The sequence below is a fragment of the Macaca nemestrina genome, chromosome 1 (genome assembly GCF_043159975.1).
Source record: "Macaca nemestrina isolate mMacNem1 chromosome 1, mMacNem.hap1, whole genome shotgun sequence".
Classification (NCBI taxonomy): Eukaryota; Metazoa; Chordata; class Mammalia; order Primates; family Cercopithecidae; genus Macaca; species Macaca nemestrina.
The window spans coordinates 13,722-78,885 of record NC_092125.1 but is presented as its reverse complement, the minus strand read 5'-3'; the positions used below and the strand labels follow the sequence as shown (position 1 = coordinate 78,885).

The window sequence follows — 65,164 nt, the reverse complement described above, 5'->3', positions numbered from 1 at the left end:
GCCTCTTTAAAAAAGTTCTAAGTTGCCAGCTGATCAGAACGAATACAGAACGTGAGGTCTGGTTCCAGCCAATGGAAACCGGACACAGCAGTAGGGTAGACACGTTCGGTTATAAATGACCCTGTCTTCTTTGTTTGATGTACACTCGTGGCAAAACTGCTGGCAAGTGCACCCTTTTCGCAGTAAGTAAAAATGGCCTTGCTGAGTAAATTAAATTTATGTTCAAGTGCTATTTTTACAGCACTGGGGAACAAGCATTTCAAACAAGGAGATTCCCTCTTGATCCTATGCCACCAGGGCCTTGGGTCCCATGCACAGAGCTATGCAGACCTGGTGGCTGCTTCAGTCAGCAGCTGCTCAGGAAGGCACAGAGATGCAGGAGGTTTTGCATACTCAAGCTTGAAAATTCCTGTGAGGCAGGAGATCTGTCTGTTCCTGTAGGAAGGGGACCGAAGCCAGTGGGCTCGGTCCCACAAAACCTTACTAGCTAAGACCCACTGGCTTGGAAATCCCCGTGGGCCAGTGGCAACAGACTGCAGACTGCCTGAGATGACCGAGTTCTTGGGGAAAGGGACAGCTGCTATCTCTGCAGCTCCGGTTGGCTATTTTGCCCTCCTAATGCTGGGGAGACTGGGTGGTTTGGACTGGGAGGAATTCCCCACAGTGGAGCTCAGCAGCTATGGCAGGTTGTGGCCAGATTGCTTCTTTACATGGGACCCCAACTCATTCCTCCTCACTAGGTGGGGCCTCCCTGGGGAATTTCAGCAACTCCAGCCAGGGTTTTATGGACAGAACTCTGATCTCCCTGGGATGGAGCCCCTTGTGGGAGGGGCAGCCACGGTTTCTGCAGTTCAGCCGACAGCCTTTCCTGCCTGCTGGCTTTGGAGAGTCTGGGCAGTCCAGATGAGGGGGGTTCTCCCCAACAGTGTACCAACTCCACCAGGGGAAGCCAGACTACTTCTTTAAGCAGGTCCCCAATCCTATTCCTCCTGACTGAATGAGATCTCCCAACAGGGGTCTCCAGACACCTCCAGGAGCATCAGGTCAATGTTCCTCTGGGAAGGAGCAGGCTGCCACCTTTGCTGTTTTGTACCCTCCACTGGCGATACCTCCAGCTGAGAGAGGGACCCAGGCGAATAGGGTCTGGAGTGGTCCTCTGGCAAACCACAGCAGCCCTACGGAAGAGGGGACTGACTGTTAAAAGAAAAATAAACAAGCAAACAGAAAACAACAACAACAACATCAACGAAAAAGACCCCACAAAAACCCCATCCGAAGGTCAGCAGCCTCAAAAATTGAACGTAGATAAGCCCACAAAGATGAGAAAGAATCACAGCAAAAACACTGAAAACTCAAAAAGCCAGAGTGCCTCTTCTCCTCCAAATGATTGCAACACCTCTCCAGTATGGGCACAGAACTGAGCTGAGGCTGAGATGGATGAATTGACAGAAGTAGACTTTAGCAGGTGGGATATAATAAACTTTGCTGAGCTAATGAAGCATGTTCCAACCCAATGCAAAGAAGCTAAGAGCCATGATAAAACATTACAGGAGCCGACAACCAGAAAATCCAGTTTATAGAAGAATATAAATGACCTAATGGAGCTGAAAAACACAACACAGGAACTTCACAATGCAATCACAAGTATCACTAGGTGAATAGACCAAGGAAAAATCTCAGAGCTTGAAGACCATCTTACTGAAATAAGACAGGCAGACAAGAATAAAGAACAAAAAAAAAAAAAAAAAATGAACAAAACCTCTGAGAAATACGGGATTATGTAAAATGACCAAACTTACAAGTGGCTGGGGTAACTGAAAGAGATGGGAAGAATGGATGCTAATTGGAAAACATACTTCAGGATATCATCCAGAAGAACTTCCCCAACCTAGCAAGACAGGCCGACATTCAAATTCAGAAATTCAGATAACCCCAGTAAGATACTCCATGAGAAGATTCTCCAAGGTTGAAATGAAAGAAAAAATGTTAAGGGCAGCCAGAGAGAAAGACCAGGTCACCTACAAAGGGAAGCCCATCAGACTAACAGTGCATCTCTCAGTGGAAACCCTACGAGCCAGAAGACATTGGGGGCCAATATTCTACAATTTTTTTTTTTTTTTTGAGACGGAGTCTTACTCTGTTGCCCAGGCTGGAGTGCAGTGGCAAGATTGGCTCACTGCAAGTTCTGCCTCCCGGGTTCACGCCATTCTCCTGCCTCAGCCTCCCGAGTAGCTGGGACTACAGGCGCCTGCCACCACGCCCGGCTAATTTTTTGCATTTTTAGTTGAGATGGGGTTTCACCATGTTAGCCAGGATGGTCTCGATCTCTTGACCTTGTGATCCACCTGCCTTGGCCTCCCAAAGTGCTGGGATTACAGGCATGAGCCACCCCACCCGACTCAACATTTTTAAAGAAAAGAATTTCAAACCCAGAATTTCATATCCAGCCACACTAAGCTTCATAAACAAAAAAGACATAAGACCCTTTTCAGATGAGCAAATGCTGAGGGAATTCATCACCACCAGGCCTGCCTTGCAGGAGCTCCTGAAGGAAGCACTAAATATGGAAAGGAAAAACCGTTACCAGGTACTACAAAAACACACTGAAGTACACAGACCAAGAACACTATTAAGCAACTACATAAACCAATCTACAAAATAACCACTAGCATCATGATGACAGGAACAAATTCACAAATAACGACATTAACCTTAAATGTAAATGGGCGAAATGCCCCAATTCAAGGACACAAAATGGCAAGCTGGATAGAGTCAAGACCCATCAGTATGCTGTATTCAACAGACCCATCTCACATGCAGACACACAAATAGGCTCAAAATAAAGGGATGGATGAAAATTTACCAAGCAAATGGAAAACAGAAAAAAGCAGGGGTTTTTTGTAGTTTCTGACAAAACAGACTTTAAACCAACAGAGATAAAAGACACAAAGAAGGGCATTACATAATGGTAAAGGGTTCAATTCAACAAGAGGAGTTAACTATCCTAAATATATATGCACCCAATAATGGGGTACCCAGATTCTTAAAACAAGTTCTTAGAGACCTACAGAGAAACTTAGACTCCCATACAATAATAGCGGGAGACTTTAATACCCCGCTGACAATATTAGACAGATTATAGAGACAGAAAATTAACAAAAATATTCAGGACCTGAACTCAGATCTGAATCAAGTGGACCTTATAAATATCTACAAAACTCTCTACCCAAATTCAACAGAATATACATTGCTCTCATCACCACACAGAACTTACTATAGTTGAATACGTAATCTTAAGTAAAACACTCAGCAAATGCAAAAAACTGAAATCATAACAGTTTCTCAGAACACAGTGCAATCAAATTAGAACTCAAGATTAAGAAACTCACTCAAAACCACACCACTACATAGAAATTGAAAAACCTGATCCTGAATGACTCCTGGGTAAATAATAAGGCAGAAATCAAGAAGTTCTTTGAAGCCAATGAGAACAAAGAGACAACATACCAGAATCTCTGGAATGCAGCGAAAGCAGTGTTAAGGGGAAAATTTATAGTACTAAATGCCCACATCAAAAAGCTAGAAAGATCTCAAGTCAACACCCTAACATCACAAATAAAAAACGATTCCCAAAGCTAGCAGAAGACAAGAAATAACCAAGATCAGAGGAGAAATAAAGGTGATAGAGACATCAAAAACCCTTCAAAAAATCAGCAAATCCAGGAGCTGGTTTTTTTTTTTTTTAAAAAAAAAGTAAAATAGATAGACTACTAGCTACACTAATAAAAAAAGAAGAATCAAATAGATACAATTAGAAACAATAAAGGGGATATCACCACTGACGCCATGAAAATATGAAAAACCATCAGAAAATACTGTAAACACCTCTATGCAAATACACTAGAAAATCCAGAAGAAATGGATAAATTGCTGGATATATACACCCTCCCAAGACTGAACCAGGAAGAAGTTGAGTCCCTGAATAGACCAATAATGAGTTCTGATATTGAGGCAGTAATAAATAGCCTACAAAAAAAAAAAAAAAAAAAAAAGCCCAGGATTAGAAGGATTATAGCTTAATTCTACCAGAGGTATAAAGAGGAGCTGGTAATATTTCTTCTGAAACTATTTCAAACAATTGAAAAGGAGGGACTCCTTCCTAACTCATTTTATGAGGAAAAGCATCATCCTGATACCAAGACCTGGCAGAGATACTACAACAACAACAACAACAAAACGGAAATCAGGCCAGTATCCATGATGAACATCAATCCAAAAATACTCAATAAAATACTGGCAAGCTGAATCCAGCATCACATCAAAAAGCTTATCCACCATGATCAAGTTGGCTTCATCCCCAGGATGCAAGCAAGGTTGGTTTAACATATACAAATCAATATATGTAATTCATCACATAAACAGAACTAAAGACAAAAACCACATGGTTGTCTCAATAGAAGCAGAAAAGATCTTTCATAAAATTCAACATTCCTTCATGTTAAAAACTCTCAATAAACTAAGTGTTGAAGGAAAATACCTCAAAATAATAAGAGCCATAGATGACAGACCCACAGTCAGTATCATACTTAATGGTCAAAAGGTGGAAGGAATCAAGCAACTTGTAGCTGAGCTTTAATTGCTGCTATGTACCACCATCATTAACCACAAGGTGTTACTTAGTCAATGCTTGATGGACATGAGAATTTTTATATGTAAAATCTCACCCCATACATACACACAAAAACATGTACAGGTGAAATAAACTAAATGACAAAAATTAATAAATGTATGTTTAATTCCCCAAGTCCATTTTCTTCTTCTTTTTATATGTTTTTTCTTTTTTTTAATTTGTTAACTCCCTAAAGCAAGGTAGTATCTATAAACAAACTAGGCTGCAAGGCTTTTATGAAATTTACTCATAATACACATAATTTAAATATTTTCCCCCCAATTTTTTCCTTAAAGCTTATTTAGCCTATTTCTCAAAGACAACTTCAAAATATATATTTTCCTCAAAGGATTCTAGCTTAACAGGCTAAGTTTTTTGTTTTGTTTTTTCCCAATTCCTATTATGCAGTTCTGCGATTCTACCCAAAATTTGACATTGTTTTCAAAGATTTGACTTTGTTTTTAAACGTAGCTTTATTCAAAGCAATGCACTGAAAATGTCTAGATGGGCTCTTTGCAGCTCCATAAACACTTACACTTGGTCCTGATCTTTTTATTAACTTTACATATGCAAGTATCCAAATTGCAGTGACAATTCTCTCTAGATCATAAAGGTATGGAAGAAACAGCCAGCAAGCACACTATATATGTATCTTACTACTCCTTGTTCAACTCACCCCCTCTTTGACCTCATTTCTTTGACTCTCTTCGTTCTTTTGTCTCCAGCCATTCTCAAATGTGCTAGGCTTGCTTCGCCTCAGAGCATGTGCACATGCCATTCTTTCTGCTTCAAGTATTTTCCCCCTTGAATTCTGCATGGGGAATTTGCTCTTCATATTCTTTGACTTTTCCCTCAAATACAACCTTCTTACTTACCAACCTTCCCTGACCAAATTATTTAAAACGGAGTTCACAAGTCTTATTGGTCCCCTTTGCTTCCTTTATTTTCTTCCTAGCACTTTCCACTTTGACACACCATATATTTTGTTTATTGTCTGGTTCTCCCGCTGAAATGTAAGCATCATGACAAGAGGGTTTTTCTCTTGTGCCTTTATTTTTTTCACTGTTCTAACAGCACTGCCCAGAGGAGTGACTGTCATAGAGAGGACACTCATTTAACACTTGAATGAATGAATGAATGAGACACAGGATCTGGGGAACAAAGCAAGTTAGAAACACTACTCTACCTCACCTAGAGTAGCACTCCCATTTTCCCAGAGCTCATGATCTGTCTCCTCAAATTGCTCATGTGTGGAATGAATGATGACAAACTTATACGTGCCCTTCGCTCCAGAATCCCACAAATGAGCATGATTTTTTTTTTTCTTCTGATGCAGGTGTTTTGGAACACACTTTACAGTGACCAAATAACATTTGTGAAGTGTCAGGGTGGAGAAGCAAATACAAAGTCTTCACTAAGTGGCACTCTTTTTGAATGTTAACAGGGTCTGGTCCCAGGGATTTCTGTGTTCAAAGCCTTTCAGGGCAAGGCAGTTTGCTGTGGAGTACACTGTCCTACATACCTAATAGGCTACTAGGTTTCAGCTGGACAAAGTCCTTATAGAGCCGTGATTCTCAAGGGGTAGGGGGAGACACTTTTGTCATAACTAGAGTGGAGAGAGTGTGGTGTGCTACTGGCACTTAGTTGCTAGGGGTGCTCAATATCCTACAATTAGGGTTATTTTTACGAAGTAAAACTATAGGTAGGTAAGGTAGCCAGATGAAATACAGGGATTTCCAGTTAAATGTGAATCTTAGATGAACAACACTGTTACCTGAAACTCAAATTTAACTGTATTTTATCCGTGACCCTGCCTCCTGTAATGCACAGGACAGCCTCCTTCCCTCTCAACAAAGAATTATCCAGGCCCAAAAAGTCAAGAAACCCTGCCATACAGCAGTGGTTCTCAAGCCCTAGTTTGTACCACAATTACCTTCAGGGTTGGTAAGCCCGATTACTGGGCACACCCTCAGTTTCTGATTCAGAAGGCCTGGAGTGGGGCCCCGAGAGTTGCAGTTCCATCAATTTCCCAGGTGAAGCTGCTGTTAGATTGGGGCCACATTTGAGAACCACTACCCTAGAAAGTCCACATGCTCTCCTGATTAGAAGCGAGGAAAGTTTCCAAGGGAGGACGGGGGTGGGAGGATAAGGGAGATTGGCGGGAAGAGCCGGCCCGCTGGGGTGGGAGACGTTATTTCGGCCGTTCTGGCCTCGCAGGCGTTTTCGGGATCCCTCTAGGCGCCGCGGAGGTCCCGGAGTCTCGATGGTCGCTCGGGCCGGGGCGTGGCCTGGTTCGGGGGCGTGGCGTGGAAGGCGGGCCGAGGTGCGGCGGGCGCTCTCGTGCCGGACGTTGCGCGGCCGCGACGCCCGACGCCAACGCAGGCGCAGCGCTCCGGTTCGGCGCGGCTCATGGTCCGGTTCGGGCTCGGGAGGCTCCGTCTGGGCCAGGGCAGGTAGGCATCATTGTGCTCGCGCCGCAGGCAGGGCTTAGCTTGAGTGCAGGAGCGGTTGGCCTTGATGTTGCGTTTTCTCAACGGCGTCCGGAGGAGTTCGTCCTCACTGCTCCGCGTCCACGGTGGGCTGGCGGGACCAGGACAGGAACAATGGGATTCCGAGGGCCGCAAGGGGGCGCTCCCTCTGCGGGTTGGGGTGCGAGGCCGGAGGGCCCTGCTGAGCGGGAGGCGGAGCAGGAGGCGGAGCGGGGTGGGTGGGGACCAGGGCGGGGTCGGGCTAAAGGGGGATGGATTAAGGGCGCGGTGGGAGGGACCAGGTCAGGCTCGGGCGGGGTGGGCGGGACTAATGGGGCGGGCAGCCTGAGGCTGGCAGCCGAGCTGCGAACGCCGCGTCAGGTCCCGGGGCGGGGCGGCTCCGCGCCGGGGCGCGCTGGGGACGGGTCGTTCTTAACTTTGCGTCCGCCTGGGAAGGCGCTGAGGTTTCTGAGGGTCTTTGTTTGCCCTTCTTTCCCTTTTGCTATTGAGATGAAGAGAGGGGAGGAAGTTCCTCCGTATCCCACAAAAGCCCTTCTGAGCTGTTAGGCTCCTGGCTGAGCTTTGGGGTGCTGATCTATAAAATGTCTTTTGAATAATGTTTATCTTGAATTAATTTCAGAATTTCAGAGTGTTACAAAACAAACAAAAATTCCCATGTACGGTTCGCCCAGATTTCGTAGGGGTTAACATCTTTTTTTACAGAACAGTCAACAAAACCGGGATATTAACACCTACAGGCCTTATTCAAATTTCTCTACTCTCACCTATTTCCGTTTTGTAATTTAGGCGCCAAGACAGCATTGGGTTGTCCTGTCTTTCCTTGGAGAAATTTACATTTTAAACAGCAGCTCTCCCGCCTCCCAACCCCCTAGGGCCCTTTAGAGTGGCCTGGGGAGCTCCAGGTCTCACACCAAGGTGCTTTTTCTTTCCGAGTGCCTGGACCAGTTTAGTTGAGAATGCCCAGTTGGACCTCTGGGCAGCTCGTGACCACCTCCTCCTCCCAGTGCTGCTCGTTCCTCTTCCCAGTGCTGCTGGGCTTGGTGAGTGGCACCTCTGTGCACCAGCCATAGGGTGCCAGAATCTAGGAGGCTTCCCTGATCAGCTTTCTCCCCTGCCCTACCCCCTCAACCAGTTATCCAGACTTGATGGTTTCACGTTTTGAGTCCTCCTTAGGTGTGTCCATTTCTCTCCATAGGCCCCACCCTTTTGCCATAGCCTTTTTGTCCGTCCCCCTTCATCAGCGTTGGGGCCCTGCATACTCAGTTGTCCATACTGCAGCCAGAATAAGCTTGTTAACATGCACCCTTCATTCTGTTATGCTCTGCCTGTAATTTTTTTTTTTAAACTTCCCACTGCTCTGATAAAGACAGGCCTCCTTAACAGGGCCTTCAAGTCTCTGCAGGGCTGGTCCAGCCTCTTGTACCGTCTCCCACAGATTCCCTACCCTGGCCGGACTGCTTTGCTTCTCCTGTGCTGTACCTTTTGCCTGGGGTGCTATTCCCTGCCTGCTGAGGGAGTTGTTACTCTTTCTGCAGCTCTCCATTAGGTTATCTTTTCCTCAGGGAGGTATTCTCTGACCTCCCTGACTAGGTCAGTTTCCGTTTTATGGGTTCTGATCAATACCTCCTTTCCTTCTTAGCCCTGTCATAGTTACAATTTTATGCATACATGCCTGGCATCCAGTATATACTTCAGATGTTTGCCAAAGGAATGAAAAGGTGATAGTGTGGCTGCCTAACAGCCTCTGTCTAGACATTATTCCCTTTGTGAGTTTGCTTGGTATGTGGGGGCACTGGCTACCGATGTCCCCTTCCTCTGTTGGTTGTCTCAGGCAGGGCAAGAAAGATGTAGGAGCCACATGTGAGAGGATGGAGGGCCTGGGGAGCACAGTCTGCAGACTCCTGAAAGGTAGAATTGGGGAGCACAGTCTGCAGACTCCTGAAAGGTAGAATGGGTTTTTGCTGAGCTTCTTACCTATGTATCCCCCTCTGTCCTGGTTGAGTCCACTGTAATTATTAGACTCTTCACTGACATATTTCCTATGCATGGTTTCAGAGACTCTTTTAGGAGTATATTTTAGTTAGGGTCAAGCATATATCAAGAGCTTCTGGTTCTTTTCTAAATAGTTGTCTCAAAGCCAGATAGTAAAGATGAAAATGAAAAGTCTGCGGCAGGTTGAGATAGATGGGATGCCCTGGAATGTGGCCATTTGGCTCTGTGGCATGATTAGTTTGGTTCAGCGAGTATTTATTGAGGGCCTGCTGCATGCCAGATGCCATGTTACCTTCTTGGGATACAGAGGTGGGGTCGACCTGAAGATGGATTATTAATTTCAGTCTATTGTGGTGAAAGCTGTGATAAGAGAAGACTTGATTGGAAGCCTGACGGATGAGAAGGACATTGCAGGGGATCCCATGGGCAGGGAATAGCACCCAGGCAAAAGGCACAGCACAGAAGAAGAAAGCAGTCAGGCCAGAGTAGGGAACCGGAGGAAGACAGGATACAAGAAGAGACTGGACCAGCCCTCGGGAGTGGTCTGAACCTACAGGCGGAACTGGGTGGGGATAAGGCTAGGGACCGGGCTGTGGATGACTTTGATTTTATTTCAGAGCTCGGTTGGATTGTGACCCAGGGCAAGCTCTTGGTAGGCTGTGAAGATGGGCTCATGCCCTAATGGCTGGAGGCTGTCAGTCTATATGTTAGCAAGTGGATGGGGCCAGCCTAAGGCACAGTGGAGGAAAAGGTGGTAAACTGCCGAGAGGTGGAGCAACTGTGAAATGGTAACACAAGTCAGGCTTCCTGACCCAAACCTGGCTGGACCTGGGGAAGAAGTCAGACTGTTTGAGTTTTATCAGTCCTACTATGCATCCCTTAATGAAACATAATTTCTGCAGCAAAATGTGTGGATATTTATAAACAATTAGACTTTATGAAGAGCCTCAGGTCAGTCCAGGTTTTGCTGCCAAAGAGTTTGTTGCAAAGTTTTGAAAGAAAGTTCAGTTTTTAAAGCATATTTGGCTTTTGGAATTGTAGGTGAGGGGTTGTGGACCTGAAATTGTAGTTAACACTTGGGAAGCCAGGCCTGTTGTGTCTGCTTTACACACATTGACTCCTATTACTTTCACAATGCAGTGAAGGTAGGTACCACGATGATCCCATTTTACAGGTGAAAGACGAGGGCACCAGGAAGTCTCTTTGCTAAGTGACTTTCCAAAATCACACAGCTCATCACTGGTGGCTCCATGTTACACATTTGTCCTGGGCTACAGACTTGTGAAAGGGGGTCGGGAGAGATTGAGGGACTGAGGTCTTTCTTTCGCACCTCACACACCTGGCATCTGCCTACAGCAAGCCTGCCTTAGTGCCAAGAAGGTCAGAGCAGAAGGGGAGCTGGAGCCCCACAGACATCACAGTCACACACTTGGATTTACTGAAGGCCCATGGGGACTCATGTCCGTGATTACTGGAGCTTATGATCTAATCAGGTCAGATGAGCTTTTCTCACAAGCCATAGAGGAATTTAAGTGTGATGTCAGGCAGACCAGAGATGGTCAGAGGCCCTGTGTATGGATAAGTTGGGATGTGGGCTGGCTGGGCTTTGAAGAAATTCAGGTAAACGATTTTATAAGGATTTTAAAAAGAGATTCTTCATAAGGGACACAGTCTGTTACATGGGGAGATGACCTAATTTTCTTCTAGCCGTGCAAGATGTGTGTGTTCTGAAACATCACAGATGAACATCTTTTGCTTGCGACTCCCTCATCACTGCAGAGCAGCATTCCCATCAGGCACTGACTGGGTCAGCTGGAGAGTATTTGTTCAGGTGTTTCTTTGCAAGTACCCCCGTGCCTGTATGTGTTTGTGTGAGTGTGTAAAATATACATACCAAAATATATAAAATGCACAGGAACAGTTTAAAGAATAATGAACAACTCTGATTATCCTACTCAGTTTAAGAAATTGAACCTTGGCCGGTCGCGGTGGCTCAAGCCTGTAATCCCAGCACTTTGGGAGGCCCAGACGGGCGGATCACGAGGTCAGGAGATTGAGACCATCCTGGCTAACATGGTGAAACCCCCCGTCTCTACTAAAAAATACAAAAAACTAGCCGGGCGAGGTGGCGGGCGCCTGTAGTCCCAGCTACTCGGGAGGCTGAGGCAGGAGAATGGCGTGAACCCGGGAGGTGGAGCTTGCAGTGAGCCGAAATCCGGCCACTGCGCTCCAGCCTGGGCAACAGAGCGAGACTCCGTCTCAAAAAAAAAAAAAAAAAAAAAGACATCGAACCTTATGAAAACTTTATTTTTTATTTCCATAAGTTTTTGGGGAACAGGTGGTATTTGGTTACATGATTTTTTTTTTTTTTTTTGAGACAGAGTCTCTCTCTGTCGCCCAGGCTGGAGTGCAATGGCACGATCTTGGCTCACTGCAAGCTCCGCCTCCCGGGTTCACGCCATTCTCCTGCCTCAGCCTCCCGAGTAGCTGGGACTACAGGCGCCGCCACCTCGCCCGGCTAATTTTTCGTATTTTTAGTAGAGATCCGTGTTAGCCAGGATGGTCTAGATCTGACCTCATGATCCGCCCACCTCGACCTCCCAAATTGCGGGATTACAGGCATGAGCCACCGCGCCCGGCCATGAGTAAGTTTTTTAGTTGTGATTTGTGAGATTTTGGTGCACCCATCACCCAAGCGGTATATACTGAACCCAATTTATAGCCATTCCCTTCTCATCCTTTCCCCTGGAGTCACCAACGTCCATTGTATCATTCTTTACCTTTGCATCCTCTTAGCTTAGCTCCCACTTATGAGTGAGAACGTATGATGTTTGGTTTTCCATTCCTGAGTTACTTCACTTAGAATAATGGTTTTCATTTCCATCCAGGTTGCTGTGAATGCCATTAATTCATTCCTTTTTATGACTGAGTAGTATTCTGTCTTATGTACATACCACAGTTTCTTTATCCACTCATTGATTGATTGGCATTTGGGATGGTTCCATATTTTTGAATTGTGCTGCTATAAACATGCATGTGCAAGTATCTTTTCTCATATAATGACTTCTTTTCCTCTGAGTAGATACCCAGTAGTGGCATTGCCAGATCAAATGGTAGTTCTACTTTTCGTTCTGTAAGGAATCTCTACACTGTATTCCATAGTGGTTGTACTAGTTTACATCCCACCAGCAGTGCAGAATGTTCCCTTTTCATTGCATCCTGGCCAACATCTGTTATTTTTTGATTTTTTTGATTATGGCCATTCTTGTGTGAGGAAGATGGTATCGCATTGTGGTTTTGATTTGCATTTCCCTGATCATTAGTGATGTTGAGCATGTTTTTCATATGTTTGTTGGCCATTTGTGTAAATTCTTTTGAGAATTGTCCTTAACCCACTTTTTGAGGGGATTTTTTTTTCTTGCTAATTTGTTTGAGTTCATTGTAGATTCTGTATAGTAGTCCTTTTTATTCTATATATTTTGAACTTATTAGATATACACAATTTAAAAATTACTATATTTTCCTGATTAGGCAAATCTTTTCTCACTGTAAAATGACCCTCTTTCTCTGATTTTTTTGTTTTTGTTGTACTTCATTTTTATATTTTTAATTGTAAAAAACATACAGTTTACCATTTTAACCATTTAAGTGTACAGTTTAGTAGTACTAAGGATAATCACATTATTGTGCAGCCAATCTCCAGGAACTTTTTTATCTTGCAAAACTGAAACTGTACCCATTAAACATTGACTTGCCGTTTCTCCTCCACGACTTCTGTTAATCTGCATTCTACTTTCTGTTTCTGTTTTGACTACTTTAATTACCTCATGTAAGTGAAATTAAACACTGTTTCTCTTTTTGTAGTTGGCTTATTTCACTTACTATAATGTCCTCAAGGTTTATTTATGTTGTAGCCTGTAACAGGATTTCCTTCATTTTAAGGCTGAATAATATTCCATTGCATCTATCAATTCCATTCATTGATCAATTGACACTTGACTTGCTTCTGTCTCTTGGCTATTGTGAATAGTGCTGCTTTGAAAATGCACTATAGGCCAGACGCAGTGACTCACGCCTATAATCCCATCACTTTGGGAGGCCCGAGGTGGGCGGATCCCGAAATCAGGAGATCCAGACCATCCTGGCTAAAACGGTGAAACCCTGTCTCTACTAAAAATACAAAAAATTACCCCGGGATGGTGGCAAGAACCTGTAGTCCCAGCTACTCAGGAGGCTGAGGCAGGAGAATCACTTGAACCCGGGAGGCGGAGGTTGCAGTGAGATGAGCCACTTCTCACTTCATGCCACTGCACTCAAGTCTGGGCAACAGAGACTCCATCTCAAAAAAAAAAAAAAAGGCGCTATAGACATAGATTTCTGAGTTCCTGCTTTCAGTTCATTTGTTCAACATAGTATTGGAAGTCTTAGAGCAATTACTGAGAAAAGTTAAGCCATCCAATTTGGAAAGCAGTAATTACAACTATCTGTGTTTGCAGATGACATGATCTCATATGTAGGAAACTCTAAAGATTCCACAATTGCAGAATTGCAGCAATTTGTATTTGCAGCAAAATTCACAGCAAATTGTATTTGCTGAATACAGCACAGTTGCAGGATACAAAATAAACACGCAAAAATCAGTTGCAGCCAGGCACAGTGCCTCACACCTACAATCCCAGCATTTTGGGAGGCCAAGGCAGGCAGATTACTTGAGCCCAAGAGTTTGAGACCAGCCTGGGCAACATGGAGAAACCCCATCTCAACAAAACATAGAAAAATTAGCTGCCATGGTGGCATGTACCTGTAGTTCCAGCTACTTAGGAGGCTGAGGTGGCAGGATCACCTGAGCCTGGAGTGGTAGAGGCTGCAGTGAGCCATGATTGTGAAGTGGGGTCGCTTGTCTTGGGAAATACCCAAGGTTCGTTGTCTCACGCTAAGGAAAACGAAGATGTAGACGCACGAGGTGTGCATTTAAGAGCGGAAAGTTTAATAGACAAGATAAACAAGAGCAAAGCTCCCCCATATAGAGGGAGAGAGGTTCCAGATGGAACTCCCTGTTCACAGTGGGATGTATTTGACTTTACAGAGGGGCTTAAGGAGGTGGTGTCTAATTTACATAGGGCCTCGGGGATTGGTTGGGCCAGGTGTGCCACTTACGTAGCCCACGCCCACGAAGAGGCTGGCCATCTCACCCTAATCTTTTATTATGCAAATGGCGTCTCGGCCTTGCTGGGGCTGTGACACCCACACATGTGACTTTGACAAAGAGAAGGGAGGAGAAAACTTCCACGCTGGATATACCTGGCTTCTGGCACACCTGCAGGCATTCACCTGTGCAAGCTTCCAGCTTGCTTATCTGTGCTTGAGGCTTGATTTTTCAGGCTGCTTTTTGTTAGAAAAGAAAGGATTTGGGAGCTGCTTTTTATTAAAAGAAAAACCTTACTGAGGACTTCTGTACCCTCACTAACTGCTTGAGTAATTTATTTTTAACTCTTAAATCAATTGTCCCACCGTATTCCAGGCTGGTCAACAGAGTGAGACCCTGTCTTAAAAAAAAAAAAAAAAAAAAATTGTGGTTTTTTTAAATATGAAAAAAGAAAAAAAATGTTTAAAAGAAAATGTAGAAATTACCACACTTTTTCCATAGTGGGTGCATTATTTTTAAATGCTATCAACAGTGTACAAAGGTTCTAATTTTTCTGTTTTTTTGTTTTTTTGAGGTGGAGTCTCGCTCTGTCACCCAGGCTGGAGTGAGTGGCGCGATCTCGGCTCACTGCAAGCTCCGCCTCCCGGGTTTACGCCATTCTCCTGCCTCAGCCTCCCGAGTAGCTGGGACTACAGGCGCCTGCCCACCATGTCTGGCTAATTGTTTGTATTTTTAGTAGAGACGGGGTTTCACTGTGTTAGCCAGGATGGTCTCGAGCTCCTGACCTCCTGATCTGCCCGCCCCAGCCTCCCGAAGTGCTGGGATTACAGGCGTGAGCCACCACATCTGGCCCAAAGGTTCTAATTTTTCTACATCCTTGCTGATACCATTCTCTGTTTTCTTGATAGTGTCCAGCGTAATGGGTGTAATGTGATATCTCATGGTTTTGATTTGTATTTCCCTTATAAGTATGACTTTTAAAACTTAGGTAGTTTAGTTTTTATTCTTATTTGTTGTATTTGGTTCTTTTTAAGTGTGCTTGACCTTTTTTTTTCGTTTCAGATTTTATGTTTCTTGTTCATATTGTTTCTTACAATATATTAAACATATATATTTTGTATTCTATGATAATTATGACATTTATAGTCCGTGGGTCTGATTATGCTCTCCACTGTTTCTGCTGACTCCCATTCATGGTGCTTTATTTCCTTGTTTACTGTTTTATTTCCTTGTTTACTTTATGACTTTTTTTTTTTCCATAATGTGAATTCATCTTTGGAACTGTTATCAGTGGAGCTCTTCAATGTTTTTGTTGGGGATATATTCCTCCAGTGAGGTTTTATCTGTTTTCACTATTCCTGGGGAAGCACTGCTAATGAAGGGGACTTTGGGTTAAAATTTTTGCTTGAGGTTATTGAGCCCATTAAGCAGTATCAGTTGGCCTCATAAACCTTCATAGTTACAGATTCTTCGGAGACACTTCCCCCCTGACTTTTATCCAGTGGTATGGTTAAGCATGTTTATTTTCTGGTCTCTTCTTCAGAGTTGGGTTACTTTTCGTTTATCCTTGTCTCTTGGGTGCAGCCCTTTGGTAGGCCCTTTGTGCAGGCCTATTTTCCTAGCCCTTTGTGCTGGCCTGCCTTTAGTTTCCTCTAGTTTTTATACTCCATATAGTTCAGAATAGGAGGATTAACGTCACCACAATTCATGAGAATGCCTCAGAGTGAAAGCTAACTGAAGACTCCCTTGCTCCTTAGGGCTCCCAGATTGATTTTGCTTTTTGACCCAGTGAGATTCCATATTTTCTTGTCAGGTCAGTGCAGCACTTAAAATTTTATCCAGCTCTTTTAAGTTTTCATCAGGAGAGGTTTTTTGGGGTCTGTGGTCTGCCATACTTCTGGAAATGGAATTTAGGCGTCTCATTTGATGGGTGTCTTTCCTACTTCCCCTTACTGCTGAGAGCCACCTTGAGGCAGAAGCGAGGGACCCGTAGGAGTGGAGGTCACTGATTGCAGGAGTTACATGTTCTCTTATCTTCTGTGTCTGCAGAACCCAGGCCAGGATCCACCCCCCAGGACGTGCCACCCACGGTTACTGCCTGACCACAAAAGCTTGAGAGTGAACCTACAGAGACTAGAAATTGGGTAGTTGGGGAGAGGAAGGTAGAATAACATCAAGGGGAAAAAATATTTGTCATCCTTTCTGGAGCGCTAAGGGGGCATAGGAGGTGTGTTGGGGCAAGATTGATTGTATGTATGTGCATGCATAACTCTTAGAATTGGCTGCAAAGGGGCAGACGGAGTCAGAATTTGCTGAGTGTGGTTTGCTTTTATGGGTTTGTAGGTAGACAGTTCAGTGAGCTTCCTGGCAGACCGGCAGGGTAGAAGTTCATTGGAGAGACTGGGCTTAAAAGCTGCCTGAGATAGCATGGGGAGTCTGTGGGATTAGTCCTTTGGTAAGGGCTCTGGCCACACAACATTGAAATTGTATTTTCAGGTGACCAGGACAACCAGTTGATGATGGGGTCATTTGGGCCATGGTTTGCGTGTAGGGTACTAAACAACTCCTAACACTTTTTCCTGGCCACATAGCATTTTCACTTTATCACTGTCTATGTGCCTTGTGGTTCGGGAGCTGTTGGTTGGCCCCTGAGAACAGCCCACTGAGCTGGTGGATGGAGGAGAAAAGGCTGGAGGCATTAATGTTCCCCTGCTCTGTCCCTGTTATGGGAGGAAATGGACTCGAGGAGCTACTTTACTGAGTATTTTTGCATTCAAGGCCCTGGGCTCTGTAGTTGAGTCTTAAGGATAGGGGCAAGTGACCCTTTGGTGGTACCTGCCTGAAACGGTCTCAGCTAGGAGATAGCAGAGGGGGCAGAGACCTGTTGTGTCTAATATGTTAGAGAAAATTAGGAAGCAGACCTGGGGAAGATTAGGAAGATGATGCTGAAGGTTTTATTTTAGCCTTCAGGAGAGGCCTTTGGATTCTCATAGAAAAAAAAACATTCTCAAGTCCTCTCCTGACGGTACTGGCCCAGCTCTTGTGTCCGCTGGACCCTGTAAGCAAGCACTGTGTGTATGTATAATGTAGATCAGACCCAGCTACTATGTAAGTGTTGTATATACAGTTGTGATCAGGCTCAGCCTCCCTGAGTGTGCTTTGGATATATAGTGGAGATCAGACCGAGACTAGAGCAGATAGTATTCATGAAATGGTCTCACAAACAATAAAAGGAGACTGGTTTGTGGAGGGCGTGCTCTGAGTAGCTGACAAAGGGAGCCTTGGCTGAGTTATCGAGAACTGGTCAGAAGCAGTGTGACTGAGCTGACTTCAGGGCCAGGTGGGGCTTCATTTGGTGGGGGTGAGGTAGGAATTAAAATGAATTTTAGACAAGTAAGGCCACATTCACCTGAATAGTGCTGACACTTGTTGTTTGTATTTGGCATTTTTATGGAAGGGTTACATATGCATATGTCAAGCCGCCGTGAATGCGATGACTGCAGGTACAAAAGGACCTATGTGTGTTGCATTGATGATGACTTGTGTCACAAAGACTGATACTATTGGTGATGTAATTTTTCAAAATGGTCAACAAGCGTTGGTAAAGTTCTGATAAAAAGATCTTCGTTTTCTCTACTATTAGTATGTTTACTATACTATATTAAAATTGTGCAAAAGGTGTTTTATATTTATGTAAATCTGAGTTTGGTTCTAAGCCCAAGTTAAATCACTGCATATAGGTTTTGGCAGGACAGATGGAAGTTGTGAGGGTATGAGACAGGTGTGGTTGTGGGACTGACCCACACGTGTGGGATCGCTGTAACCCTTTCCACCCCTTCTGCCATTGTGACAACCAACCTTCTCCCCCAACAAATTTTAAAGCACCTTCTGGGTGCTCTGCTTCCTCCCTCCGCTAACCGCCGCTGTTCTGGGTCTGCAGGGAGACCGAAGGATATGACGCCAGGTGGGAGAGCTGTTGGAGACGTGCAGAGTGGGGTTGTTGGTCTATTCTTGCTGTTGTAAAAGTGGCCCAGAGTGAGTTGTCCAGACACATTAAAATGCATAGAAAGGTTAACATCTTAAAATGAGAAGTTAACTTGAATCAGCTGTCCAGGTGGTTTGCCGGCAGTCACACCATTTTGAAAATACTGGCATGGGGTCCCTGTGGTGCTGAGATATTTCCATAGCCTGAATCCTTGTGGAACTCACATCATCATTGTGTGCAAATGCAAATCCCCTACTCCTATAATTAATTTCTGTGAGCTCTGGATACACAGGGATGCCTCCTGACTTCGGTTTGCATTTCCCCCCAGTATTACTGCATTTTATCAGTTTGTTGACAGGGTCAGGGTGACTGGTTTTCCATTAAATGTTTCAAGCGTGACTGTCTAATCTCCTGGAAAACTAAGTAGATGCCCTTGGACACTAACACTTGCCAAATCTGTCGTGATTTTGTTCTGCATCGCTAGGCAAGTCACTTCTTTCCAGGCCTCAGTTTCCTCAATGGTTAAATGGGGGTTATTACAACCTCAAGAAGTTATGAAGGGAATTAAATGCATTGACATCAGTAAAAATGCTTAAAACAGTACTCCACACTTAAATGCTCACTTGCTAAAAGGGTTTCTAATGTCTTTACTCCAAAGTATTTCAAACATACAGAAAATACAGAGAAAAATATATCAATATCCATGTCCCCACCTCCCAGATTTAACACATATTAACACATTTTGCCATATTTGATTCAGATTTTTTTTTTAATATGGAGCACTTACGAATTTTCATGTCATCTTTGTGGACAGGCTATGCTAATCTCGGTATTGGTCCAGTTTTAGTACATGTGCTGCCGAAGTGAGCACTCAGATTGTGTAAAAAGAACTAACAGATCTGGTGGGCCTTTCTCTCCCCGCGACCCCATCTCATCTTCCACTTCCTCACTCCAGTTTCCCTCCCTCCCCTGTGGGTACCCCCTTCTGTGAAGAGCTAGCATGTAGCTTTCCAGTTCTGGTTTTATACTCCTATCCTGCACATAGTATCTGTTGACAACACAGGGAATTTCTTGTGGGTATTTGTAGTTACGTAAGTGGTGTTCTACACTTTCTCTCTGCAGCTTTGTTTCATTAAGTGTTGTTTTCAGGATCCTTATGCTTTCTTGGTTGTTCATTTGTTTAAACTTCTATATAATATAATTATATTCATTTCCCAGTTGGTAGTCTTTTAGGTTTTTCTGATGTTTAGCTGTTATGGACAGTGCAGCGGGATGTTCTACTGGCATCTATTAGTAGAAGCCAGGGATGCCATAAACATCCTAGAATGCAGTGGAAGGCCCTCTGCCACCCCACAAGCAAAGACTTATGTAGCCCCAAATGTCATCTACTTTAGAATGTATTTTGGTGTGAGTTTTGAGATGAAGGATTTGTTCTTTTTCCCTCTGAATAACGAGTCGACCCACACACTGTTAAGGTAGTGAATTTTAAGTCAGAGATATTTTTCCCTTAAATGGTAGAAAAGATCCTGTTGCCTTGCTTCTTAAGATACAATTTTTTTAAATTGACCTTCTTGTCTTACAGGTTCTTAGACTCTGTGAGTAAAGACAGTTTCATCTTCCCAGTTCATCATGGCTTCAACATCCAGGTAGGAGTGCCGTTCGATCAAATGTTTTATTGAAGAATTTGTTCCCCTATGTTTTTGAAAGGCCAAGTCCATGACATTTTTAGCTCTTGGCCTCAGTATAACAGTTGGTGTCCAGGAAGTATAAAGGTAGAAGGGAGAGGAGATGGGAGAAGAATGGGGAAAATGGGAAAAGGCCGATGGTTGTGTGGTATGGGTGTGGTCATGTAGCACTAATGTGTACACTCGATAGAAAACCATGACTTCACTTTCCTCATCTTTCAAGATAAAGACACCAGATGGTTACTCCTGGGGCCACCTCAGTCCCTGCAGGCTTTCTCATGCCTGGGGTTTGAACAGTCATGTGCAGAAGTTGTTTGAGGGTTTGGGGGTGAGGAGGAGCTTGGGCAGTCAAAACTGGTAGAGACCTTGAGCTTGCAGCCCTGGATCTACCCCTGTGAACTGGGTGAGGCCAGGTCAGGAGAGTGTGAAGATGGCTGCTGTCCCCTGAGAACCTTACTCCAAGGCCCATGAGATGGGCTTTGAATTTCCTTTCCCTTCAAACTGGTCTCTTGTCCTGGCCCATGCAGAGGGGGAATGAGTGAATACCTCACCTCGTGGAGGTGAGCATGGCGGCTGACAGTCAGTCTCCAGGCAGTGAGGTTAGAGTGAATTTCTAATGCAGCCTGAACTCCAGAGTCCACGGGCAGGTCTGCGCTGATGTCGCCTCTGTGGTAAATCCTGTTGCCTTCCTTTGGGATGGAGGGTCCTCACGTGGAGGTTGGGGTCTGCAAAGGGGCACAGGGAAGCTGCAGGGACCTCTGTGCCTACCCTCCCTGCTGAGTCCATTCTCACAGCCAGGGCGATGTGTTTACAGCCTAGATGTGACTCACTGCCCTGTTCCATGGTTTACCCCCACCCTTGGGGCTACCTATGGTAGCTGAACACTGGAAGTCCTGGCCAGGGCCTGTGGAGTCCTGTGGGGCTAGTTCTCTCTGGCTCTGCTCTGCTCTCTTGTCCTCATTGCACCTGCAGCCTCGCTGACCTCCTTGCCGTTCTGCAGATGTCGAATCCCTTCAGTGTCAGGGCCATGTGCCTGTGGTTCTTTCTGTCTGCCTGGGACATCTTGTCTCCAGCTGTCTGCAGGGCTCATTCTCTCATCTCCTTCAGGCGTCCCACCCTGTGAGCCTTCTCTCACCATTCTGTCCAAAATAGCACCCCTGGCTCTACCCCTTTGTTGCATTGTCCCTTATCTGGGACGGCATTCGGCATTCATTGCTACCTGACACCGTCCTGCATAGCTACTTGTTTGTTGATCTGTTGTCTGACTCCTCCAGTTAGAAATAAAGTGCTGTGCAGGTTGGGAGTGGAGTTTACCCGTTGCCAGCCCCTGAGCAGCACCTGGTTACTGTCTGTGCTCAAATGCAAGTACAGAGAGTCTCCCACTTAGCATGGTTCAACTTAAGATGGTGTAAAAGCCAGATACATTCTGTAGGAACTGTACTTTGAGTATCCATACAGTCACTCTGTTTTTCACTTTCAGTCCAGTAGTCAATAAATTATATGAGCTATTTAATACTTAATCATAAAATAGGCTTTGTGTTAGATGACTTTTTTTCCCAACTATAGGGTTCTGAGCATGTTTAAGGTAAGCTAGGCTAAGCTACGATGTTTGGTAGGTTAGGTGTATTAAATGCATTTTCGACTTATGACGTTTTTAACTCATGAGGGATTTATTGGGATGTAACCTGATTGTAAGTCGAGGAGCACCTATATCACTCACCATCCATTTGGTTCCTGTGTCCACAGGGCCAGAGAGTATCCGGAGTTTCCATGTTTTCCAAATTGATTTGGCTTCTAAATTGCAGTTAGCATACAGTAGGATAGCCGCAAGGGAGCTATCTGAAAATCCACATCTGCTCAGTTCTTGAATTTGGGTAGTGAGAGTTCAAGTAGGGAGAGTTTGAGAATTTGGGGAATGAGGGAAACTTCCATTTGTCAATAAGAGAGGGAAGGTATAGTAAGACAAATGTAATTGCAGAGCTCCTAGGGCTATTGAGTCTGAGGGGACAGGAGTGGGTGTCACTCCAGCTGACCAGGGCTCCCTGTTGCCAGTTTCTGTTATCTGGGGTGATGACAGCAGCATCTGGATTCATCACTAAAGAGAATCCTCTGTTTTAGAACACATCATTTAAGAAGGAAAGTAAGTAGGTAAGACCTCTTTATTCTGTCTCCCATTGTCAAAATACTTCTGCACTTAAAAGCATCATCTGTGGGCTGGGTGCCATGGCTCACACCTGTAATCCCAGCACTTTGGGAGACTGAGGCGGGCAGATCACGAGGTCAGGAGATCAAGACCATCCTGACTAACATGGTGAAACCCCGTCTCTACTAAAAAGAAAAAAAGTTAGCGTGGTGTGGTGGCGTGCACCTATAGTCCCAGGTACTCGGGAGGCTGAGGCAGGAGAATCGCTTGAACCTGGGAGGTGGAGGTTGCAGTGAGTTGAGATCGCACTCCTGCACTCCAGCCTGAGTGACAGAGTATGACACCGTTTCAAAAAAAATAACAAAAAGCAGAATCTGTGTTTAGCTGGAAAATTTACTTACTGAATGCTGTGCCTTGTGGTGCCAGATCTGTGAAGCCAATCAAATGAAAGTGTTTTATAGAGAGAGAGCATCCTCCTCTTTTCTGCTGAAGCATTGGCTTTCTGGCGTGGCCTCTTCCTGATTCTGTTTCCTGTCGTAACAGAGATGTCATTGCTGGGAGAGGTATCCACTCAAAGGTGAAGTCTGCAAAGCTGCTCGAGGTTCTGAATGCTATGGAGGAGGAAGAGTCCAGCAGCAACAGGGAAGAGATTTTCATTGCACCTCCCGACAATGCTGCGGGGGAATTCACTGATGAGGACTCAGGTGATGAAGACGGCCAGCGAGGTGCTCACCTGCCTGGCAGTGTGCTGCATGCTTCAGTCCTGTGTGAGGACTCTGGCACCGGCGAGGATAATGACGACCTGGAGCTGCAGCCGGCCAAGAAGAGGCAGAAAGCAGTTGTGAAACCTCAGCGCATTTGGACAAAAAGAGATATTCGTCCAGACTTTGGCAGTTGGACGGCATCAGATCCTCATATTGAGGATCTGAAAAGCCAAGAGCTGAGTCCTGTGGGCCTTTTTGAGTTGTTTTTTGATGAAGGAACAATTAATTTCATTGTTAATGAAACCAATCGTTATGCTTGGCAGAAAAATGTCAATCTGAGTCTTACGGCTCAGGAATTGAAGTGTGTTTTGGGCATTTTGATTTTAAGTGGGTACATCTCTTACCCAAGGAGAAGGATGTTCTGGGAAACCTCTCCTGATTCACATCATCATCTTGTGGCCGATGCAATTAGAAGGGACAGATTCGAACTAATCTTCTCATACTTACATTTTGCAGATAACAACGAACTTGATGCAGGTGATAGGTTTGCCAAGGTCAGACCTCTTATCATCCGGATGAACTGCAATTTCCAGAAGCACGCACCCTTGGAAGAGTTCTACAGCTTTGGCGAGTCTATGTGTGAGTACTTTGGGCACCGGGGGTCCAAGCAGCTGCACAGGGGGAAGCCTGTGCGACTTGGCTACAAGATTTGGTGTGGGACAACCAGCAGAGGCTACTTGGTGTGGTTCGAGCCCTCACAGGGCACACTTTTTACCAAGCCAGACAGGAGCCTGGATCTAGGAGGCAGTATGGTAATAAAGTTTGTGGATGCGCTTCAGGAGCGTGGTTTTCTGCCATATCACATATTTTTTGACAAGGTTTTTACAAGTGTTAAACTGATGTCCATTTTGAGGAAAAAGGGGGTGAAGGCCACAGGAACTGTTCGTGAGTACAGGACTGAACGATGTCCCCTAAAAGACCCCAAAGAACTGAAAAAAATGAAGAGGGGTTCATTTGATTACAAAGTCGATGAGAGTGAGGAGATCATCGTGTGCCGCTGGCACGATAGCAGCGTGGTCAACATCTGCTCCAATGCCGTGGGCATAGAGCCAGTGAGGCTGACCAGTCGTCACTCTGGAGCAACTAAAACACGGACTCAGGTCCACCAGCCATCACTGGTGAAGCTGTATCAGGAGAAGGTGGGCGGTGTTGGTAGGATGGACCAGAATATTGCCAAGTACAAGGTGAAGATCCGAGGCATGAAGTGGTACTCAAGCTTTATTGGCTATGTCATTGATGCTGCCCTCAACAATGCATGGCAGCTGCACAGGATCTGCTGCCAGGATGCCCAGGTGGACCTCCTTGCCTTCCGGAGATACGTCGCCTGTGTGTACCTGGAGAGCAATGCTGACACAACCTCTCAAGGAAGGCGAAGCAGGCGGTTGGAGACTGAGAGCCGCTTTGATATGGTTGGACACTGGATTATCCACCAGGACAAGAGGACCCGATGTGCCCTCTGCCACTCACAGACCAACACCCGGTGCGAGAAGTGCCAGAAGGGTGTCCATGCCAAGTGCTTCAGGGAGTACCACATCCGGTGACATCAGGAGACATACTTTTTTGGTTTATAATGAGATGTTCACAGTTAAATACAGATAGCAGTTGATTACTTCTGTTTTGTGTTGGAAAAAAGACCTGAATTTCTGATGACTTGGTTTTCTCTTTTCTCCCTACCCACAATTGTTATCTTTTTTATTGTGTTCTATTATGCCTACATGTGATATCAATTAATATTTATATTCATTTATATTTATATTTTTGAACTTATTTATTTAAAGTTGTGGGACCACATTTTATTCAGATAAAAGTTGTGCTTTGGGGTATATTTGAATCCTAGGAAGAAGAATCAAAGGAAAACTTGCAAGAACAGTAAGAAGACTTGACCATTGCATGCCATGGTTTATAATCTAAGATAGGCAATAGTGTATAAATATCATGTAAATGTGATGGATTTCTTAATCCTATTTATTTCATATTAATCTAAGGTTATCAAACTTTCCAAGGATAGATAATCTGCCTTGTATTTAGTCAGAGGGCTAGAGTTTCAGAGTTCATATTTTCTTGATAAAAATATTTTCCTAATACACATATATCAATGTGGGATTCATTTTATAAAAAATTATTTTTTTAATTTTTGTGGGCACATAGTAGGTGTGTATTTTTATGGGTTACGTGCGATATTTTGATACAGACATGCAATGTGGAAAAACCACATCAGGGTAAATGGGCTATCCATCCTGTCAAACATTTGTCCTTTGTGTTACAAACCAATTATACTGCTAGTTATTTTAAAATGTACAATTAAATTATTTTTAACTATATTCACCCTGTTGTGCTAGCAAATACTAGGTCTTACTCATTCTTTCTATTTTTTCATACCCATTAACTATTGCCACTCTCCCCCACCCCCTAACCACCCTTGCCAAGCTCTGGTAACCTTCTTTCTACTCTGTATGTCCATGAATTCAATTGTTTTCATTTTTAGCTCCCACAAATAAGTGAGAACATCTGAAGTTTGCCTTTCTTTGCTTGGCTTATTTCACTTAACATAATGACCTCCACTCCCATTCATGTTGTTGCAAATGACTGAATATCATTTTTTTTGTGGCTAAATATTAATAATACTTCATTGTGTATATGTACATTTTCTTTATCCATTCTTTTGTTGATGGACACTTAGGTTGCTCCCAAATCATGACTGTTGTGAATAGTGCAGAAGATAAACGTTGGAGTTCAGATCTTTCTTCAGTATACTGATTTTTTTTCTTTTGGGTGTGTACTTATGAATGGGATTCCTGAATAATATGGTAGGTAGCTCTATTTTAGTTTTTGAGGAACCTTCAAACTGTTCTCCATACAGGTGGTACTAATTTACATTCCCACCAACAGTATTCGAGGGTTCCCTTTTCTCCACATCCTTGCCAGCATTTGTTATTGTCTGTCTTTTGGATTAAAGCCATTTTTACCGGGATGAGATATCTCAATGTAGTTTTGACTTGCATTTTTCTGTTGATCAGTGATGTTGAGTACCTTTTTGTATACCTGTTTGCCATATGTACTTTTTGTTTTTGTTTTGAGATGGAGTTGCCTTGTCACCCAGGCTGGAGTACAGTGATGCGTGATCTCGGCTCACTGCATCCTCTGTCTCCTGAACTCAAGTGATTCTCCTGCCTCAGCCTCCCAAGTAGCTGGGATTATAAGCACCCACCACCACACCCGGCTAATTTTTCTATTTTTAGTAGAGATGGTGTTTCACCATGTTGGTCAGGCTGGTCGTGAACTCTTGAGCTCAAGTGATTTGTCCACCTCAGCCTCCCAACGTACATCTTTTTTTTTCTTTTTTTAAATTATACTTTAAGTTCTGGGGTACATGTGCAGAATATGCAGTTTTTGTTACATAGGTATACACATGCCATGGTGGCTTGTTGCACCCATCAACCTGTCACCTACATTAGGTATTTCTCCTACTGTCATCCCTCCTAGCCTCCCACCCCCCGACAGGCCCTGGTGTGAGTTTCCCCTCCATATGTCCATGTGTTCTTATTGTTCAACTCCCACTTATGAGTGAGAACATGCGGTGTTCAGTTTTCTGTTCCTGTGACAGTTTGTTGAGAATGATGGTTTCCAGCTTCATCTATGTCCCTGCAAAGGACTTGAACTCATCCTTTTTTATGGTTGCATAGTATTCCGTGCTGTATATGTGCCACATTTGCTTTATCTAGTCTATTATTGATGGACATTTGGGTTGGTTCCAAGTCTTTGCTATTGTGAATAGTGCTGCAATAAACATACGTGTGCATGTGTCTTTGTAGTAGAATGATTTATAATCCTTTAGGTATATACCCAGTAATGGGATTGCTGGGTCAAATGGTATTTCTAGTTCTAGATTCTTAAGGAATCGCCACACTGTCTTCCACAATGGTTGAACTAATTTACACTCCCAACAGTGTAAAAGCGTCCCTATTTTTCCACATCCTCTCCAGCATCTATTGTTTCCTGACTTTTTAATGATCGCCATTCTAACTGGCATAAGATGGTACCTCATTGTGGTTTTGATTTGCATTTCTCTAATGACCAGTGATGATGAGCATTTTTTCATATGTCTGTTGGCTGCATAAATGTCTTCTTTTGAGAAGTGCCTGTTCATATCCTTTGCCTACTTTTTGATGGGGTTTCTTGTTGTAAATTTGTTTAAGTTCTTTGTAGATTCTGGGTATTAGCCCTTTGTCAGATGGCTAGATTGCAAAAATTGTCTCCCATTCTGTAGGTTGCCTGTTCACTCTGATGATAGCTTCTTTTGCTGTGCAGAAGCTCTTTAGTTTAATTAGGTGTTTCAGACATGAAGTCTTTGCCCATGCCTGTGTCCTGAATGGTATTGCCCAGGTTTTCTTCTACTATTTTTATGGTTCTAGGTCTTACATTTAAGTCTTTGATCCGTCTTGAGTTGATTTTTGTATAAGGTGTAAGGAAGGGGTCCAGTTTCAGTTTTCTGCGTATGGCTAGTCAGTTTAACTCAACTCTATTTATTAAATAGGGAATCTTTTCACCATTGCTTGTTTTTGTCAGGTTTGTCAGAAATCAGATGGTTGTAGATGTGGGTGTTGTTTCTGAGGCCTCTGTTCTGTTCCATTGGTCTATGTATCTGTTTTGGTACCAGTACCATGCTGTTTTGGTTACTGTAACCTTGTAGTATAGTTTGAAGTCAGGTATCATGATGCCTCCAGCTTTGCTCTTTTTGCCCAGGATTATCTTGACTATGTGTGCTCTTTTTGGTTCCATATGAAATTTAAAGTAGTTTTCTCCAATTCTGTGAAGAAAGTCAGTGTTAGCTTGATGTGGATAGCATTGAATCTATAAATTACTTTGGGCAGTATGACCATTTTAATGATATTGATTCTTCCCATCCATGAGCATGGAATATTTTTCCATTTGTTTGTGTCCTCTCTTCCTTCCTTGAGCAGTGGTTTGTAGTTCTCCTTGAAGAGGTCCTTCACATCCCTTGTAAGTTGTATTCCTAGGTATGTTGTTCTGTTTGTAGCAATTGTGAATGGGAGTTCACTCATGATTTGGCTCTCTGTCTGTTATTGGTGTATAAGGATGCTTGTGATTTTTGCACATTGCATTTATATCCTGAGACTTTGCTGATGTTGTTTATCAGCTTAAGGAGATTTGGGGCTGAGATGATGGGGTTTTCTTTTTTCTTTTTTCTTTTTTTTTTTTTTTGACACGGGGTCTTGCTCTGTCGCCCAGACTGGAGTGCAGTGCAGTGGCACGATCTTAACTCACTGCAAGCTCTGCCTCCCAGGTTCACGCCATTCTCCTGCCTCAGCCTCCTGAGTAGCTGAGACTACAGGCGCCCGCCACCACGCCCAGCTAATTTTTTGTATTTTTAGTAGAGACGGGGTTTCACCATGTTAGCCAGGATGGTCTCGATCTCCTGACCTTGTGATCCACCTGCCTTGGCCTCCCAAAGTGCTGGGATTACAGGCATGAGCCACCGTGCCTGGCCAAGACAGTGGGGTTTTCTAAATACACAATCATGTCATCTGCAAACAGAGACAATTTGACTTCCTCTCTTCCTATTTGAATACCCTTTATTTCTTTCTCTTGCCTGATTACCCTGGCCAGAAGTTCCAATACAGTGTTGAGTAGGAGTGGTAAGAGAGGGCATCTTTGTCTTGTGCTGGTTTTCAAAGGGAGTGCTTCCAGTTTTTGCCCATTCAGTATGATATTGGCTATGAGTTTGTCATAAATAGTTCTTACTATTTTGAGATACATTTCATCGATACCTAGTTTATTGAGAGCTTTTAGCATGTAGGGCTGTTGAATTTTGTCGAAGGCCTTTTCTGCATCTATTGAGATAATCATGTGGTTTTTGTCTTTGGTTCTGTTTATGTGATGGATTACATTTGTGGATCTGCATATGTTGAACCAGCCTTGCATCCCAAGGATGAAGCCGACTTGATCGTGGTGGATAGGCTTTTTGATGTACTGCTGGACTCGGTTTGCCGGTATTTTGTTGAGGATTTTTGCATCGATGTTCATCAGGGATATTGGTCTGAAATTTTCTTTCTTTGCTGTGTCTTTGCCAGGTTTTGGTATCAGGATGATGCTGGCCTCATAAAATGAGTTAGGGAGGATTCCCTCTTTTTCTATTTTTTGGAATAGTTTCACAGAAGGAATAATACCAGCTCCTCTTTGTACCTCAGTTGGAATTCGGCTGTGAATCCGTCTGGTTCTGGACTTTTTTTGGTTGGTAGGCTATTAATTACAGCCTCAATTTCAGAACTTGCTATTGGTTTATTCAGGGATTCGACTTCTTCCTCGTTTAGACTTGGGAGGGTGAATGTGTCCAGGAATTTACCTATTTCTTCTAGATTTTCTAGTTTATTTGCATAGATATGTTTATAGTATTCTCTGATGATAGTTTGTATTTCTGTGGGATCAATGATGATATCCCTTATATCTTTTTTTATCACGTCTATTTGATTCTTCTCTCTTTTCTTCTTTATTAGTCTGGCTAGCGGTCTATTTTGTTGATCTTTTCAAAAAACCAGCTCCTGGATTCATAGATTTTTTTTTAAAGGGTTTTTCGTGTCTCTATCTTCTTCAGTTCTGCTCTGATCTTGCCACCAGCCCACCTGGCATCATCATTTACATGGAAATGTTGGGACTGAGCTGACCTCATGCCTCTCAGTTCCGAGCCAGCTTTCTCTCCCTCTGGCTCTTATCCAGCCTGTTAAACATTAAATAATCAGTAAGACAATTGAAAAACACCCTAGTGTTCTAACAAGTTACACATAATTGCTTGCTTACCAGTTGTCTACCTCAGAACTTTCTTTTCCTCATAGAGTCAATATAATCATCTATTTTAAATTTGACTTTTGCCATTTTACAGTCCAAGAATCAGGACTTTGCATGGGGCATGGATGGATTTCCACAGTCAGCATGAGGATGGGAGAAGAACAGGGCAGATCCAGCCCCACTCAGTGAGAGTTCTGGCTGGAGTTACTTGGCCAGACCTCACTCCAGAGAGAGGAGACCTTCCTCTGGAGCAGCTACCAAGACAGCTCCTAGTTGGAAAGTGTTTTATTTTTTCTTTTTTCTTTTTTTCTTTTTTTTTTTTGAGACGGAGTCTTGCTCTGTCGCCCAGGCTGGGGTGCAGTGGCCGGATCTCAGCTCACTGCAAGCTCCGCCTCCCGCGTTTAGCCATTCTCCTGCCTCAGCCTCCCGAGTAGCTGGGACTACAGGCGCCCACCACTTCGCCCGGCTAGTTTTTTGTATTTTTTAGTAGAGACGGGGTTTCACCGTGTTAGCCAGGATGGTCTCGATCTCCTGACCTCGTGATTCGCCCGTCTCGGCCTCCCAAAGTGCTAGGATTACAGGCTTGAGCCACCGCGCCCGGCCTGGAAAGTGTTTTCTTCTAAGGTGAGATGCAGCCCCCACTGGAGAGGAAGACACCAGAGAGTTTTAAAAAGGAAAAACCAAGGTAAGCCGGTATCAGTTTCTTGACAGGGGACACAGCAGAGTGCACCCAGCTGGGGTGAATCTCCACAGTTCCCCAATGGGATGGCAGGCAGGAGCCCCAAGTCATTGGCCCCTGCATTGTGGGAGCAGCATGAGCCATCTGCAGTGACATTGTCTCCTCCGGCAGCAGCCTCCATCCAGAAATCCATCTCAGGGTCTGTCCTCACAGGAACCTGATGCCAGAGCTGTGCGCTGAAAGTATTTGGACACAGGTATTTTGTGGAACTGGGCATTTTCCAGGTCTTGCTGGAGGTCATTCTGTGTGAACTCCATGGAGCTCTTTCTCATGGGCTTTTTTTCCAAGTGTGGGAGAGCATGGCCTGCATGACTGCTGGCTTCCAGCACCTGGGTTGCAAACCCAAGCCAGGATGTGTAATTCACTGTAGCCCTTGACAGAATAGTAGGAGATAAAAGTCGTTTTTTAGTCTTCTATTTGTTACCCTCAGCCAACTAACTTCTGTCTACAGTAGAAGATATTTTGCCAATTTTTTTTTTCAAAATGGAGAAATACCTCACTCTTAAGTCTTTTAGAGGCACAGACTTCTCAATTTCATTACATTAAAACCACTGAAAGATAGAAAAAAGTGAATTTCACATCAAAGAAATTCTTTTTTGTCAAAATACTCTGTTTTGGTTTGAAATGTTTGTGAATTTTCCATGCATGTGTCCAGATGCGTAGGAAGTTTATTCATTCAATTAAGATAAAAAATTAGATAACATGGTAAAATCAAAAAGTAGTAAAGACACATTTTTGTTTGTGTCTCTGTAACAGAAAACTGATGCTTCCTGTGTGCGAGCACTGTGTAGCTGATGCAGATACAGAAACCGAGGTTTTCTTACTTGCTGCCGCTGGCCTGGGCACTGGAGGTTGGCTCCGGGAGGGCAGGGTGTCTGTTTTTATTACCACTCAGCAAGTGCCACACAAACACGGGTGTGTCTGCCCTCTAGTGGATGCTGGCAGGCACTGTTCTTACTACCACTCAGGAAGAGCCACACAAATACACAGGGGTGTGCCTGCCCTCTAGTGGATGCTGGAAGGCACTGTTCTTTTTTTTTTTTTTTCTTTTTTTTTTTTTTTGAGACGGAGTCTCGCTCTGTCGCCGGGGCTGGAGTGCAGTGGCCGGATCTCAGCTCACTGCCAGCTCCGCCTCCCGGGTTTACGCCATTCTCCTGCCTCAGCCTCCCAAGTAACTGGGACTACAGGCGCCCGCCATCTCGCCCGGCTAGTTTTTGTATTTTTTAGTAGAGACGGGGTTTCACCGTATTCGCCAGGATGGTCTCGATCTTCTGACCTCATGATCCACCCGTCTCGGCCTCCCAAAGTGCTGGGATTACAGGCTTGAGCCACCGCGCCCGGCCAAAGGCACTGTTCTTTTTTTTTTTTTTTTTTTTTGAGACGGAGTCTCGCTCTGTCGCCCGGGCTGGAGTGCAGTGGCCGGATCTCAGCTCACTGCCAGCTCTGCCTCCCGGGTTTACGCCATTCTCCTGCCTCAGCCTCCCAAGTAACTGGGACTACAGGCGCCCGCCACCTCGGCCGGCTAGTTTTTTGTATTTTTTTAGTAGAGACGGGGTTTCACCGTGTTAACCAGGATGGTCTGGATCTCCTGACCTCGTGATCCGCCCGACTCGGCCTCCCAAAGTGCTGGAATTACAGGCTTGAGCCACCGCGCCCGGCCAGGCACTGTTCTTATTACCACTGAGCAAGCGCGGCAAAAATACACAGGGGTGTCTCTGCCCCCTAGTGGATCCTGGCACGCACTGTTATTACCACTCAGCAAGCGCCACACAAATACACACGGGTGTGTCTGCCCTCTAGTGGATGCTGGCAGGCACTGTTATTACCACTCAGCAAGCGCCACACAAATACACCCAGGTGTGTCTGCCCTCTAGTGGATCCTGGCAGGCACTGTTCTTATTACCACTCAGCAAGTGCCACACAAATACACCCGGGTGTGTCTGCCCTCTAGTGGATGCTGGCAGGCACTGTTCTTATTACCACTCAGCGTGTGCCGCACAAATACACAGGGGTGTGTCTGCCCTCTAGTGGATGCTGGCAGGCACTGTTATTACCACTCAGCAAGCGCCACACAAATACACCCAGGTGTGTCTGCCCTCTAGTGGATCCTGGCAGGCACTGTTCTTATTACCACTCAGCAAGCGCCACACAAATACACCCAGGTGTGTCTGCCCTCTAGTGGATCCTGGCAGGCACTGTTCTTACTACCACTCAGCAAGCGCCACGCAAATACACCCGGGTGTGTCTGCCCTCTAGTGGATCCTGGCAGGCACTGTTCTTACCACTCAGCAAGCGCCACGCAAATACACAGAGGGGTGTCTGCCCTCTAGTGGATCCTGGCAGGCACTGTTCTTACCACTCAGCAAGCGCCACACAAATACACAGAGGGGTGTCTGCCCTGTGGTGGATGCTGCCAGGCACTGGGAGCAAATGTGACTATAAAAATAATGAAAGATTTTACAAGTACCTATTATCTCTAGAGGGGATGTAATTCTAACCAGGGGGCTTTTTTTTTCTTTGTTTCTTTTTCAAATGCGGTGATGGGTAAAAATAATGTATGACTGGAGACGTTTGAAAAAAGCACACTGCCTTTGCCTTTCGGCATCTGTGGTGACTGAATCCTTCCTCAGCGCTGCCACAGGGAGCACATTCACACGTGTGTCACACAAATACCAGGGTTAGGTCAAAAAGCCAAGTCTTACCTGGAGGAAGCCACAAAGGCTATGAGACCAAGCCTTCACCTAGAAGACACTTGATAGTTCAGAAGCTGAGATCCTGCAAGGTGTCTCAGAGAGCTCAGCTGTAACTCCGCAGTGTATGGAAGGGTGGGCAGTGGGGCCCAGGCAGGTGAAGAGAATTGTCCACTGTTGAGCATCATTAGCCTAAAACCCACATGCAATGCTGTTGCTGCAAAACCACCGACTGTTGAAGACACAAACCTCAGAAACAGACTCCCTTTATGATCCTCACTGTGCAACTGGTGACTTTTCAGAAGATGAAGATTAAACATATTAATCATAAATTCAAACTATCAGAAGAAATACTAGGAGATTTTCTAACCTCTGCTACCATGAATTTTTTTTTTCAAGATTCATGAATTATTGTAAATAAGCTCACAGAGGCCAAAGTGCTCCCCTGAAGTCATCCAGAAAGAGGTAGGCTGGTAATCCCCATGTCTGAGACATCTGTGTCTTCTTATGGTAATATAAAAAAGGAGAGAGGCCGGGCGCGGAGGCTCATGCGTGTAATCCCAGCACTTTGGGAGGCCGAGGCGGGTGGATCACGAGGTCAGGAGATCGAGACCGTCCTGGCTAACACGGTGAAACCCCGTCCCTACTAAAAATACAAAAAATTAGCTGGGCGTGGTGGCGGGCGCCTGTAGTCCTAGCTATTGGGGCGGCTGAGGTGGGAGAATGGCTTGAACCCTGGAGGCAGAACTTGCAGTGAGCCCTGGAGGCAGAGCTTGCAGTGAGCTGGAATCGCGTCACTGCACTCCAACCTGGGCGACAGAGCGAGACTCCTTTAAAAAAAAAAGCGGGGGTGAGAGAGGGACAGAAAGAATTGGAGCTAAGGGGAAACACTTTCATGTTTTGTCCCCCCAAATTCCCAGTGAACATTCCCATTGCCAGCAGGTGAAATCTAAGGCTCTGGCTCCAGGATCCTGCTCTTTTCTTTGGTGACTCCAGTTCACATTTGGCATAGAAATAATATTGAACTTGTCATACTTCTCTGAACAAATCATTATGCTAGTGCTTTTGGCTCACAGGCTCCACTTCTCCAGACACCCCCTCGCCCTAAGCTTCAAGTAATTCAGCTTCACCCTTCAGAGAAGAGCTCAGCTGTCACTTCTTCTAAGGACTCTCCCTAGCCATCTCTCCAGCAGAAGGGCCCCCACCTTGCTCTTTGCACCTCTGTCCCTCGAGGTACTGCTGTCCTCTGTGGAGGGTGGGACCCCAGGGACTAGAGCCCCTCTCATGCTGGGCACTCAGTAAGTGTGTGCTGAGTGGATACAAGTGCAGTGAGCTCACACAGCCTTACAATGTGTACTCTCATGTCTGGAATAGATCCCCATTTTCATTCTTTGTAAAATGAGTAAATGGGCTGGGTGACCCATACTCTCTTTTCAACTCAGAAGTCCACTATGAGCCTGACAGCAAATAGCTTCCCAGCCAGCACCAGACCAGGACCTAGGTTGTTCAATGTGCCTGTGTCCCCCACAGAGTGGGGAAAACATGGAGAAATGGGACCAGCTCTGCTGCCTGCTGCCCAGTGCCAGTCAGCAACTCCAGGCTCACAGAGCCAAGGCAAAGGCACCTGCAGGAGATCTTGGTTATTCATTACTGTGATTGGGCTGGGAGGGGAGTATGTTCACTTTTAATTTTCCAGGGACTAGCATGAGACAGTAAAGTTTGAAATGTGGTTTTTTTTGTCTTGGCCAAAAAAAAAAAGACCTTTTTACCTTCTCATCCTTGGAGCCACTGGCATTAGCTATGGGCCTGATAGTTTAAGAAAACTTGAAAATGAGCTACATGAACCAGTATTCTCCAAAGTAATATTTTGATAAATAGTGTAATTTTTTATTACAGCAAAACCATTCCTTAAGTGGGCAAAACTGTAGAAGATAGGAAAACACACTCTTGAAAAAAGGTGGTGATGCCCTGAAATTCAGCAAACTGCAGGAGCACGTGTTGTTCTACCCCAGGTCAGAGTGTGTCAGTCATCACTTGATGCCACTCACAGACCACCAACTTCAGAATACCTGGGTGTAAAGGTCTGTACAAAAGTCGTAACATAACTGTAAATAATTTTGTATTATTGTTAATAATAAATTATATTACACTATTACATAATGTAAAGGCTATTAAAACATGTTTGTCTTCAAAGAATGACCTTGGTTTCTGTGGGCAGTGTCTCCTGATGGAAAGGTAGTGCATTCCTGCTAAATCATGGACAAAACGGGCCCCCTAGGACTTCCAGGCTGCAGTAGCAGCTTCTCATCTACGTCCGTCACTGCATGATACTGTTGTTGACTTTGAAAGCTTCTTTTGGTCTAGTTTTTTCAACAGAGCTAGTATTTCATGAGGATCTACTACATACCAGGTTCCAGAAAGCTAAATGCCTTTTGTTCGTTGTTATTCACTAAATACAAATCACAACTCTCTTCTCATTACTCACACAACAAAATTTAGCTGAGGGAGATTGAGTGACTTTCCCAGGGTCACACAGTTACTAAGAGTAGAGTGGTGTTTAGATTCATGTGGGAATGCTTAACACAGAAATGAACCAGTGAAAAAATTATACATTCCAAAAGCCTACTCAAGCCATTTGTTCTTATTTTAAGGAAAATCTTTATGCTAATTTTAAACTCCAAATACGTATGAATGGCAGAGATCTAAAGATTTGATTCTGATGTAAGAAATGATGCTCACCAGCTGGTTACTGCTACCACCCCACAACCCTGAGCATACTGGACAAATGTCTAAGCCTCGTGGTTAGTGGGGACAATGCTGGTGGAGTCTGAAGTTGTCATGCAGTGACTCATGCAAGCTTAGGCTGATTTGGTGATATATGACACAGAGATGCAAAAAAATGTCGTAGCTGACACATGTAGGATGGCTCTGGGAGATGCAGAAGGAACATGTCACCCAAAATAGAGCCAGACAGGCATCCTTAAAGAAGGAGCCAAGGGGCTGCATCTTAAAGAATGAAGAAGAGATCTGTCATGAGAGTTGGGACAGGAAGTTCTTGAGAGGCAGAGGGAGAGCATGAGAATGTTGGGAAGGAAGGAGAGATTCTCACACATCTGGGAAGCTGACAATCCATCAGCATGGCCAGAAAGAAAATAAGGGGGAGGAGCGGAAATAAGAGATGAGGCTGGATATAGAAGCAGAGCTGAAGCTGTGTGGATTGTGGTAAAGAGTTGTGATTCTACCCAGAAGGCAGTAGGTAGCATTCTAAACAGAGATCTTTTAAAACAAGAGTCAGCAAATATTTTCTGCAAAGGGCTAAATGTTAAATATTTTAAGTTTTCCAAGCCTTATGGTCTCTCTCAATGACTCAGCTCTTCCATTGTACCATGAAAGTAGCCAGAGACGTCATATAACACTCGTATGTGGCTGTGTCCCATTACAACTTTACTTACAAATGCAAACTGTGTCAGACATTGTCCATGCTTGGTAGTTTGCCACACCCTGTTTTAGAAAGCTCAGGTTTGTGATATGATGGAGAATGCCTACAAGAGCTCTTGTTTTAAATGGTAGAGTGAACATACACTGAAATTCTACTCTGCTTGACTCAAGCTCTTGATAGCAAAAAGTAGAAAAGATAGATAGTAAATAGATAAATAGATGATTGGCAGGTAGATAGATGATAGATAAAGAAAATACATAGCTGTTCCAGAAAACAGAAAGGGTAACTTCATGAACCAAAAATAAAGTAATATACTTCAGAAAGGAAGCAGGCCGGAAAACCCACAGTTGCAAAGCAAATAGAATTTCCAACTGCCTCTTGTAGCCCCTTCCTGGAAGTAGTCACAGCCGACTTCCTCCTCTGTTTTTTGTTTGTTGTTTGTTTTTTTGTGGGGATTTTGTTGTTGTTTGCTTTTTTTAAAAAAAATAATTCCCTTTCCCTGCTTTTTTGTCACAGCAGCGTTTGTCACTTCAAACACCGCAAGTGGTCTTTTAAAAAACTTATGTCAACCTTTCAATTACAATGCAACATGTCTGAAAGTTGGTATCTAGAGAGGTGAGATGGACAAAGAAGCCCTTGTTACTGCACGTTTTCTTGCCCCAGCCTTCACCTTGCACACAGCAACAGACAACGCACAAAGCCACTTCCTTATGGATTGAAATTCTGATCCTTTTATGACTGGCCTTTCCATCCTTCAACTTCCCCTCTCCCACTCTGTGAATGATTTTTATTGTACATTTTTGTTTTACTCTCAGTGACAGGGGTGCACAGGTAGCTCTAATATAACTGTGACCCAGATGTTTCTGTTTCTAGCATGTATTTTGTAGCAAACATTTACATCCATCATTTTTCACTGTCTTTTGAAAATAATTAGGCAATATCTCATCTGAGGTGGGATGTTTCTAGTGGTTGTGTTCTGAGGGAGAAAAACTAATCTGTTCTCTTTCCACTGCATTCCAGGAACAGTAAGAGGACCTTGTGCATGAATAATTTGTTTCTCACACTATAGAGTGGGTAATAAGCAGATTATGTAAAAACAGTTCTGCTTCACTTCAGTAACAGCCTCCTCCAACTCATTTTTTCTCAACAAACTTATTTTTCCAGTAGAAGAATCCCAGACTTCTTAGAGAACCCAGTGACTTTTTGCACCTTAAATCTGTGAAATCATCATGTTTTCTTCTGCCATATCCATAGTTCAAAGATGAGGCAAAGCTAGATGCATTCCTGAAGGAACCCAAGAAATTCCTCTCTGTCTCTGGAATGAAATGAATTCTCTAGATGATCAGTTCTAACCTTCAAAAACCAAACTTGTTTGTGAGAGCTCCTTCAAATACTGCTGTAGACCCCAATTTTTATTCTTATTCATTAAATTTTTAAAATGTTTGTTTTATTTGGAATCAATGTATTTGTAATTTTAGTATTTGTATTAATATAAAGGAGAAATGTTTAAATCTGTCTATGCCATGTATGCCTCTGGCTTATTGCCCAATTAATTATAGTTTCAGGCTAAACTTTGGTTGCTGTCTTTAATTTTTGTCAGAACAAATATAAGTGATCTCAAAACATCTGCTTTTATTGTAGGGACTCATGCTGCCATCTCCATTCCTCTCTCTTTTCTTGCAGTCCGGGTGGAGGTTCTTTAATATGAACATTTCAACCATCTTCACTCTACCATGTCCACTATCAGCACATTCAAACTTATCCAGCCAAGGCTGTCATCTTAGGCCAGGGATTTTTTAGGAATCTATTTTGCTGTGATGCGGCTGGCACCTCTTTGACTCACTTGATCACCCCAGGGTTCTTTTCATTTTAGGAACCCAAGAGGGCAGAAAAAGAAGTAGGTGAGCAATTAAACCCCGAGTCAGGAGCGTCTCCATTTGTGTTAAGCAATGTTGTAGAATATCGTATTTAGTAAGCTCCTAGCAGATGAACCACATGGCTACTGAGCACACATGCCTGCTTGCTGCTGTGAGCTCGGACACCATCATCATTAGTCCTTTCCACCTCTGGAGGGAATTATAAGGGCCACTTAATAACCTGTAAATCATAGAGAGTTAAAGGTGTTTCCCCAAAACGCTGATGACAGAATGAAAGGTGAGGAGTGTTAGCCACAGGTCAAAAGTGCAGGAAAGTCTCTCAATGTGGGTTGTTGAAGAAATGTAGGTCTTTTTTCTTTGGGAAGTCTCCCTAGAATGGGGTCAAGGACTCTGTCCATTCTAAGCTGAAAAATTGGGATATTAGACACTCTCAGATATTTATCCCAAGTCTTCATTTAGGGCTCTTAATTAGTTTATTCAACCATCACAATCTCAAATGCTAAGTGGGGCATTTGAATCTCTCCACAGTCCAAATCAGCACCGTCTTTTAAAGTTGAGTTTCTCATTATTCTTGCCTGATATACCTTATTTATCCCACGCCCACCCAATAACATATCATGCTCACTGTTATCTTTGAGACAACACTTGAATTTTACTCAGCCTGGAGTGCTCTTCACATGTCTTGTCCAGATCCAGTTCAGACTTATTCTTCAGCCCTGCATTAGTCAATGGGGGCTAGGTTAAACTGTGGTGACAACCTCCAAATTTCATTGGCTCAAAAATCTTCCTCATTTATATACATCTCATCATGGGTCAGGTGAGAGGTAGCTCTGTGCTGTGTCATCCTAACACAGGAATCCAGACGGAAGGAGGGACCATCAATAAGATCCCCATTGCTATAGAAAAGAGAAAAAAGCATGCGGAATAGAACTCTGTTTCTTGGAAATTTCTTCTGAAAAAGTGACATGTTTTCTTCTCACCTCCATTGGCAAAGAAAAAAACAAAACAAAACAAAACAGTCATGTGGCCATGTGAAAACTTAAGTAGGTGGGATGGAACAGTCAGAATGCATTCATAAAAAGTGAACTGAAAATATTTGGAGAACAGCACCAATGACTATCATGAATGCCAACATGCACCCCAAACAACCCAGTGCTGTCACCTTCCAAACCTTTTATGTCTTGCAAAGTATTAGAACTTATCTGAAGCCATACCACTCATAGGGACTGCAAAATACATAATGACATCTCCTTTAGGATGTCCTTAGAGAATTCAAGGAAAAGAAGTTAAATAATTTAAAAGTGCTTTTGGGTACAGCTATTTACCACTAGAGGGTAAGACTAGAGATAGATCATAAACATAATAACAGGGATTATGCTCAGAGTCAGGGCCAGAAGTATGGTTTGAGGTGGGATCATGGTCAGGGTCAAGATCAAAGTCAGGGTCAAAGTAAGGGTCATAATTAGGGACCAGGGTAGGGATCAGGGTTTAGGTTCAGGGTCAAAGTCTTGGGACAGGGTTAGGGTTAGGATTAGAACCAGAGCTTTGTTCTCCTCGGGACCCACCTGAGAGTGGATCACCATGGCTTTGGAGCACCTAGTACCATGTCCACCTTGAAGACCAGAGTTTCGTTGTCCTTAAGACTGACCTGGGGAGATGTGGCTGCAGGCCATTGAGGAAGGTGAGGCAAAAGATTCCTGTCTGCTCCCCGCGTGCTGAAGAGGGTGCTCTGCTATGGGCTTTACTTTCACACGTTACATTCTACAAGTCTTGTTTTACAAAAGCCTCCCTGCCTTGAGGCTTTTGCTGCTCTTCGCTGCTCATCATCACAGCATGCCAGAACATATGGTAAGATTTGGGTTTGTTTCTGGGGAGAGATCTTGGTACAGAGAAAGGAGCAATGCTTAGAGCCACCATCAGGACAGTTGGGATGAAAGCTGGGGATGGGCAGAGGCTGGAGGAAACATGCTCACCCCCTGTAAACACTTTTATTCATGTTTTAATTACTCATTTTTCTTACAATGTTAAAGTAGTAAAAATAGTATTGAAAAATTGAAAAGTAGGCATATTAAAACTTGCAACATTAAGTTTAAATATATTAGTTGTACCTCATCAACATATTTTATTTTGTTGAGAAAGTCTAAAGTTAATTGGCAGCATATTTGTAACAGTAGATAGAATAATGTCTGTTTTTTTTTTGTTTTGTTTTTTTGTTTTTTTTTTTTTTTGAGACGGAGTCTCGCTTTGTAGCCCAGGCTGGAGTGCAGTGGCCGGATCTCAGCTCACTGCAAGCTCCGCCTCCTGGGTTTACTCCATTCTCCTGCCTCAGCCTCCCGAGTAGCTGGGACTACAGGCGCCCGCCACCTCGCCTGGCTAGTTTTTTATGTATTTTTAGTAGAGACGGGGTTTCACCGTGTTAGCCAGGATGGTCTCGATCTCCTGACCTTGTGATCCGCCCGTCTCGGCCTCCCAAAGTGCTGGGATTACAGGCTTGAGCCACTAATGTCTGTTTTATAAACGTTGACATTCTACATTACATGTGTGAATCCTGAAAATCTGAGACAGCTCTCAGATTTTTTAGAAAGTTTATTTTGCCAAGCTTGAGGATGTGCACCTGTGATGCATCCTCAGGAGGTCCTGACAACACGGGCCCAAGGTGGTCGGGGCTCAGCTTGGTTGTGTACATTTTAGGGAGACATGAGACATCAATCAATATGTGTAAGATGTACATTGGTTCAGTCCAGAAAATTGAGAAGGCCAGACAGGGGGCTTCCAGGTCATAGGTAGGTAAGAGACAAATGGTTTCATCCTTTTGCATTGCTGATTACTCTCTCCAAATGAGGCAATCAGATATGCATTTATCTCGGTGAGCAGGCGGGTGACTTTTGATAGAATGGGAGGCAGGTTTGCCCTCAGCAGTTCCCAGCTTGACTTTTCCCTTTAGTTTAGTGATTTTGGGTCCCCAAGATTTATTTTCCCTTCACAAGGTCTAACATGTTTTCCTATGAGCATTAATTATTCACTGTGCATTTTATTACACAAATAAGGCAAAGATTTTTTAAAAAATCATCAACTTCGTGGCTAGCTATATAGACATAATTACACAGAAGCTCAACTAAATTTGCAAACATTCCAGAGTTTGGGTTTCCAATAATTCTTTTTATTTTATTTTATTTTATTTTTTAATTTTTTGAGACAGAGTCTCACTCTGTCGCCCAGGCTGGAGTGCAGTGGCCGGATCTCAGCTCACTGCAAGCTCCGCCTCCCGGGTTTATGTCATTCTCCTGCCTCAGCCTCCCGAGTAGCTGGGACTACAGGCGCCCGCCGCCTCGCCCGGCTAGTTTTTTTGGTATTTTTTAGTAGAGACGGGGTTTCACCGTGTTAGCCAGGATGGTCTCGATCTCCTGACCTTGTGATCCGCCCGTCTCGGCCTCCCAAAGTGCTGGGATTACAGGCTTGAGCTACAGCGCCCGGCCCCAATAATTCTTTGTGATTCTTTAAAGGTATTTTTTTCCCATAAAACATAGCAACATCTAAAATCACCTGTAGAATATCCTGCCATTTTTGTTTCTCTAGTTTCCTCATTTTCTGCAAAGCCTCACTGAGGAAACTGACTTTGAATATCCTTTTACACTCTTCTGTTTTAGAAAGCATTGTGGTAAAACATTGAATCATCATGGTCATAAGTTCTCTCCACATTCTTTCTTTCTTTGAATATTTTTTTCCCAGTGGCCAATATTTGATTCTGTTGTATTATGGCTAAAAGGTAGGCATGGGCACAAAATAAAGACAAGAAGTCTTTGGAATAAGTGATCCCATCACAATGAATCAATTTTCCATTGGAACATATTTTTACAAAGTCACTCTTTTGAAAATATTTAGCCATGAGTTGAAACAGAGTCTGTAAGGTTATTTTTTTTCCTGGTCTAAGGTGAACAGCATTTTAGAGAATGAACCCAGGACACAACCACAGCACAAGAAAAAAATCTGATAATTAAGTTTACACATATATGTGACTACTCTAACAGAAAACATGTAAAGAGCATTTGTTTTGATTTATATATTAGTCTGCACTGTTTAATTTTTTGTATCATAAATGCTCTTATTTTAAAAAACAGGACTAGTTAACAGTGTCAATTACTAGTAATTCATGGTATAAATAAACAAGGAAGTGTTCAAAAAACATAACAGTGTTTTAAATAAAGTTTTATTTTACAACATTTTTTTTACTTACACAGAAATTGCCAAAAAAAAAAAAAAAATGCAGAGATTCCCCATGTAGCCACAACCTAGTTTCCTCTCTTATTAACATCTTCTATCAGTGTGTCTCACATGGCTTATTAATATCTTACATAATTTGTCATAGTTAATGAACCAATACTGATAGACTATCATTAACTAAAGTTCATATTTCATTTAGATTCCCTTAATTCTGTCTTACTCTGACCCAGGATCCCATCCAGGATCCCACATGACATGTAGTTATCACGTCCCTGTGGGCTCTTCCTGGCTCTGACAGCGTGTCCAGCTTTCCATGTCATGATGACCTTGATAGTATTGAGGAGGATTGGTCAGGAATTTTGTAGAATGTCCCCCACTGTCACTGCATGTTCTCAAGGTGAACTGTCACCTTTGATGTTCACTTGGATCATTTGGAAGAGCTATTGTTTGTCAGGTTTCTCCACTGTGAAGTTATTTTTCCTCCTTGCCCATACTGCATGTGTTCTTTTGGAGCAAGTCACTGTGCGGAGCCCACACTTAGGGAGTGAGGAGTTGGCTCCACCTTCTTGATGGCTGAGTGTCTACATCAATTATTTGGAATTCTTTTGCAAAGGAGATTTCTATGCAACTCCATTTGCTTATTCACCTGTGTATACAAAAACAGACACCTAGATAATTACTTTAAGCTTTAGTTATTATTCAACACTACAATTCATTCCTGTGTTGGCCATCAGTAGCTTTTTTTATTGGCTCTTATTTTTCTTTGATATATTTTAATTTTTTTTAGTACTTACTTTCTGATACTTCAAGACTATCCTGACTCCTATATTTACTGTCCCAGTTCTAGTATCAGACATTTCTTCAAAGAGCCTGATTCCTTTCAGAATGGTAGGAAAACCTACATCTGCTGCTGAATGAGCACATTGTATCTTGTCCCTCCTTAGCAATGCTAGGAAGTATATGTGTGTGTCTAACAGACCTATACACACCTAATTAATTATAAAGGTTTATATGTAGAACTGTGTGTATCTATATTAAACTAAATGTAAGTTTACATTGATATCTCCACCTCTGATCTACTATTACATGAATCATTCTAGCCTTCTCCCCTTGCTAATTTGTAACCTCCCACTTCAACAGTGAGAGACCTGGTTCCTACCATCTGCGACTTTTGTAAGTCATTTTATTGTTCCAGATACAGATACTGTGGTTTTACAATTGTTCACAATTGCTTCTGTTGGAAAGAATTTCATAAAATGGAATCCAGTGATGAAGTATAGTTCATTTGCCTTCAGCATACAGATTCTATTCATTTTCAAAGTGACTTAGGTCAACACCATTTTCCCTACACCTTCAGTGAGTTTTTTCCTACATATGTGTCTTAGTCTGTTTTGTGCTTCCGTAACAGAATACCTGAGACTGGGTAATTTATAAGTAAATTTGGCTCACAATACTGGTGGCTGGAATGTCTGAGATTGGGCAGTTGCATCTGGTGGAGTCTCAGTCTTTTTCACCTCATGGTGCAAAGTGGAAGGGGAGCCAGGGGTGCACCAGAGATCACATAGCAAGAGCAAAAGCAGGAGGGAGGCCAAGGAGGCCAGACTCTTTTTACCTACCTACTCCTGCAAGAATTAATCCATTCCTGTGAGAGCAGAACTCACTCACCTCCATGGAGGACATTAATCTATTCATGAGGGATCCGTCCCCATGACCCAAACACCTTCCAGTAGGCCCCACCAGCCCACACTGCCACACTGGGGGTCAAGTTTCAACACGAGTTTTTGCAGGGACAAAGCACACCCAAACCATAGTAATTTGTAGCATAGTTAATTTCTTTTTCACATGACGTATTCTGTCCTGGGATACTCCACATCCTGAGTAATTTTATTTAATGTGAATAGAGTTTGATTTACCCATTTGGTTGTAAAATTCTGCATATTTTGACCAATGCATTGTGGTAGGTACCCACTATTAAAGTATCATATGGAATGCTTCAAACCCCCACCCCATGGAGCCAATGGTTTCCCATCTGTGTAATTTGCCTTCTGCAGTGTCTCATTAAATGAGGTCACACTGTGTGTATTCTCCTCAGACTGTCTTCTTCCAGTTAGCAATGTGCATGCAAGATTCACTCATGTCTTTGTGTGAGTTGATAGCTTGTTCCTTTCTATGACTAAATAGTATTCCATTGCATGAATGTACCACAGTTTGGTTATGCATTTTGGGGAGCAAAATCTTCCTCTTCTAACTTTGTTCCAGGTTGGAGACCTTCAAATTAACTGACAATAGATACATTAGTAGGAGAGATAATACTTGGCTTCTTATTCCACAAGTATCATTGTGGGACAAAATTCATCAGATGGCAGGATCCAGTTTACAAAGAGGTAAAAATAGCCCAAAAACAAGAAACAACACTAGAATCTGATAACCCACAATAGCTATAGTTTTCCTTAAAAAATTTTTTTGTTTGAGACAGGGTCTGGCTCTGTCACCCAGGCTGGAGTGCAAAGGCGCAACAATCTCAGCTCACTGTAACCTCTACCTCCTTGATGCAAGCGATCCTCCCTCCTCAGCCTCCTGATTAGCTGGTACTACAGGCACATGTCATCGTGCCCATCTAATATTTGTATTTTTGGTAGAGACGGAGTTTCACCATGTTGCCCAGGCTGGTCTTGAACTCCTGGCCTCCCAAAGTGCTGGAATTATAGGCATGTGCCACCATGCCCGGCCAAATTATAGTTTTCCACTGAAACATAAAATTTCCCTCTGTAGTAACCATCATTTTTTTTTATCATAATCAAAGTAAGACTATTCTTGTTTTAAAAATAAGTCTAGTTTTGTTAGATTTTGCTTGATTATTTACACAAGTGCAGCAAGAACAGGAGATGGCCACATAGGGGCTTTCAAGTTTCTTTGCTGAAAGTTTTCATACAGAATCTCAGATTTGACCTTTAAAGGCCTTATTCAGGCTAAAAGCCAAGCTAAGAACATACTATCAAATTTCAGCTGCAGTCCTTATAGCTTTGTGTGAATTCCTGTCTTCTTGAGGCCCCCAAAATATCCCTAAATTCCTGGGCCTACCAGGAAATGACCTTCTTTACTAACCTGTAAGGCTGTGAACCCTGTAATGTAAGTATCAGGCTGGCTTTTGTCAGAGTGCTGTTGGGAATGAAGTTTCTGGTGTTCCAAAAAAAAAAAAAAAAAAAAAAGAATTAACGTGGGAACAAATGATCTCTTAGCAAGGCAAGCTTTACTTTCTGCAGAAAGGGTGCTACTCAATAGCTGTCCAGCCACAAGAGCACACCGAACAAAGGAGACAGAGTTACTTATAACCTGATGTGTCTACCCTACTGCTGTGTCCAGTTTTCATTGGCTGGAATAGGACCTCAAATTTTACACTTTACCCAATTGGCTATTAGTTTAAAACTTTCTTAATTAGGTAAGGGGAATAGAACAAAGAAAGAAAAGGAAGTGCCGGGGATAGTTAAGGAAGCATCTCCAAATAAGGAATGGCATACACTATGGGCTGGGACTTGTCTAGTTCTGTCCAGGCATGCCGGAGCAAGCTAGGACAACTGATTTGGAACACACACACACACACACACACACACACACACACACACAAAATAGTGGATAGCAATCTTATACTAAAAAATTGTGACTTTTTACAATCTTTGAAGAAGAACTTTCCCATTTCTCACAGTGCTTTGTAAGCATTGTCTCCATAAAAGTGAACCTTACTTCCTTAAAATTGCTGGTCGTAACTGATCTTAGGTACACTTCCAAAATATGATATTCCAGTAAAAACCTTGATAATATAACCAAATTTTCCAATTATGTCCTGTTATAAGGTGAACAGATTCTTACTGGACTTTTGCTAATAACTGTATCATCATGAAAATAAGAGTATTCAGTAAAAATTTCAAAATTCTGGAGAAATCAGGTAGGGGGAAAAATGATAAATGCTTCATTTCTGTTTACAAAAGTATAATCTACTAAATTGTTGTAAGTTACAGTTAGATTAAGAGAAACAGATTTCTTAAATCCAGAAACTAGAACATTAAAGAACCAGCAATGCTCTAAAAAGCTATAAAATTATAATCAATTTTCATCAATTCATACAGTGCCATGTAATCAATTCCAGTCTTGCTGGATCTTGGGTTAGCAGTCTCATGACCCCATCAATTTCTCCACCAGGCTTCTGGAGATCTTCACTGAGTCAAGTGTATGGTCTTAAAGTTATTTGAGCAATATCATCAGAAGTCTTTAACCAGAGTACCTGTCATACTCTTTTCTGTGAGTCTCAGAGGGAGTCCTGTGTTGGAGATGAACATTCTGACCTGTAGCTGATCGCAGGAGCTTTCAGGAAAGCATCAGGGGGAAATAATATCTAAATGACAAAGAGTATGAAATGGCTGTGATTATACCACAGTTGACAAGGATATTTGATTTTTTCTGTGGCATACAACATTTATTTATTTATTTATTTATTTATTTATTTAGAAACGGAGTCTCGCTCTGTCACCCAGGCTTGAGTACAGTGGTGTGATCTCGGCTCACTGCAAGCTCCACCTCCCAGGTTCACGCCATTCTCCTCCCTCAGCCTTCCGAGTAGCTGTGACTACAGGTGCCCGCCACCACGCCCAGCTAATTTTTTGTATTTTTAGTAGAGATGGGGTTTCACCGTGTCAGCCAGGATGGTCTTGATCTCCTGACCTTGTGATCAACCCACCTCGGCCTCCCAAAGTGCTGGGATTACAGGCGTGAGCTACTGCACCCAGCACAACATTTAAAATAATAATTGGAATTATGACTCATAACTCTATACTGGCACATAGCATGGATAAGGAGGACATTGACAAATTTCCAGGAATTTTATATAATTTCTGAAAACATAACATATTACCCAAACAAATATAACACAGGGAAGGTTAGATATCTCTTTTTATTTGTATCTTTTGTAAGGTTTTCCTTATAAAAAATATATCCTACTTTACTTGTAAAACATGCCCTACTTTTCTTGCATGCTTTACGTAGAGTTGTTTCTAGTTATTCTATTGCTTCTAGTAGTTTTATTTACACATATTGATTATAATTTTAATACTTAGTAATCTTTTATTTTCCAGAGAAAGCTAACAAGTAAATAGTTATAAACTGTCATATATTAGCATTCCATAGTAGGTTAGAAAATGTATGAGTATACCATCTCTCAACATCTACAGGGATGTGTTTCCTCATCGTACAATTTCTCATTGTGGTAGACAAAAACATGTTTATTAATGGTCCAAAATATCTTTAGTCTCTCTCTAAAAATAAGAAGTGAAAAGTATATAAATTTGAATTATTTATGTTCAGTAATTAATGTTTTAGTATTGTATCTCATTTATAAATGGTCTAGATATTTAATGCAAATCTTTTACTTAGCTTAACTTTAAGGTTAAAAATTACCAAAAGTATTTTGGAAACTACTATTAAGCAGATTTATAGTAAACAAATTATTTTTGAAATAATGTTTTTCGCTTTTCACAAGATGGCACCGAAAGTGAAGAAGGAAGTTCCTGCCCCTCCTAAAGCCAAAGCCAAAGCCAAAGCCAAAGCTTTAAAGGCCAAGAAGGCAGTGTTCAAAGGTGTCCACAGCAACACACAGAAAAGAAGATCCGCATGTCACTCACCTTGAGGTGGCCCAAGACACTGCGACTCCGGAGGCAGCCCAAATATCCTCTGAAGATCACCCCCAGGAGAAACAAGCTTGACCACTATGCTATCATCAAGTTTCCGCTGACCACTGAGTCGGCCACGAAGAAGATAGAAGAAAACAACATGCTTGTGTTCATTGTGGATGTTAAAGCCAACAAGTACCAGATCAAACAGGCTGTGAAGAAGCTCTGGGACATGGATGTGGCCACAGTCAACATCCTGATTCGACCTGATAAAGAGAAGAAGGCATAGTTCGACTGGCTCCTGATTGTGATGCTTTGGATGTTGCAACAAAATTGGGATCATCTAAACCAAGTCCAGCTGGCTAACTCTAAATAAATGTATATCTTTTCACCATAAAAAAGAAATAATGTTTTTCATAAGAATGACAACTTAATTAGAATCAAATTTATAAGCTTTAAGATTTTACATTTCTAGTAAGTATAATATTAGCTTATTTGAGTAGAACTCAAGCAGAATAGAAATTTATGTTTGTTTTATATTCAATAGTGGTAAACTTTGAAGACATAGTTGTTTTATTATACCAAAAATATTATATTAACCTTATTTAACTAAATTTTATCCAAAGCGTGTTAACTTAAAAAACATTTGATCAGTTCCTATATTTCTAGGAGTTTGGTGAATATTTATTTATAAATGCTTATTTTTTTCCAAGCCAAGTTAGAATGGAGCACTTTTAAAGGATTTTATACATGAATTTTGTAACGCTATCCTGAGTTAAGAAAATATCACATATACATAACACACATTAATAGACATACAAACACAAATAGAGATTTCTTAGCTTTCATCCTGAAATTTCAGCCACGAATCAGGCATAAATATTCTGATGGTTACTTTTAGACATCTACTTGATTGGATTAAGAGACACACATAGCTGGTAAAACACAATTTCTGGGCATATGTGTGAGGGTGTTTCTGGAAGACACTGAGATAACCCTGACCCAATGTAGATGGGCACAGATATGGTTTGGCTGTGTCCCCACTCAGATCTCATCTTGAATTGTAGTTCCTATAATTCCTACATGTCGTGGGAGGGACCCAGTTGGAGGGGATTGAATCATGGTGGTGGTTACTGCCATGCTGTTCTCGTGATAGTGAGTGAGTTCTCATGATCTGATGTTTTTATAAGGAGCTTTTCCCGTTTGGCTTAGCACTTCTCCTTGTTGCTGCCATGTGAAGAAGGATGTCTTTGCTTCCCCTTCCACCATGATTGTGAGGCCCCTCCAGCCATGTGGAAGTGTCAGCCCATTAAATCTCTTTGTTCTTTATAAATTGCTCAGACTCAGGTATTTCTTCATAGCAGTGTATAAATGGATGAATACAGGCACCATCCAATTGGTTGAGAACCCAGGTAGAACAAAAAGGAAGAGGAAAGGGGAATTATCTCCTTCTGAAATGGAAACATCCTTCTTCTCCTGCCCTTGACATCAGAACTTCAGGGTCTCAGGCCTTTGGCCTCAGAATGAGAGTCACACCATTGGCTTCCCTCATTCTGAGTCCTTTTGACCTGGACTGAGTGATGCTACGCTTTCCTAGTTCTCCAACTTGGCGATAGGCTATCGTGGAACTTCTCAGCCTCCATAATTATGTGAACCAATTCCCCTAATGAGTCTTCTCTCATCTATCTATCTACATATATCACATTGATTCTGCCTTTCTGGAGAACCCTGACTAATGTGATTACAATAATACAAAATTTACTAGTTTATACAGAAGACTTGGTTTTTGTCTTTGCCCCATTTTTTATTTGTATTATAACTGTGTTTCTGGAAAATGGAACAAGTTTTTACCTTCTTCATATGAGGGCTAAAGCTTTTTTCTCGCTAATAATTTTGGAGATTTGTAAGATTTTCTTTTGTTTTGACATACAATCTTACAGAGGCTGAGAAATAATTTTTTTTTCTGTTTTATTTTTCAGCCCCAGGTGTTTGCTTTTGCAGATTCTTGAGCATGTTGAGAGCCTCCAAGGCATGGAGCAGGGTGCCTAAAGTTTCAGTGATCATAGGGAGTTGAGAGACTCAAATGGTAAGGGAAAGATCTAAAAGGAGGCATTTTGGAAGATAAAAATTTTCTCAAAGGAGCCATTTAAGTTCTAAATAATTCTTAGTAAAGTCATGCAAACAGGAAAGGAAGTAGACAGAATTAGCTCCATATTGGTGGAACACATAGTCAGCAGAGGTTTGAGAAGGGAGAATTTAGTCAACTGAGAAGTTCCCATGAAAAGAGCAAGATCAAGATCACAGAGACACCATGAAACAAAAAGCCAGGAATAACTTCCAACCCAAGAGGAGAACACAGAGGCCTCAAAACCAAAGCTAGGATAAGAAACTTGTATCCCAAGAGTTACCTTCCAGACAAAGAAGGCTGAGATTCCAACCCGGCTTCACAGAGTACTCACTCAAAATGTTACTGAAACTGTAGGCTTTTCAATGACTTAGCCATGCATGCAAAAGGCATTCCTTAAGGTGGTACAGAAGATGGAGCCCCCGTATCCAAAGATAGCCAAGGAGAAAAAAAGACCCCTGTTGGCAGAGCCAGTGGGCAAAGGCAACAGAAAAGGAGACAAGAATCCTAATGGGATGAGATTCTTTCAGATTTAGGATCATACAAACTCCTGAGAATTGGCAGGTTGACAGCCATAAATGGGCTACCAACTTTTCTACTCATTGGATTACAAGTTCTTCAGCATCCAAAATGATTAACAAAATGACAATTTCATAAATTTGGAAAGGAGACATTTCTTTATTTTTATGGGTTTTTTTTTTTTTTTTTTTTTTTTTTAGATAGAGTTTCACTCTTGTTACCGAGGCTGGAGTGCAATGGTGCGATCTCGGCTCACTGCAACCTCCACCTTCTGGGTTCAAGCGATTCTCCTGCCTCAGCCTCCCAATTAGCTGGGATTACAGATGCCCACCACGAAGCCTGACTAATTTTTTGTATTTTTAGTAGAGACAGGGTTTCATCATGTTGGCCAGGCTGGTCTCAAACGCCTGACCTCAGGTGATCCACCTGCCTTGGCGTCCCAAAGTGCTGGGATCACAGGCATGAGCCACCACACCCAATGAGAGATTTATTTCCTATAAAGAGTTGCAGCCTGCAGGATTGTCCTTCTCACAGACTGTGAAGCATAGCCTCCAGCCAGAAGCCAGAAACAGATGCTTCAAGGGAGATGTAAAGGAAATAGTAATTTATGCTGAGTGGAATTGGCAAAAACCTATATTTAATAAACTCTAGGAGGAGTCATGAATATTTATGAAAGGAGAAATGCATGCTTGTGCAATTGAGTTTCTTGCTTCTTCATGGGTCCCATGTACAAAAGATGGCAGTGTTAGCACGATCCCAGGGTAGAGTTTTCAGCCCTCTGACATTAAAAGGTGAAGCAGAGGACATGAAAACTCGCTCTGTGCATCCTCTGTACACAGGCCAGAACCTCTCCATCATGGGTGGTCTCTTATTAGGCAAGAAAGGAGAGGTTGATATCAGTGGTGGCACCTTTGAAAGGGCTGGTTTCTGTTTAATCCTTAGGGAAGAAAGCCTCATCATGGTTAGCAAACGAGGGGGAATAACGCGGTATATCTGACCCCCATCATCCCATCCTGGACAAGCTGAGAACTCAGTTTTGAAAGTTACTCTGGGGTTCCGTCAGCCAAGAGTTGGTCTGTTCAGTCAGTTGGGAGCTTAGGATTTCATTTTCATTTACCAATGCTAATGGGAAAGAGTACACTGTCTTCATGGCAGCTGAATTTGCAAGAAACTCCTTGGATGGAGTTAATGGCAGCTGTATTTTTCTGGGAGCTCTGCTTTAATTGGATAAAGTAAGTTCTGGTAAGATTTCTTCCTTTATCTTCAGTATCTCAAATGTTTTCATTTAAATAATCTTTATAAGAACTCTTGATGTCTGAGTGGATTCCCACACAGTCATCTACTATAAGACTTTCTGATTCTTTTTTTCCTTTGGTCATTATGAATAGAGCTTCTGTAAATAACTGCATGGTAGCTTTTATTTAGAAATAACATCAAAGTAGTTGTCAAAATACTTAGGAATGTGATTTTTGGATTGTAAGGTGAGAGTTGTTTAGCTTTGGAAAAAACTGCACAACTTGTAATAGGGGAGGACAAACAATTTTCTGTGTTTTTGGAATTCTTAGATAGGACCCTCTGTAACAAACAACAGATTAAAATGAGAAAAACAGAAAAGTTTTAAAAACATGTATACCTTATTGATAAGACTCTTTAGTGATTTAGTTACCTTTCCCTTGTTGGTGCTGAGAGAGAGAGGTAGCTTTTAAATGGGGATTTCCTTTATAGATGTAAATTTTCCTTACACAAGGGTAACTTCTACTCTGTTTTCAGAACTTCCTTTGTTGGCTTTTTTTTTTTTTTCAAAATAATCAGCTTGGAATAATTCTTAAGCCAAAGGGACATATTTTTGGGTGGCATATTCTGGTTTCCTGCCATTATATTTTAGGGTGGCATATTTTGGTCTTATACACAGTGTCCCACCAGCAATGAAAAGAGTTCTTGTTTTTCCTCCAGCAATTTGTCATTTTTTAAAGAGTTTAGCAGTTGTAAGAGGTATAGACCAGCTGTGCTATCTCATTGTGGTTTTCAGTTATGTACTATGTTGAGCATCTTTTGGTATGTTTACTTGCCTTCTGTAGATCATCTTTGGTGAGGTGTTCGTTCAGATCTGTGTGCATTTTTAATTGGGCTGTTTAACTTATTGTTCAGTTTTAAGAATTTTGTATGTATTTTGAATACAAAGTCTTTCTCAGATCTGTATTTTGCAAATATTTTCTTTCAATATGTGACATGTCTTTTTGTTCCCTTCACAAGGTATTTTCCAGAGTATAAACTTTAAATATTTATAAATATTAAGAAATTCACATTGTCATTTCTTCTGGGTATATCAACCTTTTTTGCCATTTGTTAAAATTCATTACCAAACCCAAAGGCACATAGCTTTTCTTCTATAGTTTCTTCTAGAAATTGTATAGTCTTGCATTTTTAGTGTAAGGATGATTTTGAGTGATTATTTGTGTAAGTTGTAAAGTTTTCATCTACATGTATATCATTTGCTATGGTTTCCAATTCATTGTTCCCTCACTATTTTTGGGAAAGACACAGGATAGTGGGCTCTGTTAGAGTAGATAGACAGCTAGACATGAACAGGAGTTTGAGCTCCTGGAAAAGGGAAAGTGGGAAGGCTCACCTGGAGGGACCACCAAAAATTCACATATTAGTAGCATCTCTAATGCTGGAGTGGATGGGCACTTGTCAATTGCGGGTAGGAGGGAGAAGAGGTACCTATGCAGAAAGAAACACCCTACAACTCCTCTTAAGATGCCCCAGTCATCATTCACTCTGCAGTAAAAATGTCACAATATTGCTAGCTACATGCTGATAAGGACAAAGGGGACATTCACCCCCAGCGATGGGGCTCCCAGAAGCCAGGGGTGCGGGCCGGGGGTGGCGGCTGGGAACCCGATCGCAGGGGGTGCCTGCACCCCCAGCGACGGGGCTCCCAGAAGCCAGGGGGGTGGGCCGGGGGTGGCGGCTGGGAGCCCGATCGTGGGGGGTGCCTGCACCCCCGGCAATGGGGCTCCCAGAAGCCAGGGGGGTGGGCCGGGGGTGGCGGCTGGGAGCCCGATCGGGGGGCGGGCTGGGGGTGGTGGCTGGGAGCCCGATAGGGGGGCATGCCTGCACCCCCGGCGACGGGGCTCCCAGAAGCCAGGGGGGCCTGCACCCCCGGCGACGGGGCTCCCAGAAGCCAGGGGGGCCGGCTGGGGGTGGCTGCTGGGAACCTGATCTGGATATTTGGAAGAGTATCACAAGGGGTTGTACAGTGTCTGTGATACTGAGATTAATATCAGTCTCTCGGCCTTGGAATATTGAGAAGGATGAAACAGGGTGAATGTCCACCCTGTGCCACATTGTGAGTAATATCAGCCTGTCCCCTCCATGGATATTAGGAACAATATCCCAGACTGGGTGTACGCCTCCTGCTGTACAGAGTGCAATATCATCCTCTCCCTCCCAGGATAGTAATTACAATATCACTGGGCGGGAGCACACAGCCTGCGAATTATTATCATCCTCTCCCCCTCCGCATACTAGGAACAGTATCTCAGAAGAGCTGTACCCTCAGTGCCATATTCGGACTAATAGCATAGGCTTCTTCCAGGAATATTAGGAGCAATATTACCGGGTAGCTATCCATTCATTGCTATGTTTGGAGTCATGTGATACTCTACCCCGCTTTATATTAGGATCAGCATCACGTGGTGAGCGTACACCTACTGTGATATTAAAACTAAAATCCGGCCGGGCACGGTGGCTCAAGCCTGTAATCCCAGCACTTTGGGAGGCCGAGACGGGCAGATCATGAGGTCAGGAGATCGAGACCATCCTGGCTAATATGGTGAAACCCCGTCTCTACTAAAAAATACAAAAAACTAGCCGGGCGAGGTGGCGGGCGCCTGTAGTCCCAGCTACTCGGGAGGCTGCTGAGGCAGGACAATGGCGTGAACCCGGGAGGTGGAGCTTGCAGTGAGCTGAGATCCGGCCACTGCACTCCAGCCTGGCCGACAGAGCAAGACTCCATCTCAAAAAAAAAAAAAAAAAACAACTAAAATCCTGCTTTCCGTCCCTGGATATTAAGAACAGCATCACAAGTAGGTTTACATTTCCTGTGGAATGAGGAATAATAATATGATTATTAATCATCAATGATCGATTTTAATAATTATCAATGATACTAAAAATTTATAGGATACCATTATTAATTACGGATAATGATTTTCAATACATGATTATGCATGCTTTCAATTAATTATTAATATTAATGTCATCAAATAATATTATTAGTTCCTAATACTAATCATTATTGTATTCCCAGCATCACTGGGTATTGATTTAAGTCACATTAATTGCTAATATCATAATATTATTATTAATAGTGATATTACTAATAATTATTGTTACAAATCATTAATATTTTAAACCAGTATTAATTTTTACTCTCTTTATTGTGATCATTAATATCAATAATTATTATTAATATTAATATAATTACTAATATTAATGATTAATAGACTTGTTCCTGATATCCACCGGGGAGAGGATGATGTTAATTTCTATATCACAGATGGTGTACACCCCCGTAATAGTGTTTCGAACTTCTGCTTGGGAGAGGAGGATATGACAATCAGTACCACTGGAAGTAGAAACAACCCTGGGATACTGTTCTGAATATTCAGGGAGGAAGAGGCTGATATGACTCCTAATACAGAGGGGGTTACTCCCTCTGAGGATGTGCACACTGGGGGTGTACAATCGTCTGAGAAGGAGATGAAAATTTTCAGATGGGGAGATGATATTACTCACAATATCAGAAAGAGGCTGTGAGTCCACAAGGCTCCCAGAAGCCAGGGGGGCGGGCCGGGGGTGGCGGCTGGGAGCCCGATCACGGGGGGATGCCTGCACCCCTGAGGATGGGGCTCCCAGAAGCCAGGGGGGCTGGCCGGTGGTGGCGGCTGGGAGCCCGATCGCGGGGGGTGCCTGAACCCTCGGCGATGGGGCTCCCAGAAGCCAGGGGGCCGGGCCGGGGTTGGCGGCTGGGAGCCCGATCTTGGGGGGTGCCTGACCCCCCAGCGATGGGGCTCCCAGAAGCCAGGGGGGCGGGCAGGCGGTGGCAGCTGGGTCGAACCAGTTTTGATCAGATCAAACCAGATCAGACCGGATGGATCCGGTTTTGACCGGATCAAACCGATTTTGACCGGATCAGACTGGATCAAACCGGATCGAACCGGATCAGACCGGATGAAACCGGATCAGACCGGTTCAAACCGGTTTTGACCGGATCAAACCAGATCAGATCAGAACGGATCAAACTGGATCGACCGGTTCCAAATGGTTTTGACCGGATCAAACCGGTTTTGACTGGATGAAACCGGATCAGAACGGATCAGTGCGGTTTTGACCGGATCGAACCGATTTTGACTGGATCAGACTGGATCAAACCGGATCGAACCGAATCAGACCGGATGAAACCGGATCAGACCGGTTCAAACCGGTTTTGACCGGCTCAGACCGGATCAGACCGGATCAAACCGCATCAGACCGGTTCAAGCCGGTTGTGACCAGATCAGACCGTATCAAACCAGATAAGACCGGTTCAAACCGGATGAAACCGGATCAAACCAGATCAGACCGGATGGAACCGCTTTTGACTGGATCAGACAGGATCAAATCGGATCATGCCAGATAAAAGCGGATCAAACCGGATCAGACCGGTTCAGACAGGATCAGACTGGATCAGACCGGGTCAGACCGGATCAGACCGGATCAGACTGGATCAGACCGGGCCAGACAGGATCAGAATGGATCAAACTGGATCAGACAGGATCAAACCGCATCAGACCGGATCACACCGGTTCAAACCGGTTTTGACCGGCTCAGACCGGATCAGACCGAATCAAACCGGATCAAACCGGTTCAGACCAGATCAAACCGGATCAGACCGGATGAAACAGGTTTTGAGCGGATCAGACCGGATCACACCGGATACAAGCGGATCAAACCGGATCAGACCGGTTCAGACCGGATCAGAATGGATCAGACCGGGAGAGACCGGTTCGAAACGGATCAAACCGGATCAGACCGGTACAAACCGGATCAGAGCAGATCAAACCGGATCAGACCAGTTCAAACCGGTTTTGATCAGATCAAAACGGATCAGACCGGTTCAAGCCGGATCGAACCGAATCAGACCGGATCAGACCAGTTCAAACCGGTTTTGACCGGCTCAGACCGGATGAAACCGGATCAGACCAGTTCAAACCGGTTTTGACCGGCTCAGACCGGATCAAACCGCATCAAACCGGTTTTCACCGGCTCAGACCGGATCATACCAGATCAAACAGCATCAGACCGGTTCAAGCCGGTTGTGACCGCCTCAGACCGGATCAAATCGGATCAGACCGGTTCAAACCCTATAGAACCGGATCAGACCGGATCAGACCGGATCAAACCGGATGGAACCGGATCAAACCGGCTCAAACGGGTTCAAACCGGATCAAACCGACTCAGACCGGATCAAACCGGATGGAATGGGATCAAACCAGCTCAAAGTGGTTCAAACCGGATCAAACCGGTTTAGACCGCATCAAACCGGATGGAACAGGATCAAACCAGCTGAAACCGGCTCAAACCGGATCAATCCGGTTCAAACCGGATAAACCAGCTCGAACCGGTTCAAACCGGATCAGACCGGATGAAACCGGTTCAGAACGGATCAAACCGGATGGCACCGGATCAAACCGGCTCAAACTGGTTCAAACCGGATCAAACCGGTTCAGACCGGATCAAACCGGATGGAATCGGATCAAACCAGCTCAAAATGGTTCAAACCATATCAAACTGGTTCAGACCGGATCAAACCGGATGGAACCGGATCAAACCGGCTCAAACCGGTTCAGACCGGATGGAACCGGATCAAACCGGCTCAAACTGGTTCAAACCGGATCAAACCGGTTCAGACCGGATGAAACCGGATGGAACCGGATCAAACCAGCTGAAACCGGTTCAAACCGGCTCAAACCGGTTCAAACTGGATCAGACCGGATGAAACCGGTTCAGACCGGATCAAACCGGATAGAACCAGATCAAACCAGCTCAAACTGGTTCAAACCGGATCAATCCGGTTCAGATCGGATGAAACGGGTTAGGCCGGGTGAAACCGGATGGAACCGGATCAAAGCAGCTGAAACCAGTTCAAACCGGCTCAAACAGGTTCAAATCGGCTCAAACCGGTTCAAACCGGATCAGACTGGATGAAAACGTTTCAGACCGTATCAAACCGGATGGAACCGGATCAAACCAGCTGAAACCGGTTCAAACCGGCTGAAACCGGCTCAAACCGGCTGAAACCAGCTCAAACCAGATGGAACCGGATCAAACCAGCTGAAACCGGTTCAAACCGGCTCAAACCGGTTCAGTCCGGATCAAACCGGCTCAAACCGGTTCAAACCGGATCAGACCCGATGAAACCGGCTCAGACCAGATAAAACCGGATGGAACCGGATCAAACCGGATGGAACCGGTTCAAACCGGATCAAACCGGTTCAGAACGGATCAAACCGGATGGAACCGGATCAAACCAGCTGAAACCGGTTCAAACCGGCTTAAACCAGTTCAAACCGGATCAAACCGGTTCAGACCAGATGAAACCGGTTCAGACCGGATCAAACCGGATGGCACCAGATCAAACCGGCTCAAACGTGTTCAAACCGGATCAAACCTGATGGAACCGGATCAAACCAGCTGAAACCGGTTCAAACTGCCTCAAACCGGTTCAGTCCGGATTAAACCGGCTCAAACAGGTTCAAACCAGATCAGACCCGATGAAACCGGTTCAGACGGGATCAAAATGGATGGAACCGGATCAAACCGGCTCAAACCGGTTCAAACCGGATCAGACCCGATGAAACCGGTTCAGACCGGATCAAACCGGATGGAACCGGATCAAACAAGCTGAAACCGGCTCAAACCGGCTCAAACCGGTTCAAACCGGCTCAAACTGGATCAAACCGGTTCAAACGGGCTCTAACTGGTTCAAACCGGATCAAACCGGTTCAGACCGGATCAAACGGGATAGAACCAGATGAAACTGGCTCAAACTGGTTCAAACCGGTTCAAACCGGATCAAACCGGCTCAGACCGGATCAAACCGGATGGAACCGGATCAACCCAGCTGAAACCAGTTCAATCTGGATCAAACCGGTTCAAACCGGATCAAACCGGCTCAAACCGGATCAAACCGGATCAAACCATTTCAGACCGGTTCAAACCGGATGGAACCGGATGAAACCAGCTGAAACCGGTTCAAACCGGATCAAACCGGCTCAAACCGGTTCAAACAGGATCAGACCGGATGAAACCGGTTCAGACCGGTTCAAACCGGATGGAACCGGATCAAACCGGCTCAAACCGGATGGTACCGGATCAAACCGGCTCAAAGTGGTTCAAACCGGATCAAACCGTTTCAGACCGGATCAAACCGGATGGAACCGGATCAAACCGGCTCAAACTGGTTCAAACCGGATCAAACCGGTTCAGACCGGATGAAAGCGGATGGAACCGGATCAAACCAGCTGAAACCGGTTCAAACCGGCTCAAACCGGTTCAAACCGGATCAAACCGGCTGAAACCGGTTCAAACCGGATCAGACCAGATGAAACCGGGTCAGACCAGATCAAACCGTATAGAACCGGATCAAACCGGCTCAGACCGGATCAAACCGGATGGAACCGGAACAAACCAGTTGAAACCGGTTCAAACCGGATCAAACCGGTTCAAACCGGATCAAACCCATTCAGACCGGATCAAACCGGTTCAGACCGGAACAAACCGGTTCAGACCAGATCAAACCAGATGGAATCGGATCAAACCGGCTCAAACTGGATGAAACCGGTTCAAACCGGATCAAACCGGCTCCAACCGGTTCAAAACGGATCAAAGCATTTCAGACCAGATCAAACCGGATGGAACCGGATCAAACCAGCTGAATCCGGTTCAAACTGGATCAAAGCGGCTCAGACCGCATCAAACCGGATGGAACCGGAACAAACCAGTTGAAACCGGTTCAAACCGGATCAAACCGGTTCAAACCGGATCAAACAGGCTCAATCTGGTTCAAACCGGATCAAACCGTTTCAGACCGGATCAAACCGGATGGAACCGGATCAAACCAGCTGAAACCGGTTCAAACGGGCTCTAACTGTTTCAAACCGGATCAAACCGGTTCAGACCGGATCAAACCGGATGGAACAGGATCAAACCAGCTGAAACCGGCTCAAACCGGCTCAAACCGGTTCAAACCGGATCAGACCCGATGAAACCGGTTCAGACCGGATCAAACCGGATGGAACCAGATCAGACCCGATGAAACCGGTTCAGACCGGACCAAACGGGATAGAACCGGATGAAACTGGCTCAAACTGGTTCAAACCGGATCAAACCGCTTCAGACCGTAAACCAGCTGAAACCGGTTCAAACCGGCTGAAACCGGATCAAACCGGCTGAAACCGGTTCAAACCGGACCAGACCGGAAGAAACCGGTTGAGACCGGATCAAACCGGATGGAACCAGATTAAACCGGCTCAAACTGGTTCAAACCGGATCAATCCGGTTCAGACCGGATGAAAACGGTTAGGCCGGGTCAAACCGGATGGAACCAGATCAAACCAGCTGAAACCGGTTAAAACCGGCTCAAAAAGGTTAAAACCGGCTCAAACCGGTTCAAACCGGATCAGACCAGATGAAACCGGTTCAGACTGGATGAAACCGGATGGAACCGGATCAAACCGGCTCAAACTGGTTGAAACCGGATAAATCCGGTTCAGACCGGATGAAACTGGATGGAACTGGATGAAACTGGCTCAAACCGGTTCCAACCGAATCAGACCGGATGAAACCGGTTCAGACCAGATCAAACGGGATAGAACCGGATGAAACTGGCTCAAACTGTTTCAAACCGATTCAAACCGGATCAAACCGGTTCAGACCGGATCAAACCTGATGGAACCGGATCAAACCAGCTGAAACCGGTTCAAAACGGCTGAAACCGGATCAAACCGGCTCAAACCGATTCAAACCGGATCCGACCGGATGAAACCGGTTCAGACCGGATGGAACCGGATCAAACTGGCTCAAACTGGTTCAAAGCGGATCAAACCCATTCAGACCGGATCCAACCGGTTCAGACCGGAACAAACCGGTTCAGACCGGATCAAACCGGATGGAACCGGATCAAACCGGCTCAAACTGGATGAAACCGGATCAAACCGGATCAAACCGGCTCAAACCGGCTCAAACCGGATCAAACCTTTTCAGACCGGATCAAACCGGATGGAACCGGATCAAACCAGCTGAAACCGGTTCAAACCGGATCAAACCGGATCAAACCGGATCAAACCGGATCATACTGGCTCAAACTGGTTTAAACCGGATCAAACCGGTTCAGACCGGATGGAACCGGATCACACCAGCTGAAACCGGTTCAAACCGGCTGAAACCGGATCAAACCGGCTCAAACCGTTTCAAACCGGATCAGACCGGATGAAACCGGTTCAGACCGTATCAAACCGGATGGAACCGGATCAAACCAGCTGAAACCGGCTCAAACCGGCTCAAACCGGTTCCAACCGGATCATTCCGGTTCAAACCGGCTCAAACCGATTCAAACCGGATCAGACCCAATGAAACCGGTTCAGACCGGATCAAACGGGATAGAACCGGATGAAACCGGCTCAAACTGGTTTAAACCGGATCAAACCGCTTCAGACCGTATGAAACCGGATGAAACCGGATCAAACCGGCTCAAACCGGATGAAACCGGTTCAAACCGGATCAAACCGGCTCAAACCGGTTCAAACCGGATCAAACCGTTTCAGACCGGATCAAACCGTATGGAAGCGGATCAAACCAGCTGAAACAGGTTAAAACCGGCTCAAACCGGTTCAAACCGGATCAAACCGGTTCAGACCGGATGAAACCGGTTCAGACCAGATCAATCCGGATGGCACCGGATCAAACCGGATCAAACCGCTTCAGACCGTATCAAACCGGATGGAACCGGATCAAACCGGTTCAGACCGGATCAAACCGGATGGAACCGGTTCAAACCGGCTCAAACCGGTTCAAGCTGGATCAGACCTGATGGAACCGGTTCAGACCGGATCAAACCGGATGGAACCGGATCAAACCGGCTCAAACCGGTTCAAACCGGATCAGACCTGATGGAACCGGTTCAGACGGGATCAAACCGGATGCAACCGGATCAAACCGGCTCAAACCGGATCAGACCCGATGAAACCGGTTCAGACCGGATCAAACCGGATGGAACCGGATCAAACAAGCTGAAACCGGCTCAAACCAGTTAAAACCGGATCAAACCGGCTCAAACCGGTTCAAACCGGATCAGAGCGGATGAAACCGGTTCAGACCGGTTCAAACGGGATAGAACCGGATGAAACTGGCTCAAACTGGTTCAAACCGGATCAAACTGGTTCAGACCGGATGAAACCGAATGGAACCGGATCTAACCAGCTGAAACCGGGTCAAACCGGCTCAAACCGGTTGAAACCGTATCACACTGGATGAAAACGGTTCAGACCGGATCAAACCGGATGGAACCGGATCAAACCAGCTGAAACCGGTTCAAACTGCCTGAAACCGGTTCAGTCCGGATTAAACTGGCTCAAACCGGTTCAAACCAGATCAGACCCGATGAAACCGGTTCAGACCGGATCAAACCGGATGCAACCGGATCAAACCGGCTCAAACCGGATCAGACCCGATGAAACTGGTTCAGACCGGATCAAACCGGATGGAACCGGATCAAAAAAGCTGAAACCGGCTCAAACCGGCTCAAACCGGCTCAAACTGGATCAAACCGGTTCAGACCGGATCAAACCGGATGGAACCGGATCAAACCGCCTCAAACCGGTTCAGTCCGGATCAAACCGGCTCAAACCGGATCAAACCGGCTCAAACCGGTTCAAACCGGATCAAACCGGCTCAGACCGGATCAAACCGTATGGAACCGGATCAACCCAGCTGAAACCGGTTCAAACCGGATCAAACCGGCTCAAACCGGATCAAACCGTTTCAGACCGTTTCAAACCGGATGGAACCGGATGAAACCAGCTGAAACCTGTTCAAACCGGATCAAACCGGCTCAAACCGGTTCAAACAGGATCAGAACGGATGAAACCGGTTCAGACCGGATCAAACGGGATAGAACCGGATGAAACTGGCTCAAACTGGTTCAAACCGGATCAAACTGGTTCAGACCGGATGAAACCGAATGGAACCGGATCTAACCAGCTGAAACCGGGTCAAACCGGCTCGAACCGGTTGAAACCGGATCAGACCGGATCAAACCGGTTCAGACCGGATCAAACCGGATGGAACCGGATGAAACCGGCTCAAACTTGTTCAAACCGGATCAATCCGGTTCAGACCGGATGAAACCGGTTCAGACCAGATGAAACCGGATGGAACCGGATCAAACCAGCTGAAACCAGTTCAAACCGGCTAAAACAGGTTCAAACCGGCTCAAACCGGTTCAAACCGGATCAGACCGGATCAAACCGGTTCAGACCGGGTCAAACCGGATGGAACCGGATCAAACCGGCTCAAACTGGTTCGAACCGGATCAATCCGGTTCAGACAGGATGAAACCGGTTATGCCGGATCAAACCGGATGGAACCAGATTAAACCAGCTGAAACCGGTTCAAACCGGCTCATACAGGTTCAAACCGGCTGAAACCGGTTCAAACCCTATCAGACTGGATGAAAACGGTTCAGACCGGATCAAACCGGATGGAACCGGTTCAAACCGGCTCAAACTGGTTCAAACCGGATAAATCCGGTTCAGACCGGATGAAACCGGATGGAACCCGATCAAACCAGCTGAATCCGGTTCAAACCGGCTGAAACCCGTTCAAACCGGATGAAACCGGATCAGACCAGATGAAACCGGTTCAGACCAGATCAGACCGGCTGAAACCGGTTCAGACCGGATCAAACGGGATAGAACCGGATGAAACTGGCTCAAACTGGTTCAAACCGGATCAAACCCATTCAGACCGGATCAAACCGGTTCAGACCGGAACAAACCGGTTCAGACCAGATCAAACCGGATGGAATCGTATCAAACCGGCTCAAACTGGATGAAACCGGTTCAAACCGGATCAAACCGGCTCAAACCGGTTCAAACCAGATCAGACCCGATGAAACCGTTTCAGACTGGATCAAACCGGATGGAACCGGATCAAACAAGCTGAAACCGGCTCAAACCGGCTCAAACCGGCTCAGACCGGATCAAACCGGATGGAACCGGATCAAACCGCCTCAAACCGGTTCAGTCCGGATCAAACCGGCTCAAACCGGTTCAAACCGGTTCAAACCGGATCAAACCGGCTCAAACAGGTTCAAACCGGATCAAACCGTTTCAGACCGTTTCAAACCGGATGGAACCGGATGAAACCAGCTGAAACCGGTTCAAACCGGATCAAACCGGCTCAAACCGGTTCAAACAGGATCAGACCGTATGAAACCTGTTCAGACCGGATCAAACGGGATAGAACCGGATGAAACTGGCTCAAACTGGTTTAAACCGGATCAAACTGGTTCAGACCTGATGAAACCGAATGGAACCGGATCTAACCAGCTGAAACCGGGTCAAACCGGCTCGAACCGGTTGAAACCGGATCAGACCGGATCAAACCGGTTCAGACCGGATCAAACCGGATGGAACCGGATGAAACCGGCTCAAACTTGTTCAAACCGGATCAATCCGGTTCAGACCGGATGAAACCGGTTCAGACCAGATGAAACCGGATGGAACCGGATCAAACCAGCTGAAACCAGTTCAAACCGGCTAAAACAGGTTCAAACCGGCTCAAACCGGTTCAAACCGGATCAGACCGGATCAAACCGGTTCAGACCGGGTCAAACCGGATGGAACCGGATCAAACCGGCTCAAACTGGTTCGAACCGGATCAATCCGGTTCAGACAGGATGAAACCGGTTATGCCGGATCAAACCGGATGGAACCAGATTAAACCAGCTGAAACCGGGTCAAACCGGCTCATACAGGTTCAAACCGGCTGAAACCGGTTCAAACCGTATCAGACTGGATGAAAACGGTTCAGACCGGATCAAACCGGATGGAACCGGTTCAAACCGGCTCAAACAGGTTCAAACCAGATAAATCCGCTTCAGACCGGATG

At 44.3% G+C, this 65,164-nt stretch overlaps 1 protein-coding gene and 1 non-coding gene across 5 annotated transcripts; one reads left to right on the top strand and one right to left on the bottom strand.

Moving 5' to 3' along the window:
* The first annotated feature begins 6,996 nt into the window (after positions 1–6,996).
* LOC105463346 (piggyBac transposable element derived 2) lies at positions 6,997–31,770 on the top strand. 4 transcript variants are annotated; one of them, XM_011710383.2, is made up of 3 exons: positions 6,997–7,122; positions 19,864–19,927; positions 22,653–31,770. In XM_011710383.2, the coding sequence occupies exons 2-3, from the start codon at positions 19,911–19,913 to the stop codon at positions 24,412–24,414; spliced, it is 1,779 nt and encodes a 592-aa protein (XP_011708685.1). In that variant the 5' UTR covers positions 6,997–7,122; positions 19,864–19,910; the 3' UTR covers positions 24,415–31,770. The 4 variants fall into 4 exon arrangements, with proteins under 4 accessions (XP_011708685.1, XP_011708686.1, XP_011708687.1 ...); XM_011710384.3 differs by lacking the exon at positions 6,997–7,122 and adding an exon at positions 7,132–7,244; XM_011710385.3 differs by lacking the exon at positions 6,997–7,122 and adding an exon at positions 14,739–15,153.
* Positions 19,050–19,152, bottom strand: LOC112423414 (U6 spliceosomal RNA). Its single transcript, XR_003013885.1, has one exon. It is a non-coding gene; the product is annotated as a U6 spliceosomal RNA (small nuclear RNA).
* Positions 31,771–65,164: the final 33,394 nt, after the last annotated feature.